General features: G+C 42.8%; 2 protein-coding genes across 4 annotated transcripts; both read left to right on the top strand.

Annotated features, from left to right (window-relative positions):
• Positions 1-24714: 24714 nt before the first annotated feature.
• On the top strand, positions 24715-29665 carry PET117 (PET117 cytochrome c oxidase chaperone). Its single transcript, XM_010343731.3, has 2 exons — positions 24715-24901; positions 29329-29665. The coding sequence occupies exons 1-2, from the start codon at positions 24806-24808 to the stop codon at positions 29476-29478; spliced, it is 246 nt and encodes an 81-aa protein (XP_010342033.1). The 5' UTR covers positions 24715-24805; the 3' UTR covers positions 29479-29665.
• A 96-nt stretch (positions 29666-29761) lies between these two features.
• On the top strand, positions 29762-70943 carry KAT14 (lysine acetyltransferase 14). Of its 3 annotated transcripts, none has more exons than XM_039479661.2 (10): positions 29762-30042; positions 32323-32441; positions 38907-39028; positions 47400-47581; positions 50027-50443; positions 50581-51149; positions 64604-64740; positions 66018-66193; positions 67514-67704; positions 70187-70943. In XM_039479661.2, exons 1-10 carry the CDS (start codon positions 29784-29786, stop codon positions 70358-70360), a joined length of 2346 nt encoding a protein of 781 aa, XP_039335595.1. In that variant the 5' UTR covers positions 29762-29783; the 3' UTR covers positions 70361-70943. The 3 variants fall into 3 exon arrangements, with proteins under 3 accessions (XP_039335595.1, XP_039335594.1, XP_010342037.1); XM_039479660.2 differs by having other exon boundaries at positions 50024-50443; XM_010343735.3 differs by lacking the exon at positions 70187-70943 and adding an exon at positions 66426-66472 and having other exon boundaries at positions 50024-50443; positions 67514-67602.
• The last annotated feature ends 466 nt before the right edge of the window (positions 70944-71409 follow it).

Below are 71409 nucleotides of genomic sequence, written 5' to 3'. Positions count from 1 at the left end.
CTTGGCGACAGAGTGAGACACTGTTTCAAAAAACAAACGAACAAAAAAATTATCATCTGCTGCTGAGTGACAAAAGACCCCCAAAGCTTAGTGGGTTAAAATAGGCTGGGCGAGATGGCCCATGACTGCAATCCCAACACTTTGGGAGGCTGAGGCAGGCGGATCACTTGAGGACAGGAGTTTGAGATTAGCCTGGCCAACAAGGTGAAACCCTGTCTCTACCAAAACACAAAAATTAGTTGGGCGTGGTGGCACAAGCCTGCAATCCCAGCTACTCGGAAGGCTGAGAGGGGAGAATTCCTTGAACCCAGGAGGTGGAGGTTGCAGTGAGCTGAGATCACGCTACTGCACTCCAGCCTGGGTGACACAGGGAGACTTCCTCTCAAAAAAAAAAAAAAAAAAAGCAAATATAATCACTTGCTATTTTGTTGTGGTTTGCTAGCATCTGCTTCACAGTATCTGTGGCTGACCTGAAATCCACAAAGGCAGAGACTGGAATCACCGGAAAGTTCTCTCTTTCTTTTCTTTTTTGAGACAAAGTTTTATTCTTGTTGCCCAGGCTGGAGTGCAGTGATGCAATATCGGCTCACCGCAACCTCTGCCTCCCTGGTTCAAGCAATTCTCCTGCCTCAGCTTCCCAAGTAAATCTCAGCTGGGATTTATAGGCATGTGCCACCAGGCCCAGCTAATTTTTTGTGTTTTTAGTAAAGACGGAGTGTCTTCACGTTAGTCAGGCTGATCTTGAACTCCCGACCTCAGGTGCTCTGCCTGTCTCAGCCTCCCAAAGGGCTGGGATTACAGGCCTGAGCCACTGTGCCTGGCAAGAAAGTTCTTTCAGTCATATGTTGTGTAATATGGGCTGCTGGCTGGGACCTTAGCTGGGGCTGTTGGCCAGAACTCCCAAATGTGGACTCTCCATGTGACCTGGGCTTCCTGACTGCTGGATTCTATGAGCAAGCATCCCAAGAGACGAGAGCGGGTCAGGATTAAGCCGTATTGTCTTCCACAATATGGCTTGGAAGTCACAGATCACCACTTCTGCTGCTTTCTGTTGGTCCAGGCAGTTGCCAAGACCCAATCAGGCCAACCAGGTTCAAGAGGAAGGAACAGAGACCTCATCTCAATGGAGATATCTCAACATCAGTTTGTAGTAAGGGCTTGAGAGTGAAATATATTGGAAAATATGGTTTGCCCCATGGGGTAACAGGAGGGGCATGACATGGAAATCAGTATAAGGAAAGAATAGTTAACACCTTAGGGTCTCTCCCCTACCCCATGCTATTCATCAACTATTTTGCCCAGCCCAGGGGATGAAGAATCCGAACCTGGCCGGGCGCGGTGGCTCAAGCCTGTAATCCCAGCACTTTGGGAGGCCGAGGCAGGTGGATCACGAGGTCGAGAGATCGAGACCATCCTGGTCAACATGGTGAAACCCCGTCTCTACTAAAAATACAAAAAACTAGCTGGGCATGGTGGCGCGTGCCTGTAATCCCAGCTACTTAGGAGGCTGAGGCAGGAGAATTGCCTGAACCCAGGAGGCGGAGGTTGCGGTGAGCCGAGATCGCGCCATTGCACTCCAGCCTGGGTAACAAGAGCGAAACTCCATCTCAAAAAAAAAAAAAAAAAAAAAAAAAAAAGAATCCGAACCTGAGAATCTCTCCACTCAGAAATACCAGGCCCAGGAGGGGCCTTACTGGAAATAGGGGAATGGAGAATAGGAAGATTCCCACTGTTGACAGCCAGACCTATAAACTTGCAGGCAGGAAATCGATAATTCCTTTCTAGAGAAAATTTCAGTGTGAAAGAAAAGACTGGGGCGGGGCTCAGTGGCTCATGCCTATAATCCCAGCACTTTGGGAGGCTGAGGTGGGAGGATTGCCTGGGCTCAGGAGTTTGAAACCAGCCTGGGAAACATGGCGAAACCCTGTCTCTACTGAAAATAAAAATTAAATTAAATTTAAAAATATCGGAGCATAGTGGCAGGTGCCTGTAATCCCAGCTACCCAGGAGGCTGAGGCCGGAGAATCCCTTGAACCTGGGAGGCAGAGGTTGCAGTGAGCTGAGATCGAGCCACTGCACTCCAGCCGAATCCATCTCAAAAAAAAAAAAGAGAAAAGAAAAGAAAAAAAAAAAAAGACTAGGCCAGGTGGGGTGGCTCACGTCTGTAATCCCAGCACTTTGAGAGGCTGAGGTGTGTGGATCACCTGAGGTCAGGAGTTCAAGACTAGCCTGGCCAACGTGGTGAAACTCCATCTCTACTAAAAATGCAAAAATTAGCCGGTGTGGTGGCACATGCCTGTAATCCCAGCTACTCAGGAGGCTGAGGCAGGAGAATCTCAAAAAAAAGACTCACACATTCAGCATTACCCCTCAAAATAGTCAATTGTTGCCCAATTCCACTAAAGGGAATCTCAATCCCACTACAGGCCACCACCACACTGGAAATGGCACACACACCAGTTTTTGTTTCTTTGTTACTTAAAAAAAAAAAAAAAAAAAAAAGACTTTTCTTTCTTAGAGCAATGTTAGGTTCACAGCAAAATTTGAGAGGAAGATACAGAGATATCCTACATGTCTCCTGTCCATATACACACATAGCCTTCCCCTTTATCTCCCTACCAAAGTGGTACATTTGTGGCAGTTGATGGATCTACACTGATACCTCATCATCACCCAAAGCCCATAGTTGATTCACATTTTTTTTTTTTTTTTTTTTTTTTTTGAGACAGAGTCTTGCTCTGCTGCGAGGCTGGAGTGCAGTAGTGCAATCTTGGCTCACTGCAACCTTTGCCTCCCAGGTTCAAGCAATTCTCCTGCTTCAGTCTCCTGAGTAGCTGGGATTACAGGTGCATGCCACCACACCTGGCTACTTTTTGTATTTTCAGTAGGGAGGGATTTTGACCATGTTGGTTAGGCTGGTCTCAAACTCCTGGCCTAGTGATCCTCCTGTCTCGGCCTCCCAAACTGCTGGAATTACAGGCATAAACCCAGCCATTATCCTGGCTCATTTTTGTATTTTTAGTAGAGTTGGGGTTTTACCGTACTGATCAGGCTGGTCTCCAACTCCTAACCTCAGATGATTCCACTTTGGCCTCCCAAAGTGCTGGGATTGCAGACGTGAGCCACTGCACTTAGCTTCTATTCACTCTTGGCGTTGAACATTATGTGGATTTGGACAAATGCATCATGACATATATCCACCATCACAGAATTATGCAGAGTATTTTCACTGCCCTAAAAATCTTCTGTGCTCTGCATATATATACTTCCCTCCCCTTAAACCCAGGCATCAACTGATCTTTTTACAGCTGCCATAGTTTTGACATTTTCAGAATGTCATATAGTTGGAATCATACAGTAAGTGGCCGTTTCTGTTTGGCTTATTACTTAGTAATACATATTTAAGTTTCCTCCATATCTTTCATGGTTTGATAGCTCATTTCTTTTTAGCTCACAGCTTATCCATCCATCCACCTGCTGAAGGTTATCTTGGTTGCTCCCATGTTTTGGGAATTATGAATAAACCTGCTAAACCATCCATGTGCAGATTTTTGTGTGGATGCAAACATGCAACTCTTTTGGGTAAATACCAAGGAGTATGATTGCTGTATTGAATGGTAAGAGTATATTTAGTTGGGTAAGAAACTGTAAAACTGTCTTCCAAAGCTGCTGTACCATTTTGCATTCTCACTAGCAATGAATGAGGGTTCCTGTTTCTCCACATCCTTCTTAGCATTTGGCGTTGTCAGTGTTCTGGATTTTGGCCATTCTAATATATGTGTAGTGGTAAATTGTTGTTTCAATTTGCATTTTCCTGATGACATATGTGGAGCCTCTTCTCATATGCTTATTTGCCATCTGTATATCTTCTTTGGTGAGGTGTCTGTTAAGGTCCTTTGCTCGTTTCTAAATTGGATTGTTTGTTTTCTTACTGTTGAGTTTTAAGAATTCTTTGTCTGTTTTGGTACGAGTCTTCTATCAGGCATGTTCTCACAAATGTTTTTTTTCCCAGTCTCTGACTTGTCTTTTTATTCTCTTGCAGTGTCTTTTGCAGAGCAGAAGTTTTAACTTTTAATGAAGTCCAGCTCATCAATTCTTTTTTTTATGGATTGTACCTTTAGCGTTGTATCTAAAGAGTCGTTGCCAGACCCAAGGTGATCTAGATTATTTTCTACATTATTGTCTAGCAATTTTACAGTTTTGCATTTTACATTTAGGTCTGTGATTTTTCTTTTCTTTATAGATAGGGTCTTGCTGTGTTATCCAGGCTGGCCTTGAACTCCTGGGCTCAGGGGATCCTCCCACCTCAGCCTCCTGAGTAGCTGGGACAACAGGTGGGTGCCACCCTACTTGGCAGGTCTGCAATTGCATTTCGAGTTACTTTTTGTAAAGGGGGTGATGTCTATCTAGATTCTTCTTTTTATTTTTCATGTGGATGTCCAATTGTTCTACATCATTCACTGTATAGACACTTGCTCCACTGTCAAATCTCAGTTGACTGTGTTTATGTAGGTCTATTTCTGGGCTTACTGTTCTGTCCCACTGATCTATTTGTTTATTCTTTCACCAATATCACACTGTCTTGATTACTATATCCCTATGATAAGTCTTGAAGTCAGACATGACTGGGGTGGGATGATACCTCACTGTAGTTTTAATTTGCATTTCTCTGATAATCAGTGATGTAGAGCACCTTTTTATATACCTGTTTGCCACTCGTATGTCTTCTTTTGAGAAATGTCTATTAAAATATTTTGGCCATTTTTTGATCTGATTATTAGATTTTTTTTTTCCTATAGAGTTGTTCGAGCTCCTTATATATTCTCATTGATCCCTTATCAGACGGATAGTTTGCAAATATTTTCTCCCATTCTCTAGGTTGTGTCTCCGCTTTATTTATTGTTTCTTTTACTGTGCAGAAGGTTTTAACTTGATACGATCCTGTTTGTCCAGTTTTTCTTTGGTTGCCTTTGTTTATGGAACATTACTCAAGAAGTTTTTGTCCAGACTGACATCCTGGAGAGTTTCCTCAATGTTTTCTTAGAGTAGTTTCATATTTTACCCTTTTAAATTTGTTAACGTGTGTTTTATGGCCAAAATGTGGTTCCTATCTTAGTAAATTTCTAGGTGGTTGATAGAATGTGTATTCTGCTGTTGTTGGATGAAATAGTCAATAGATGTCAATTATGTCCAATTGATTGACGGTGTTGTTGAGTTCAACTCTGTCTTTACTGACTTTCTGCCTGCTGGATCTGTCCATTTCTGATAAAGGGTTGTTGAAGTCTCCAACTATAACAGTGGACTTATTTCTTCTTGTAGTTCTATCTGATTTTGCCTCATGTAGTTTGATGCTCTGCTACATGCACACACATTAAAGATTTTTATGTCTTCTTAGATAATTGATGTCTTTATCATTATGTAATGCCCTTCTTTATCCTTAATAACTTTCCTTGCTTTGAAGTCTGCTCTGTCTGATATTAATATAGCTACTCCTCCTTTATTTTGATTCTTGTAAACATGGTATATCTTTCTTCATTTATTTACTTTTAATCTGTATGTGCCTTTATATTTGAAGTGGGTTTCTTGTGGACAATATGCAGTTGGGTCTTGTGTTTTGATCCATATGATCATATCTGTCTTTTTGTTTTTTGAGACGGAGTTTCACTCTTGTCGCCCAGGGTAGAGTGCAGTGGCGCGATCTTGGCTCGCTGCAAACTCTGTGTCCTGGGTTCTAGTGATTCTCCTGCCTCAGCCTCCTGAGTAGCTGGAATTACAGGCACCCACCATCACACCTGACTCATTTTTTGTATTTTTAGTAGAGACAGTGTTTCGCCATATTGGCCAGGCTGGTCTCAAACTCCTGACCTCAGGTGATCCACCTGCCTCTGCTTCCCAAAGTGCTGGGATTAAAGCTACCACGCCTGGCCAACATCCACGGCTCTATTTTTTAACTGATGCATTTGAACCATTGGCATCCGATGTAATTATTGGTATAGTTGGATTACTGTCTGCAATATTTGCTTTTGCTTTCTGTATGTTGCCCTTGCCCTTTCTCTGTTTTTGTCTTCCACTCTTCCCCTTTCTGGTCTTAATTGAACATTTTATCTGATTTCATGTTTTTCTCCTTTCTTAGCATATTAATTATACTTCTTTTTTCTTTTTACTTTTTTTAGTGATTGCCTTAGAGTTTACAATATACATTTACAGTTAATTAAAACCTACTTTTCAATAATACCAGGAGTTGGAGACCAGCCTGGGCAACATGGCGAAACCCAGTCTCTGCTAAAAAATTAGCTGGGTGTGGTGGTGCACACCTGTAATTCCAGCTACTTGGGAGGCTGAGGCAGAAGAATTGCTTGAGTCCAAGAGGCAGAGGTTGCAGTGAGCCACTGCACTCCAGGCTGGGTGACAGAGTGATACTCTGTTTCAAAAAAAAAAAAAAAAAAAGACTGGGCATAGTGGCTCATGCTTGTAATCCCAGCACTTTGGGAGGCCAAGGCGGGCAGATCACCTGAGGTAAGGAGTTCCAGACCACCCTGGCCAACATGGTGAAACCCCATCTCTACTAAAAAATACAAAAATTAGCTGGGCTGGTGTCAGGCACCTGTAATCTCAGCTACTCAGGAGGCTGAGGCAGGAAGAATTGCTTGAACCCAGGAGGCGGAGGCTGCAGTGAGCCAAGATTGCATCACTGCACTCCAGCCTGGGCAACAGAGCGAGACTCTGTCTCAAAAAAAAAAAATTCTACTTACAGCAACATCAATAATAATAGAATATTTAGACATTAACACAGAAAGCAAAAGATTTGACATAGAAAACTATACAACTTTTCTGAAAGAAATTTTAAAAGACATAATTTATTAAATGGAAAGTCCTCTCTTCTAGGATGGAAGACTTGATATTGACAACATGACAATATCATCCAAAGCTATCTACATCCTTCATAATCTCCATCAAAATCCAACATGATTGCTTTTCATAAAAAGAAACCCCATTGACCGGTCGCGGTGGCTCACGCCTGTAATCCCAGCACTTTGGGAGGCTGAGGTGGGTGGATCACGAGGTCAAGAGATCGAGACCATGGTCAACATGGTGAAACCCTGTCTCTACTAAAAATACAAAAAAATGGCTGGGCATGGTGGCGCGTGCCTGTAATCCCAGCTACTCAGGAGGCTGAGGCAGGAGAATTGCCTGAACCCAGGAGGCGGAGGTTGTGGTGAGCCGAGATCGTGCCATTGCACTCCAGCCTGGGTAACAAGAGCGAAACTCAGTCTCAAAAAAAAAAAAAAAAAGAAAAAGAAACCCCATTATAAAATTTATAGAGAATATCAAGTGACCCTAATTGCCAAAACCATCTTTTGTGTTTTTTTTTTGAGATCGAGTCTTGCTTTGTTGCCTAGGCTGGAGTACAATGGCCCAGTCTGGGCTCACTGCAACCTCTCCCTCCTGGTTTCAAGCAATTCTCATGTCTCATCCTCCTAGATAGCTGGGACTACAGGCGTGCACCACCATGCCCGGCTAAGTTTTGAATTTTTAGTACATACAGAGTTTCACCATGTTGGCCAGACTGGTCTCGAACTCCTGGCCTCAACTAGTCCACCTACCTCAGCCTCCCAAAGTGCTGGTCTTACAGGAGTGGGCCACCACAACCAACCTTCGAAACAATGTTAAAAAGAACAAAGTTGGAGGACTCATGCTTTTTTTTGCAAAACTTACTACAAAGCTATAGTAATCAAAACAGTGCGGTTCTGACTGGCATAAGGACAGACATATAGGCCACTACAGGACAATAAAGTCTAGAAATAAACCTGTACATGATTAATTGATTTTCAACAAGGGTGCTAAGATCATTCAAATGAGAAAGGACAGGCTTTTCAAATTTTGGGGAAGGAAGACTGTATATCTTTTTTTTTTTTAAAGATGGAGTTTCACCATGTTGGTCAGGCTGGTCTTGAACTCCCAACCTCAGGTGATCCTCCCGCCTTGGCCTCCGAAGTACTTGGATTACAGGCATGAGCCACCATGCCCGGCCAGGAAAACTGTATATCTAAATGTAAAAGAATGAGCAGGGCATGTGGCTCACACTTGTAATCCCAGCACTTTGGGAGGCTGAGGTGGGCAAATCACAAGGTCAGGAGTTTGAGACCAACCTCACTAACATGGTGAAACCCCATCTCTACTGAAAATACAAAAATTAGCCAGGCATGGTGGTGAGCTCCTGTAATTCCAGCTACTCAGGAAGCTGAGGCAGGAGACTCGCTTGAACCTAAGAGGCAGAGGTTGTAGTGAGCTGAGATCACACCACTGCACTCCAGCCTGGGTGACAAAGTGAGACTCCATCTCAAAAAAAAAAAAAAAGAATGAAGTTGGACCTTACCTTACATCATATACACAAATTAACTCAAAGTGGATCAAAGACCTAAACAAAGAGTTAAAGTTATAAAACAGTTAAAAGAAAACATGGAGAAGAAGCTTCATGACATTCTATTTGACAATAATTTCTTCAGTATGACACCAAAGGCACAGGCAATAAAAGGAAAAAATAAATAAATCGGACCTTATCAAAATTAAAACCTTTTGTATACAACTGGGCACGGTGGCTCACACCTGTAATCCCAGCACTTTGGGAGGCCATGGCGGTTCACCTGAGGTCGAGAGTTTGAGACCAACCCGACCGACATGGAGAAACTGCATCCCTACAAAAAATACAAAAATAGGCTGGATGTTGTGGCACATGCCTGTAATCTCAGCTACTCAGGAGGCTGAGGCAGGAGAATTGCTTGAACCCGGGAGGCGGAGGTTGTGGTGAGCCGAGATCGCGCTATTGCACTCCAGCCTGGGCAACAAGAGCGAAACTCCGTCTCAAAAACAAAACAAACAAAAAAACCCTCTTGTATACATAAAGACTATATCAGTAGAGTGAAAACGCAAACTACAGGAGAAAATATTTGCAAGTCATATATCTGATAAGAGATCAATATTCAGAATACATAAAGAATGCCTACAACTGAACAACAAAAAAATCAATTTAAAAATGAGCAAAAGACTCAAACATTCTCTAAACAAGATATACAAATGGCCAATAAGCACATGAAAAGATGTCCAACATCCACTAATCATTAGGGAAATGCAAATAAAAACCCCAATGAGATAGCACTTCACACTCGTTAAACAAAAAGCAAGAAGACGATAGAAAAGGAAGTAGGTGTTGGCAAGTGTATTAGTTCATTAGTGCACTGCTATAAATAAATACCGGAGACTGGGCAATTTATGAAGAAAAGAGGTTTAATGGGCTCATGGCTCTGCAGACTGCACAGGAAGCATAACAAGATCTTCTGGGGAGGCCTCAGGAAACTCACAATCATGACAGAAGTGGAAGGAAAGGCAAGCATGTCTTTTAGGCCTGGCACAAGAGGAAGAGAGGAAGTGGGTGGCGCTACACACTTTTAAAAAACTAGATATCATGGGACCTTACTCACTATACACTACCAAGTGGGGATGGTGCTAAACCTTTCATGAGAACTCCACTCTAATAAGCCAATCACCTCCCACCAGCCCCGCCTCCAACACTGGGGGTTACAATTAGGCATGAGATTTGGGCAGGGACACAGACCCAAACCATATCAGCAAGGATATCTAGAAATTAGAACCCCCGTGCCTTGCTGGCTGGTGGGAATGTAAAATGATACCGCCTCTGTGGAAAACAGTATGGCAGTTCCTTAAAAAGTTAGATATGGAATTTCCTTACCATCTAGCAGTTCCATCCTGGGTTTATATCCCAATTAACCCATAGGGGAAAACAAGTTGATTATATTATACATTGAAAATGAGTTTTTGACCTTTTTTTTAGGCAGAGTTGAGACTCTGTCACCCAAGCTGGAGTGCAGTGGTGTGATCTCAGCTCACTGAAACCTCCTCCTCCTGAGTTCAAGCAATTCTCCTGCCTCAACCTCCCAAGAAGCTTGGATTACAAGTGTGTGCCACCATACTGGGCTAATTTTTGTATTTTTAGTAGAGACGGGGTTTCACCGTGTTGGCCAGGCTGCTCTGAAACTCCTGACCTCAAGCGATCCGCCTGTCTCTGCCTTCCAAAGTGCTGGGATTACAGGTATTAACCACTGCGCCCCACCTCTGTTTTGTTTTTTGAGAGGGAGTCTCGCTCTGTCATCGAGGCTGGAATGCAGTGCTGCAATCTTGGCTCACTGCTACCTCTGCCTCTTGCGTTCCAGTGATTCTCCTTCCTCAGGCTCCTGGGTAGCTGAGATTACAGGCACATTCCACCATACCTGGCTAATTTTTATATTTTTAGTAGAGATGGGGTTTCACCATCTTGAGCAGGGTGGTCTCGAACTTCTGACCTCAGGTGATCCGCCTGCTTCGGCCTCCCAAAGTGCTAGGATTACAGGCATGACACACCACACCCAGCCAGAGTTTTTGACTTTTGATATTTTCAATCTATGATGGGTTTATCTGGACATAACCCTGTCTTAAGCTGAGAAGCATACTGAATGTCCATCACTTCTGCACCAATGGAAAATGGAAAAGTCATAAGTCAAACCATCATAACTCTGGAACTGTCTGTATATCTGAAAAAATTGAAAGCAGGGACTCAGAGTCTGGCACACCGACATTCATAGCAGCATTATTCACAATTGCCAAAAGGTATAAACATCTCAAATGTCCATCCGCAGAAGAATGGATGAACAAAATGTTGTATATACATACGTTGAAATATTATTAAGCCTTCAAGAGGAAGAAAGTTCTGACATGTGCTCCACCATGAATGAACCTCAAAGGCATTATGCTAAGTAAAATATGTCACACACAAAGGGACAAATATTGCATAATTCCACTTATATGAGGCACCTAACACAGACAAATTCAGAGGCAGAAAGGGACTTTCTACCAGGGGCTATAGGGAGGGAGAATGGGGAATTATGTTTTAATGGACACAGTTTCTGCTTGGATAGATGAAAAAGTTATGGAGATGAATAGTAGTGCTGGTTGCACAACACTGTGAGTGTACTTAATGCTCCTGAGTTGTACAATTAAATGTGGTTACATAGTCAATTTTATGCTATGCATATTTTATACCATTTTAAAAAGATGAAATACAAGTTAAAAGCATTGGGTAAGTAAGCAGCATTTCAAAATCATTTAAAAAACATTTTCAGGTGTACTTTTCCAGAGTAAATTAGACACCATTGAAGTAAGAGAGGCCTACTGATTAGAGAAAGGAAGATAAATGAAATTGAAATGACCAGAGTTTAAAAAGGATTGGACAGAAAGTGATAAATGCAACAGGCAGGAGTCCAATATGCACGTAATTCGTGTCACTGAAGGAGAAATTTGAATAGAACAGAAAATGTATTTACAGATGTAATTTTAAAAATTTTCCAGAGTTAAAAGTGCGAGTCTAAAAATTGAATGGGTACCTCATGTCCAAGGAAAATTGACTCAAAAATATATTCTTGCAAAGTTATTGGACTTCAAAGTTAAAGAAAGTATGCTTTAAGCAACCATGCAAAGTAATTAACTAAAGGAGAAAATTAGACTGGCCTCCAAGTCGCCACAGCTATATTTGATATTTGAGGACAGATGGGTAAAGTCTATACAGTCTTCATGCAAAGAAAGTGTGACCCAAGAAATTTTCACTCAGCTGAACTGTATTTCAGGGACAAAGGCAACACAAACATATTTTTAATGTACAAGAATTCGGGAAATACAGCTTCTACAACACTTTTTAAAAGATTCTAATAGAGGAAAAATGGAGAAAAGACACAGAAGGGACTGGTGATGACCATCAAATCCACTTAAAGATGCAACTAAGATGAAAATAAACATGGCAATTATGGTCAAAGAACAAAATGTAGGCCAGGCGTGGTGGCTCACGCCTGTAATCCCAACAGTTTGGGAGGCTGAGGCAGTGGATCACATGAGGTCAGGAGTTTGAGACCAGCCTAGCCAACATGGAGAAAGCCCATCTCTACTAAAAATACGAAAATTAGCCGGGCATGATGGTGCGCCCGTAACCCCAGCTACTTGAGAGGCTGAGGCAGTAGAATCATTTGAACCCAGGAGGTGGAGGTTGCAGTGAGTCAAGATTGAGCCACAGTACTCCAGCCTGGGTGACAGAGTGAGACCCTGTCTTTTTTTTTTTTTTTTGAGATGGAGTCCCCCTCTGTTGCCCAGTCTGCAGTGCAATAGTGAGATCGATCTCGGCTCACTGCAACCTCTGCCTCCTGGTTTCAAGCAATTCTCCTGCCTCAGTCTCCCAAGTAGCTGGAATTACCTGTGAGAGCCATCATGCCTGGCTAGTTTTTTGTATTTTTAGTAGAGATGGTGTTTCGCCATGTTGACCAGGCTGGTTTTGAACTCCTGACTTCAAGTGATCCGCCCACTTCTGTCTCCCAAAGTGCTGAGATTACAGGTGTGAGCCACAACACCCAGCCTAAGGCCCTGTCTCAAAAAAAAAAAAAAAAAAAAAAAGGATAAAATGTATATGTTATAAATTCTGATAGTGAAGGAGTGATATAACCAACAAAAGTTGAATGAAAAAGAGCAGAAAGTAGGAAATAGGTCAAGTGTGCTGCTGATGTGGTTGGGCTCTATGTCCCCACTCAAATACATTGAATTGTAATCCCCAGTGTTGGAGGTGGAGCCTGGTGAGAAGTAATTTGATCTTGGGGTTGGTTTCTAGTGGTTTAGCACCATCCCCTAAGTGCTGCCTCACAGTACTTTTCATGAGATCTGATTGAAAGTATGTAACACCTCCCCTTTCTTTCCCTCTCTGCTGCCAGCCATGTGAAAAATGTACGTGTTTCTCCTTTGCCTTCTCCCATGATTGTAAGTTTCCTGAGGCCTCCCAAACATGCTTCCTGTACAGGCTGCGGAACTGTGAGTCAATTAAACCTTTTTTTGAGAAGGAGTCTCCCACCACGCCCGGCCAAAACCTTTTTTCTTTATTAACTACCCAGGCTCAGGTAGTTCTTTATAGCAATGTCAGAACAAACTAATATAGCTGGTTTCCTGAATGTTCAGAGCTAATGGCGAGAAAACATTTTTAAAGCTGGTAAATCAAGCACAGAGGTCTAAATATATTTAAAGGTATAAAGGAAAAGCTTAAAAACAATATAATCCCTAAGTTGGATGGTATGAAGACAGGATACATGCTGATTCCATCATGTTTATAGAACGGAGTAAGAAAGGCTGGGCATGGTGGCTCTCACCTGTAATCCCAGCACTTTGGAGACTGAGGCGGGTGGATCATGAGGTCAGGAGTTTGAGACCAGCTTGACTAAGATGGTAAAACCCCATGTCTACTAAAAATACAGAAATTAGCTGGGCATGGTGGCGCACACCTGTAATCCCAGCTATTTAGGAGGCTGAGGCAGAAGAATCACTTGAACCCAGGAGACGGAGGTTGCAGTGAGCTGAGATCATGCCACTGCACTCCAGCTTGGGTAACAGAGTGAGAAGCCATCAAAAAGAAAGAAAGATGGAAAGAAGGAAGGAAGGAAGGAAGGAAGGAAGGAAGGAAGGAAGGGAAAGAAGGAAAGAAAGAAAGAAAGAAAGGAAAGAAAGAAAAAGAAAGAAGAAGGAGAAAGAAAAGAAAAATCTCTCAGGAAGATCCGAGGAAAAAGTGCAAACCATGGCAAAGAGCATCTAATTGTATTGTAAACATATGAAACAATCTCACTAAAGGGGTGGAGGGCAAAGGTACTGATTTGGTAACTTTGGAATAAATGAGGTCTATAAAGCCAAAAGCAATAGAAAATGCAAAAAAGCATGGTACTCTAGTAGGTAAAGTTGTTTCCCACAGGGCTATAGGTAAACAATCCTGAGACTGCTATACATGTACACTGGAATCGAACAATGTTGCACAAGTGGATGGTGAAAAATGGAAGCCTGATTGCTCACTGATGGAGTAGGAATTTACCAATAAACAAATAAAGGAGGTTAGAATAATCCATGTGGTGATGGACTAGAGTTGGAAACATCAGTAATATCATGTTTTAGTCAATATCGATTCAGGTGATTACATATAAAAATATTTGTAAATATGTAACATACACAGGTAAGAATACGCACACATATTTACGTGCTTTGTCAGCTGAGAGGGCCCAAAAGAAACAAAGCCCCAGTAGCAACAAGCATGCCAGGACCTACATCTTGGATTCCAATATTATTCTTCAGTAAAAAGTATCATAGATTCCTGGAGAAATGGCAGATTCGGGGACTTGGGCAGGAAATATACAAGATTAGCCCAGAACATTGTGCAGTGCCAGAAAGTAGACAAGTGTTAAACAAGAAAAGCTCACATTGATGAGGGTCTGTCAGAGAATTATAGGAGCCAAAAGAGCTCCCAATGGCCAAAGCTGGAGCCATCTGAGCGACAAAATAAAGTAATAATGAATTATAACCCAAAGTACAAGATAAATACCCATCAGTCCACACTGATATAAACAAATGATTGAGGCTGCGTCCATGGCTCATGCCTGTAATCCCAGCACTTTGGGAGGCCGAGGCGGGTGGATCACGAGGTCAGGAGTTCGAGACTAGCCTGGCGAATGTGGTGAAACCCTGTCTCTACTAAAAATACAAAAAAATAGCTGGGTGTGGTGGCAGGCGCCTGTAATCCTAACTACTTGGGAGGCTGAGGCAGAAGAATCATTTGAACCTGAGAGGTAGAGTTTGCAGTAAGCCGAGATCAGGCCATTGCACTCCAGCCTGGGTGACAGGGTGAGACTCCATCTCAAAAATGAATAAATAAAAATAAACAAATATTGAATCAATTATTAAGAGACAAAGAGACAAATCTCCTGTTCAGAATTTCAGATTAGTTATATAGATACTGCATTGAATTCATGGTGATTAATTCTAGTTTTAGAAGAAAAACTGGCTATTTTGGAGTTCCTGAGAGAGTATCTTTTTTTTTTTTTTTTGAGACGGTGTTTCACTCTTGTTACCCAGGCTGGAGTGCAATGGCGCAATCTTGGCTCACCGCAACCTCCGCCTCCTGGGTTCAGGCAATTCTCCTGCCTCAGCCTCCTGAGTAACTGGGATTACAGGCATGCGCCACCATGCCCAGCTAATTTTTTGTATTTTTAGTAGAGACGAGGTTTCACCCTGTTGACCAGGATGGTCTCGATCTCTTGACATCGTGATCCACCCGCCTCAGCCTCCCAAAGTGCTGGGATTACAGGCGTGAGCCACCACGCCCAGCCTGAGAATATCTGTTTTCTTCAACATGTCACCTTCTTAAGATGTTTTCAAGGGTAGCTTTAACTGTTTTTGATGTTTGCCTTATATGCTGACTTCAGAGCCTCAGCCCGAAGAAGGTGGGATTTCATTGCCTTGTCTGTCTATAGAGCCCACTGCAGGGTCATACATAAGGTAAGCCTTCTTGCTTGCATTTAAAACAGTCATAGTGGCCGGACGCAGTGGCTCACGCCTGTAATCATAGCACTTTGGAAGGCCGAGGTGGGTGGATCACCTGAGGCCAGGAGTTCAAGACCAGCCTGGCCATCATGGTGAAACCCCATCTTAAAAAAAGAAAAAAAAAATAGTCATAATGGTGCTTTATGGGGTGGCACGTGGTGTGACATTTCTGTAATCATTTAGTGCTGAGACTGATAAATTTATCAGTCACTTGCACCACTTCAGCTGACACGCTCCACCTTCTTACCAAACAAACCTCCTCCTTCTCAGCCCCAATGATTATAACCTTCTTTTCATTGCCTGATGCCTCTGCCTTGACCTATTATATTCCTGTCCACCATCTAGTCCAGTTTAAACCATGACGGCCTGTTGATACCTCCGGCTAGGGTGCTAATGATTACTATTCTCTAAGACAAAAGTGACCTGAAACCCAGCTCTCCCATGATTGCTGCCAGGACCTGGCCATGATTCAAGCCCAAATGACATAAGCCAAATTACACACTCAGTGGGGAAGGCATTTTTTTCAAGTCCCCACCCTTGTGTGAGTGCAGGTGGAACAAAGATTGTGTGACCACGTTGTTCAAACACAGGGAGATGACTGCATTCTCTCCCATTAGTTTTCATTTGTTAATTCTTCTCCAAGTCCTAATTTCCAACTGCACTCCTTTTTTTTGATGTTGCCTCTTAGAGGATTCTGAAGGGAAAGACAGGGATAGTATGCTGTTCTAAAGGGTTTGGGACTTTATCCTGCAGGCATGGGGAGCCATAGAGAAGTTTTTAAAGCCATCAGCTTCATAGTTTTGTCTTTGGAGGTAAGTTCACTCTGATGGCAGGGCAAGACACCCACTGTCCTCTCTGGGAAAGCAGGGGCCATTCTGGGCACATCTAAGTCAATTCAAAGCTTAGAGGGGCAGGAACTGATGTGATCTTAGAATACCAAAACACTAGAATATAGCCAGATCCGCAAGGTTCAGATGTTCTGGCCTTACAAGTAAATTGTATTAAATCAGCATTGCTTCCTAAGCTTTGTCCCACCTTGGTAAACATTAAAATGAGGACAGTTGTAAAGCTTATTGGGATCAACTTGAGTGAACTTGGGTAATTCTAAAAGGAGCTTGATGGATGTCGGAAGCAAAAAAGTTCCCTTCCGTGTTAAAGAATAAATCATAAGTGTGCTAATAATTCTTTGTTAAGCCCTATCCTATGTAACTGTTAAACATGCCATGCTTACAGGCACGTAGTACATTCTATGTCCTTGTACTTTAACCAAGATATCTGTGCTGGACGTGCTCACAGGCATGTCCAAGCTCTCCATTGCTTTTACCTGTTTAGAAAAGTTTTAAGTTGTTAGTCAATTGGGATTTAGTTTAAACTGTGAGATCTGGCTCCAGCCAATGGAGATCAGATACAACAGTAAGGATGGGGATAAATATGTCTGTTTTCCTTTGTTCATCGTACTATAGTGGCAAGATGGCTAGTGAGAGTATCCCTCCTGCAGTCCAGGAAGTAAAAGCTACATTGCTGAACGATCCTTTGTCTCAGTGCTAATTTTTCTTTGCCGCACCGAGCATCTGTTTCCAACAATGGATAATAATTATTTACATTTTCTTTATAGGGTATTCTTATAAAAAAGAAAAAAAAAGATATATAATTATGAGAAGAAAAATAAAAGCAAATCTTGGGGTAGATTTAAATGTCAACTTTGGGTAAAATTTCCTAACATTCTTTCCTAAAATCCTAACTCTTTTAAATATCAAGTTTTATTTTAAAAATAGTTCCTGATCATTGTTCCTAATCAAGATGTTTTTATTTATTTTTATTTATTTTTTTATTTTTTTTTGAGACGGAGTTTCGCTCTTGTTACCCAGGCTGGAGTGCAATGGCACGATCTCGGCTCACCGCAACCTCCGCCTCCTGGGTTCAGGCAATTCTCCTGCCTCAGCCTCCTGAGTAGCTGGGATTACAGGCACACGCCACCATGCCCAGCTAATTTTTGTATTTTTAGTAGAGACGGGGTTTCACTATGTTGACCAGAATGGTCTCGATCTCTTGACCTCGTGATCCACCCGCCTCGGCCTCCCAAAGTGCTGGGATTACAGGCTTGAGCCACCGCGCCCGGCCATCAAGATGTTTTTAAATGATCACCTCTTCAGTTTTTGATAGTTACCATGGAGAAAAAAATTTTTTTTGAGATGGAGTCTCACTCTGTTGCCCAGGCTGGAGTGTAGTGGTGAGATCTCGGCTCACTGCAACCTCTGCCTCCTGGGTTCAAGCGATTCTTCTGCCTTAGCCTCCCTAGTAGCTGGGATTACAGGCACATGCCACCACATCTGGCTAATTTTTTTTTTTTTTTTTTTGAGACAGAGTCTCTCTTGGTGGCCAGGCACCAGGCTGGAGTGCAGTGGTGCGATCTCTGTTCACTGCAACCTCTGCTGCCCAGGTTCAAGTGATTCTCCTGTCTCAGCGTCCTGAGTGGCTGGGATTACAGGCATGTGCCACCATGCCCAGCTAATTTTTTTATTTTTAGTAGAGATGGGGTTTCAGCCTCTTGGCCAGGCTGGTCTTGGACTCCTGACATTGCGATTCACCCATCTCAGCCTCCCAAAGCGCTGGGATTACAGGCGTGACCCGCCACACCTGGCTGAAAAAACTTTTTGATATAAGAAGTGATGATAAAATGTAAAGCCATCAGCTATAAACCATGGGAAAAAAAAGAAAATACACACAAGAAAAAAATCAAAGGAAAATAAAGACAATAAAAGAAACAGCAAGAACGAAAAGGCACGGTGCGGTGGCTCACATCTAATTCCCAGTACTTTGGGAGGCCGAGGCAGGCGAATCATGAGGTCAGGAGCTTGAGACCAGCCTGGCCAACATGGTGAAACCCCACCTCTACTCTACTAAAAATACACACACACACACACACACACACACACACACACACAAAGCCGGGCTGGGTGACTTACACCTGTAATCCCAGCACTTTGGGAGGCTGAGGTGGGTGGATCTCGAGGTCAGGGGTTCAAGACTAGCCTGACCAACATGGTGAAACCCCATCTCTACTTAAAAATACAAAAATTAGCCAGGCATGGTGGCATGCACCTGTAATCCCAGCTTTTTGGGAGGCTGAGGCAGGAGAATCACCTGAATGGGGAAGCAGAGATTTCGGTGAGCTGAGAGCGCGCCATTGCACTCCAGCCTGGGCCACAGAGTGAGACTCCAACTCAAAAAAAAAAAAAAAAAAAAAAATTAGCCGGGCATGGTGGCGCATGCCTCTAATCCCAGCTACTTGGGAAGCTGAGGAAGGAGAATCTCTTGAACCCAGAAGGTGGAGGTTGTGGTAAGTCGAGATCACACCCTTGCACTCCAGCCTGGATAATGAGTGAAACTCTGTCTCAAAAAAAAAAAAAAAAAAAAAAATTAGTTGGGTGTAGTGGTGGGGGCCTGTAGTCCCAGCTACCCGAGAGGCTGAGGCAGGAGAATTGCTTGAATCCTCCAGGAGGCGGAGGTTGCAGTGAGCCGAGATCATGCCCCTGCATTTCAGCCTGAGTGACAGAGACTCAACTCCGTCTGAAAACAAAACAAAAACATGTAAACCCATTTTTTTCTGTTCATATCATTATGTAAGATTTTGTGTAGAAGTGTGTCTTGTGTGTAGATGTAAGCACACAGCCTTCATGTCTCACTGGACCAGTTTTCACAAACATCTAGTACCAGCACCCTGATCAAGAAACAGAATGGTACCAGCATCCCAGAAGCCCCATTCATGTCTCTCCCAGCAAATACCCCTTCTCTTCCAGTAAGGTAACCACCATGCTGACCTCTGTAAGTGGAATTTATATGAATAATACTCTTTTTTGCCTGGCTTCTTTCTTTCAATGTTATGTTTGTGAGATTCATCCATACATCACTTAGTGTGGCAACAGTTCGTTCATTCTCAAGACTACATAGAATTTTATTGTATGACTATATCAGAATTTACTGTCCACACTCCTGCTGATGGACATTTGGGTGGTTTCCAGTTTTTCCTGTTGTGGTTGTGTGGCGGTGAACACTCTTCCACACGCTTTTTTGTGTGCACATGGATATGGTTCTGCTGATTATACATATGGGGATGATGTTGCTAGGTCGTGGGATACAGATGATTCCAGCTGACACTTCTACCAGGAAAGTAGAGCTGTTCCACATCTTTGCCAACACATGGTATCGTCAATTAAAGCCACTAAAAAAAAATAGTGATTCATACATTTGTAGCAGCTGAAATGGTATTCAAAGGATCTGACAGCTCTTTTCTGCTATTCATAATGGCAATACAATATTAACATATTTTTTTTCTGATAATGTAAGTGAATTCTGAATCTAAAAGAACTTAGTCACACCAAATATTGTGAAACAATGAAGCTCTAATTCACAGCTTGGGCTGTACTTGCTGTACTGTTAGAAGTGCTGCTGTCACCTGGGATGTCACCGGGTTTCCACTCAGCTGCAAACCGACATTTTCCAAACATGTAAAGACAAGGATTCCACACCTCCCTCTGCCTTCTTCCCTCTTCACCCTTCAGGGCCACCAAGAGCGTCCAGGTCTTAGGACTCACAGGGGACCACTGGAGGTCACTGGCTGGAGTGCCTCAGCATGCATGATCACCAGATGGCTGACTTTGGTAATGCCATACTATTAACTAATCCTCTCAACTAGTACAGCAATGAGGTAGAAGACTTGTTATTATCTCCATAGTACAGAGGAGGAAACTGAGGCCCAGCAAAGTAAGAGACTGTCCCCAAATCGAGCAGCAAGGGAGCTACTGCATGAAGGCAGAGCCCTACTTCCCACCACTTTCTGTTGCAGAACTCTGTTCACAGAGGCCAGCTTCCAGTAGCATCTTGCGGGAGGGTGACAGCCACTCCTCTGCCCGAAGGGAGGAATGGAAGATTTGAAAACAGAATTTCAAAGAGTTTGTCTCTCAGACCCCTTTTCAAATTCAAGTGTTCACAAGGGTGAACACTACGGTTCACCTTTTAACTACTGTTAACAGTAGTCACTACTGTTAACAGTAGTCACTACTGTTAACGTACCTGGCAACTGACTCTGCGGGTTTCTGTTGTATTTATCCCTCTGCCCTCTCATCTGTGTGTCTATTCACTTCTCTCCCTTCTTGCCCTATCTCCTCCCATTTTTCTAAGAAGCTAAAATATGTAAGTGGAACATTCTAGATATATTGCACATTCCCCTTGTAGTTATTAACTAAAGACATGTTACGTGTCTTAAACTTTTATTAAACCAGGTGAATTTAATCTTTCAAAAACAAAACTAAAAACCAGTTAGGTTGCCCAGCTCTGTAACTTTCTAGCTGTGGACACATTACAAAATGCGCTTTCACTTTCACACCTGTAAAATTGAGATACTAACAGCACCTATGGCATAGGGTCATCTTGAAGATGACATAATTTGATATAATAAACAGCTTTAAAATGTGCCCTGTGCCTCAGTGTGCTGTTTGCTAACATGAAGTGATTTTTTTTTTTTTTAACTCTCCCTGTTGAGGAGAGGGCCTTAATTTTGTCTTCTGCCTTTTACTGGAAATCCTACCTGTACTTACCTCTGTGATTTTTTTCAGGTGTGCCTGTCACTGGGAGTCACCAAGGCTAAGCAAGACTTTTTCATTTACTGAGCATTAGTGACAATTCAGCACAGAGAGGAAGTGAGGGAGGAATTCAAGACAACCAGGACTCAGTTTCTGGAGGAGAGTTGCTGGAAGTTTCTGACAGATAACTGAATCTGGAATCTTCTCCTCGGTTGGGGTAGACCCACACCCACACTTAACTTTGGGGAACAGTTAATTGCTCTTTTAGTCAGTTTGGGCTGCTGTAACAAAAATACCAGAGACTACATGGTTTAAACAACAATTTAATTCTCACAGTTTGGGAGGCTGGGAAGTCCAAGATCACAGTACTGGCATGATTGGGTTCTGGTAAGGACCCTCCTCCTGGTTTGCACACACGATCTTCCAGCTGTGTCCTCACACGGTAGAGAGTGAGCACTAGTCTCTTTCTCTTCTTATGAGGGTACTAATCCCATCATGGGGGCTCCACCTTCATGGCCTCATCTAACCCTGATTACTTCCCAAATGCCCCACCTTCCAATAGATTCCCTTGGGGGTTAGGGTTTCAACATAGGAATTTGTGGGGATACAAATATAACATTTACTTCCTGTCAACTATCTCCCCTTTTTTGCTGTGATAATTGTATATACCTTACACAATTGATAGTTGACAACATTTACTTCGTTGTCAACTATCTTCTCTTTTTTGCTGTGATAGTTGTGTATGCCGGAGGGATGCAGGAAGGGATACCTTGAATACACTGTTCTGACACATTCAAGATTTGTTGAAAGAATGAATGTAATCAACACCTGAAAAGAGGTGATCAGCAAGTCTGAACTTTTCTTTTTGAAAACGTATTCATGGCCAGCAAGGTGGCTCATGCTTGTAATGCCAGCACTTTGGGAGGCTGAGGCAGGTAGATCAATTGAGGTCAGGAGTTCTAGATCAGCCTGGCCAACATGGTGAAACCCTGTCTCTACTAAAAATACAAAAATTAGCTGGGCATGGTGGCTCAGGCCTGTAATCCCAACTACTCCAGAGGCTGAGGCACAAGAATCTCTTGAACCTGGGAGGCAAATGTTGCAGTGAGATCACGCCATGGCATTCCAGCCTGGGTGACAGAGTGAGACCCTATCTCAATTAAAAAGAAAAAAATTGTTGCTGCTCAGTTAGATGATATGCAGTCACTTTCACAAATCAGTAATTTATGTGACAATAATCACAGAAAATATACTGCTTAGGTTTATAAACACTGAAACAGATAAACCTGCTTTTTTTTTTACATGACCTTCCTCAGTCCCCCAACCCGCTTTTTTATTTGACACAGTTAACAATAAATGATTTCTTAAAAGTGGAATACTTTTTTTTTCTTTTCCACTTCTGGAATCCTGAAAAAAAAAAAGAAAAAGGAAAAAAAAAAAAAGAAAGTGTATTTCAAGAAAACAAGTAGAAAAACTAGACACAATAAAATGAAAGACGATTGATCTAACTCCCTGATGTACATTCTAAAGACATACAGCTCTGTTGAAGGCTCACTGATTTACAGGGAAAAAATATTTAGGATATACCACAAATAAAAATAAGTCTAGTATAATTTTATTGTTTTAAGAGAAATATGCAAATATACCCTGGATTGAATTTCTTCTCACTCCAAGGTTCATTACAGCAAGAACACCATTTTCCAATTCAGTGGTACATTCTCTCTAAGCTGTAAAAAATGCTGTGGACAAAATGACGTTTTAAAAAGGTATTTTCTTTTTCTTTCTTTTAAAAAAAGTATTAGATTTCTTTTCCTTTCTTTCTTTCTTTTTTTTTTTTAAATAAAGACAGGGTTTCACCATGTTGGTCAGGCTGGTCTTGAACTCCCGACCTCAGATGATCTGCCTGCCTTGGCCTCCAAAGTGCTTGGATTACAGGCATGAGCCACTACACCTTTCTTTTGAGACGGAGTCTTGCTCTGTCACCCGAGCTGGAGTACAGTGGCCCCATCTCAGCTTACTGTAGCCTCGGCCTCCCGGGTTCAAGCAATTCTGCCTCAGCCTCCTGGGTAGCTGGGATTACAGGCACACGCCGCCACACGTGGCTAATTTTTGTATTTTTAGTAAAGACGGAGTTTCATCATGTTGGCCAGGCGGCTCTCGAACTCCTGACCTCGCTTGATCCACCCACCTCTGCCTCCCAAAGTTCTGGGATTACAGGCGTGAGCCAATGCGCCCGGCCAAGAGCACTACATTTCTTGAGAGCAATAGCCATCTGAAGCCATTTACACTCACATGAGACTGGAATAGCAAAGTGCTATGAACAGTGAGGAATGTTGCAAAAGTCCCTAGTGAAGCTTAATCAATACTGTCTATAGCCTTGTCCACCGGAAGAAGCTCATTCTCTGTGAATTCTCGTGGGAAAGAATGATTGAATGATGAACACTTCTTCATTGGCTGCTCTATCAGATACTTAAAGTTTCTGGGAGGCCTTGCCGCTTTTACCCAAGGAAGAAGTGAAAATGTGTCTTGCACAATTGCTTAACTTACTCCCAACGAAAAAGACTTCATTCTATCATTTATTTCACTAGTAATGTGGGCATAAGGAATCCTGTATTACTGGCACGGAAACTCGGTGTAAAAGGGATCACAAAGAGCCGAGCGCGGTGGCTCAAGCCTGTAATCCCAGCACTTTGGGAGGCTGAGGCGGGTGGATCACGAGGTCAAGAGATCGAGACCATCCTGGTCAACTTGGTGAAACCCGTCTCTACTAAAAATACAAAAAATTAGCTGGGCATGGTGGCACGTGCCTGTAATCCCAGCTACACGGGAGACTGAGGCAGGAGAATTGCCTGAACCCAGGAGGCGGAGGTTGCGGTGAGCCGAGATCGCGCCATTGCACTCCAGCCTGGGTAACAAGAGCGAAACTCCGTCTTAAAAAAAAAAAAGGATCATCACAAAGATTATATGGGCGGCAGGGCGCCGTGGCTCACGGCTGTAATCCCCTCTGGAGGCTGAGGGAGGAGAATCGCTTGAATCTGAGAAGGTTGCAGTGAGCCGAGATCGCGCCATTGCACTCCAGCTTGGGCGACAGAGAGACTCTGTATCAAAAAAATAAAAAAGATCAGAGCCTGACCAGTCTCCCCACAGCGTCAAGAGGAAAGCAGGTAACCGCGACTACAGCGTTTAACAACGGGTCCTCAGGGAAAAACTCCACAGATCGAAATCCCGCGCCTCCGAACCTGCCCAACGAGGCGGTCTCCTGGGGGAACCTGACCCGCCAAAGGAGCAATGAGGGGCTGCGTTTAGGTGAAGCCGGTATTGGGCAACGCGTCTGCATCAGTCAGGCGCTCAGAAGGGACGTCTGTGGGAGAGGGGTCAGCACGGTACTCCCGTGGGAACCCCAGACCCCTCAGGCCGTCCCCCGCAGCCGGGGTTTGGTTGGTACTGAGCTGGCTCAGGCATGGAACCCCTACCCTCCACCTTGGTAAGGTGCTGGGGCCAGCTTGGGCCTTGACTCCTAACATTTTAATTGGGGGTGGTCTCACGCCGTTGCCTGCGGGGTGTGCCCCGAGTGAAGCCAAGAATCCGCAGTGCCTGGGCGCCGCTCGGTGCTCGGCTCTCGATTGCTCGCGCCTGGCGGCGGCGGGCGGCGCACGCGGCGACCGGGGCTCTGCGCTCGAGGGATCGAGCCTGGGCCGAACCGGCGGCGGCGGCGCGCAATCTGCGGCGGCCCCCGCGCCTCAGGCGGGCGGGAGAAAGAGGCCGCGGCGGCCAGCGCGGGGATGTCGAGGACCTCGAAGGTGGTGCTGGGCCTGTCGGTGCTGCTAACGGCGGCCACAGTGGCCGGCGTACATGCGAAGCAGCGGTGGGACCAGCAGGTCGGTGTCACGTGACCGTCTCTTACGGGCCCCGGCGCAGCGGCGACCTGGGGCCTCTAGTGGTCTCTGCCCGTTCGGGTCTTCACCTCCTCCTCGTGTCTTTCCCCCGCGGCGGTGCGGCCCGGCACCCCACGCGTTTCCGGCTGCGGCCCGCGGCCGCACTGCCAGGCTCCCGGAGCTGCGGCTCCTGGCGGGCGTGTGCAGCCGGGGGGTTCCGGACTACTCGCCCGCCAGCTTAGCGCCCTGGGAGCCCGGCTCTGAAGGGGCCTTGCCCGGCGCACTCACGCACGCTCTTGGGGTGCCCGGCGGCTCTGTTTTCCGGTCGCAGCCGGCCCGCAGGGTGCGGACCTTTCCACCTCTCACTTGGGCCGCTGGAAAATAGAAGGCGGGGAAGGATTTTGTTGGGGTGCATTCTGCAAGTTACCAGCCTCCTTTCTGGCGCACGGTTGGCGGCTAAAGCCTAATGTGTTTTAAGTGCTATTGATTTCATCCCATAGTAAGAGAGTCCCCCTCCCCCATGCTCACCTGTGGCCAAGATAATTTGGTGAGATATTTGCACTTCTCCTTTAAATGAACAGTTTGCTGTGGAAATTGTAGAATCTGGGAACGATAGCGATAAAAGGCTCCAAATTTTCTTTTTGGTCCTTTTATTTCAGAAAATATTTGTGACCTACAGATGAGTGACTGACCCTCTATTCTTTCCTCTCGATTCATATTTTCCTTCTTGATCAAGTTGGCAGACCTTTAATGGCTGATTACTGTGTGGAAGCTACCTCACTAAGCACCCTGGGAATACAAAGATAAGGAAACTTCACTCTTCCAGAGCCTATCGGTGATTCACAACCGAGATCGGGGAATTGGGTCCTTAGTGAACTTTCAGAGAACACCTTGACAGTGATTGGGATTGAATCTAGTTCACCAGAGGTGAAAATAATGGACTGGATGAATCAAGAATAAACAGCCTTTTCTTGATTTGCCTACCCAGAGCTTTGGACTGTGCTATGTGCTTGGTATACAGAGACAAAGCAGATGAGGTGTTTGTTCTTGGTGTTCACGGACTGTGGAAATTAGAGGAGAGGAGGCATGTGATGGTACAAGAATTTTCAGGAGGGAGATAAGGTGACTTAATGAAAGGGCACAGAAGAGATCAGAGATTTGAGATTGAAAAATGTGCTCCTAAGGGGATAGTTCTTGGAGTAGAGGCAGAAGACTTCCACCTCTTAGAAGGAAAAGGAAAAGATGATGATCCCGGGAAGACTTGATATGGGGTGAAGTTTAGTATGCCAGATGTTGTTCTGACGTCATTGAAGTGATTTTTGAAGGGTTGGGGTAGGGATGGGTTAGAACTTGGCTTTGGACCATATAAACATCAGATGTTCCCTGAAAGTTTTTACAGGGCTTGGTGACTAAGGCTTGGTCCCCACCCCAGACCATTTAAACCAGAATCTCTTGGGGATGGGGACCTGGTTCAGCAATGTTTTCTTTTTGTTTTTTTTTTTTGTTGTTGTTTGTTTTTGTTTTTAAGATGGGGTTTCACCATGATGGCCAGGCTGGTCTTGAACTCCTGACCTCAGGTGATCCACCCACCTCGGCCTCCCAAAGTGCTAGGATTACAGGCGTGAGCCACCGGGCCCTGCCTTGTTTTTGTTTTTGAGATGGAATCTCACTCTGTCACCCAGGCTGGAGTGCAGTGGCGCGATCTCTGCCTCCAGGTTCAAGCAATTCTCCTGCCTCAGCCTCCTGAGTAGCTGGGATTACAGGCCCACGCCACCATGCCTGGCTAGTTTTTGTATTTTTAGTAGAGACAGGGTTTCATCATGTTGGTCAAGCTGGTCTCAAACTCCTGACCGTGTGATCCACCCGCCTCAGCCTCGCAAAGTGCTGGGATTACAGGCATGAGACACTGTGCCTGGCCTCAGCAATATTTTAAAAGCAACCCAGAGGATTTTAACACAGGGTTGAGAACCAGTGTGTTACAAAGTGGAACAGTGATTATTTGTAAGTTAGAGGTGAAGAAAAGGTTGACCAGAGGCTGGGCATGGTGGCTCATGCCTGTAATCCCAGTACTTTGGGAGGCTGAGGCAAACAGATCCCTTGAGGTTAGAAGTTCGAGACCAGCCTGACCAACGCGGAGAAACCCAGTCTCTACTAAACATCCAAAATTAGCCGGGTGTGGTGGGGCATGCCTGTCATCCCAGGTACTGGGGAGGCTGAGGCAAAAGAATCGCTTGAACCCTGCAGGTGGAGGTTGCGGTGAGCCCAGATCCGCCATTGCAGTCCAGCCTGGGCAACAAGAGCGAAACTCTGTCTCAAAAAAAAAAAAAAAAAAAAAAAAAAAAAAAAAGGTTGAGCAGAATAACCTGTTTTGTTTTGTTTTTTTAATGTCCAGTTCCTCATTAGGGTCTTACATTGTGTTAATAGCAGTAGGAAAGACTAGGGCAAATGATAAGCACAGTGGATGTATCAGAAGTTTCAAGGAAGCAAGAAATTAAATAATGACCGTTGTTTCCTGACTGTCTACCACGTACCAGGCAGCGTATTAAGCACTTTACATACATCATCTTTAATCCTCACAGTAACCTAGCAAAAATTAAGCAGTGCTACATGAGGAGCCAGAGTTCTAGGTGATAGGGTTGGAAGAATAAAGAGGTCTTTTATGGTTAGAAAGGTAGTTTAGTGAGAGTCACAAGAAGGATGTGTGAGGCAATCAGCGTAGACCTTGAAACCTGGAGGACAATAGCAAATAATGGAATGGGGAGCCAGATCATAAGCACACATGACATCTCTGAGAAGGAAGGGTAGGATCTGGGAGGGAGGTGTGGAAGGAATGATTCTGGTGAATGGTGTGGGCTTGGGAGGGTGGGTGTTGGTGTGTCATGGTGTAAAAAGAACAGGACAAGAAGACCTGGGATCAGGGGAGTGGAATAAGCACCTCCATTTTTGTCTCAGTGGGGATCTTGCCAAGGGTGCATGGTTCAAGACAGCTGGGTTTCGGTTGAGTTATATCAGTCCCAGGGCTCCTTCAGATCCTTCATAATAAAGCTGTAGACCCAGAGAAGGCCCAGCAAGTAGGTATTATATTAGCTGAGTTTTTAAAAATAGGTAAGATAATTTGGAAAAAACCCCACAGACATATGTATGTAGCTACTATTTAAAAAAAACTATTGGCTGGGTGTGGTGGCTTATGCCTGTAATCCTAGTACTTTGGGAGGCCAAGGTGGGCAGATCATTTTAGGTCAGGAGTTCGAGACCAGCCTGGCCAACGTGGTGAAACCCCATCTCTACTAAAAATACAAAAGAATTAGCCAGACCTGGTGGCGCACACCTGTGATCTCAGCTACTTGGGAGGCTGAGGAATAGGAATGTCTTGAACTCAGAAGGTGGAGATTGCAGTGAGCTGAGATTGTGCCATTGGACTCCAGCCTAGCTGACACAGTGAGACTCCATCTCAAAAAATAAAAAATAAACTTCATTTATTTTGAGATGGAGTCTTGCTTGATCCTGTCACCTCAGCCTCTGGAGTAGCTGGGACGACAGGCACACGTCACCACGCCCTGCGATTTTTTTTTTTTTTTTTTTTTTTTAATTTTTGCTGGAGATGGGATTTTGCCACGTTGCCCCAGCTGGTCTAAAACTTCTGAGCTTAAGCAGTCTGTCTGCCTTGGCCTCCTAAAGTGCTGGGATTACAGGAGTGAGCGACTGGCCTAAAAACTTTATAGAGTATTTTGTGAGCAATAAACTATAAAATGTTAGTTATTAGTAATGACTCAATTGATGTTTTTAAAAGTCTAATCTTGGGTGTCAGGTCCGTGTTATGGAATTCTGTGGTTTTTTAGTGCTTGCTAAGGTAACTACCATTGATAGGAATTTATTTTTTCCTCTAGTAGTAGCATTCTTCTTTTTTTTCCTTCTCTCTCTGTTATATAATTAATAATTCTGTATGAGTTTTACATTTTACAGTGGTGCATAACTGTAATCCCAGCTACATGGGAGGCTGAGGCTGGAGAATCACTTGAACCTAGGAGGCAGAGGTTGCAGTGAGCTGAGATCACGCCACTGCACTCCAGCCTGAGCGACAGAACGAGATGCTGTCTCAATAAATAAATAAAATAAAATTTAACATTTTATTTTTATTTAACAGTTTTTTTTTTCTGTTATTTCCCATTAAATACTCTGTACTAAATGCTCAGGAATTTCTTAAAATATGAGAAATCATTTTAGTAATAACATTTAACACACTGCCAGATTTATTTGATGGTTTCTTTATTACATTTTACATTTGTACAGAAAATTAAAATAGTAACTGGATATTTGGAATCTGAAAGTTTTAAGTGTATTTTGGTAACACTGTTATTTGGATTTGAATGGCACAAGGATGGGGACCACCTGTTTGGGATGTTACTGAAATCTGTTTCTTACGTTTTTAGAGGCTTCATGACGGAGTTATCAGAGACGTTCAGAGGCAAAATCGGAAAAAAGAAAACATTCGTCTTTTGGGAGAACAGATTATATTGACTAAGCAACTTGAAGCAGAAAGAGAGATGTTATTGGCAAAAGGATCTCAAAAAACGACTTGAATGTGAAATATCAATGGGACAGGCAACATGAGTGTATGTATGTGTGTTGATGGAGAGTAGCTTAGTGGTGTCTTCATCTTTTTTTTTGGTTACTGTCCTTTTAAACTTGATCAGATAAAGGACAGTGGATCATATATTGTAAATTACAGCTTTCAGTGTCCCTTATATCTGAGTAAAGGAGTGTGGGCAGACGCTCTTTGGAAGAGTCTCTGTCTTTATGATCCTGGTAGAAGCTCTGTTAAGGTCACTGTCCAGAGCTTAGGGTTGTTTCTGAGAAGCACTGCTGAACTTGTGAGAAGGAAGGGATGGATAGTAGCATCCACCTGAGTAGTCTCATTAGTCGGCATGATGACGAAGCCACGAGAACGTCGACCTCAGAAGGACTGGAGGAAGGTGAAGTGGAGGGAGAGACACTTCTGATTGTGGAATCTGAGGATCAGGCATCAGTGGACTTATCACATGACCAGAGTGGGGATTCCCTCAACAGCGATGAAGGAGACGTATCGTGGATGGAGGAGCAGCTGTCCTACTTCTGTGACAAGTGCCAAAAATGGATACCAGCCAGTAAGGAGCTTCTCAATTTCTTTGATTTGTCAATTCCAGTGTGAAGGTTTGTTTTTCCAACCTGTGAAAGAAATGTGACTATAAAAGAGACCTAAATAAAAGGATAATTATATTCTCTAATCAGCTATCAATTTATACAAAACATAGGCAACATATACAAAACATATCAATTTATACAAAACATAGGTTGTACTAATGAAACTTACTGTCAACCTCTATCACATTGTTAACAATTTTGATGGTAACTCAATAAAAATGAGAAAATTGGAAATCCTGTGTTACTTAAAGAATTAGCCATATTTTTCTAATAAGATCATAGAGATTTGGGGCCAAATTCCAATCCCGGTGTAGAATTCGTGTTAAAGTTTATAAAAATTACTTTGTTAACATTTAACTTATATGGAGAACTGCTGTTGTATACTGGAGAGAAGTTAGATGAGCACATTGAAGGTGTTTTTTGCTCTTTTTCTAGAACCAGTCTTTTTTCCCATTTTCCTTTTTTTCTTCTGACAAGAGATAATATACATACTCCATGATTGCCCCAATCTTGAGGTTTTCTTCTTTTTTGTTGTTCTTGGAGATGGAGTTTTGCTTTTGTTGCCCAGGCTGGAGTGCAGTGGTGCAATCTCAGCTCCCGGGTTCAAGTGATTCTCGTGCCTCAGCCTCCAAATTTGCCACCACACCTGGCTAATTTTTTTTTTTTTTTTTGATACAGAGTTTCACTCTCATTTCCCAGGCTGGAGTGCAATGTGCAATGGTGCGATCTTGGCTCACCGTGACCTCCGCCTCCCAGGTTCAAGTGATTCTCCTGCCTCAGGCTCCCAAGTAACTGGGATTACAGGCATACGCCACCATGCCTGGCTAATTTTTTATTTTTAGTAGAGATTGGGTTTCTCCATGTTGCTCAGGCTGATCTTGAACTCCCGACCTCAGGTGATCGGCCTGTCTCCCAAAATCCTGGGATTACAGGCATGAGCCACTGTGACCATTCCCAATTTTGAGATATTCCATGGTCAGCTTCCTGGCATTCGAGGAGTATGGCTTGCCAGCCATCGTATGGTTCGTACCAAAACAGGATTTTCTCATTAGGCAAGAGACTTACAGATGTATGTACCTGAGGAATGCTTTTGTGTGATAGAATCTGTAACCAAGTCAGAGAAATACATATGTAATTGTGAAGTGGGTCGTTTTCTGGCATGTGGGAAATTTTTTCTTAAAATGGGTTCAACTTCAGATTTAGTTACTGTGAACAAATTAATAGTAACATTTTCACAGGAAATGTAGAATTTACTAGTTAGCTGGTTTTTGCTTCTGAGTGGTCTCTGCTTATTAAATCCAGGTTCTGCCTGAATTCTCAGTGGCTTTCCCATTGTCCAGTGAGGACAAATCTTAAGCCGCTCTGTGGTCAGGACCCTAAGTGTAGCTTTGTTGATCCCCACAGAACTTTGCAGTTAGGATGAACTTTTCATTCTTTACAAACAATTCTTTCTTATTCCTAGGGCTTTGCACAGGTATTTTTCCTTTCTGGAATATGCATCTCCACAGCCTCCATTTTCCCTTTATACAAAGACACCACTTTTCACCTGGCCAATTTCTAATCCTAAGCCTCCCCCTAACATAGGTTGGGTCCCCTTTTTACTTACCCTCACACTGCCCAGTGGTTCATATCACATTCCACTCCTGTGGTTTCACGTGTCACAGAAATGTAGCTCCTAGGCTCTGCTTCAGAAGTTGATTCATTTTATCTGGTCTAGAACCAAGTATATTTAGAAAACCAGGAACAACTTGGGCGATTCTGATGCACTGTGAGCGTGGAGAACCACTGTGCTGTTGTGATTACCTATTTTCTATGCAGCCCTCAGGGAAGTGCAAACCTGTGAGAGCAGGCACCATTATCTGTCTTGGACTTTGTATTCCCAGTTCCTAGGGCAGTGCCTGGTATGCAAAAGAAGCTCATATTTTTTGGAAGAATGTGTGAAGAGACCTGCCTCTGGGAGTCAGGAATGTGACAGTTGGGAAATCCAGTAACAATACCTGATTTTCCAGTACCTTTATCCTAAAAATTACTGGATCCTACAGATCTTAGTGGGCGTATACTTGGTGTTAGAAGAATAGAAGTCTTTCTTACTGCCTTCCTCTTTCCCATCTTGCTATTGCGTGTTTGCTCAAGAAAAGAAGACTCAACATGGGAAAGGAAAATCTGGGTGATAAATGGATTATATCTTGGGGTTACCACTGCTATAGATAAACCCATGATGTGACTTTCTGCTTTTCTTCTAGGTCAGCTGAGGGAACAGCTCAGTTACCTTAAGGGTGATAATTTTTTTAGGTTTACTTGTTCGGATTGCTCGGCAGATGGCAAGGAGCAATATGAAAGGCTGAAGCTGACATGGCAGCAAGTGAGTAAAAAGCCCTTCCCTGAGTCCCTGAGGGTGGTTCCCTTAGGAGTTTTTGTTGGAATGAGTATCTAGAAACTTAGGGATGAGCTTTTGAGTTGTTTGGAGGGGGACCTTTTATTTCGCAATGAAATTAGATACCGAATAGGTGGAGAAGGGAGTGAAAGATATTTGCTGTAATCCCTGTGCTTTGGGAGGCCAAGGTGGGCGGATCACCGGAGGTCAGGAGTTGGAGACCAGCCTGGCCAACATGGTGAAATCCCATCTCTACTGAAAATACAAAAATGGTGGGCCATTTTTGTGGTGGTAGGCCCCTGTAATCCCAGCTACCTGGGAGGCCGAGAGGCAGGAGAATTGCTTGAACCCGGGAGGTAGAGGTTGCAGTGAGCTGAGATCATGCCACTGTACTCCAGCCTGGGTGACAAAGTGAGACTCCGTTTTTAAAAAAAAAAGAAAAAAAGAAAAAATTCACTGCTGACTTGGTGAATTGGGTTTGAGAGGCTTGAGAATCTCCTGATTTCATTTATATGTGATACCAAGCTCTGGTTATAATTGAAAATGAAATTCTTATTTTCCTGGTAGCCATTTTAAGAACAATAAAACTGTTTTTTGTTTTTTGTTTTTTTTAATGGAAAGATCGCTATGTTGGAAATAGATTTGGAAGAACTAAGGTGACTGATTGCAAAAACCGACATAACCCAGCTTTCTACATTTGAACTCGGAGATGTTTGAATATTTTTTGTTTGCTAAAATACTTGCTCATTTTTAACTGTCTCTAATACCAACACCTTAATCTAAGCTAGCTGTATCCTAAACAGTAGCTTTTTACTGATCTCCAGGTTGTATTAAATTGTTTGGTTTTATTTCTATATCAGTATGTTAATATATAATATGTATAATAATAGGGCACCAGTATATATATGCTTTTTAGTTCAAAAACCAAATGAAGCCAGACATGGCTCACATCTGTAATCCCAGCACGTTGGGAGGCTGAGCCTGCCAGATCACCTCAGCTCAGGAGAGCAGCCTAGGCAATGTGGTGAAACCCTGTCTCTATAAAAAACAATAATAAAATTAGCCGAGTGTTGTGGTGGTGGGTGCCTGTGGTCCCAACTTCTCAGGAGACTGAGGTGGGAGGGTCACTTGAGCCTGGGAGGTTGAGGCTGCAATAAGCTGTGATTGAGCTACTGTACTTCAGCCTGGGTGTCAGAGTGAGACCCTGTCTCAAAAAAATGAATTATATATTACTCAGTTATGTTCATTCATTCAACAAATACTGAGTACCTATTACGAACCATGTGCTATTCTAGGCCTGAGTCTACTGTGGTGAATGAGATAGCTAAGGCCTCTGCCCCAAGACAGCTGACATACTGTACTTAATTTAGATAATATACAGATAAACAAGATAATTACCCATAGCACTTTTTACTTTGACGGAAATGGGTGATGAGAAAGATTTTAAATTACACCATTTTAGCCGCTTGTGATGTTCCTTATAAATTGTAGTTGCTTTAGCGGCCTTAGACTATTATCTTAATTATAAGTGCTTTATTAGGACATCTGAAGAAATCTGTCAGTGGTGAATTTAGGAAGCCTTTTCTTTGACTTGCCTGAAAAAAATGTAAGTAGAAAATGAAGAGAAGTTTGTATTGACGATAGAACCTCGTCAGTATTGTAATTGGGACATTTTTCTCAAGTGTACTTGGGATACTGTGTGTAAGCAAGATTTTATTAATATATAAGATATATAGATATAATAATTTATAATTATCTTATAAATTATTGTGATATGTGCACACAGGTAGATTTGTATTTGGCCTGCAAGTGGTTTCTCTTAAAAGCTGTAAAATGGGAGAGAGCAAATATATGTAATTTGTTATTTTCAAAAATGTGAGTTTTCCATAGAGGTTCTTTTTAAAAGAAAAGCTGGCTTTTGCTTAATTTGCTCAAAACATGTAATATTGGCTCACTTTGCATATTTATTTATTCATTTTTGTTTCTTCTTTGAGGTGGAGTCTTGCTCTTCTGTTGCCCAGGCTGGAGTGGAGTGGCATGATCTCAGCTCACTGCAACCTCCAAATCACAGGCTCAAGCGAGGCTCCTGCGTCAGCCCTCCCTAGTAGCTGGGATTACAGGCACTTGCCACCATGCCTGGCTAATTTTTTTGTATTTTTAGTAGAGACAGGGTTTCACCATGTTGGCATGGCTGGTTTTGAACTCCTGACCTCAGGTGATCCACCATGCCCAGCCACTTTGCATATTTAATTAGGCTAACATACAAATTCTTTTCTTTTCTTTTCTTTTTTTTTTTTTTTTTTTTTGAGAGGGAGTTTAGCTCTGTCCCCCAGGCTGCAGTGCAGTGGCACAATCTCGGATAACTGCAACCTCTACCTCCCAGGTTCAAGCAATTATGATTCAGCCTCCTAAGTAGCTGGAATTACAGGCACCTGCCACCACACCTGGCTAATTTTTAGTAGAGACGGGGTTTCACTGTGTTGGCCAGGCTGGTCTGGAATTCCTGACCTCAGGTGATCCCGCCTGCCTCAGCCTCCCAAAGTGCTGGGATTACAGACTTGAGCCACCATGCCCAGCCAAATTATTTTTTCACTTCCAAAAGACATATTGATGGTGGATACTAATCTGGTAGGATGAAGTGATAACTTAGATTGCACACATCTGGTTCTCTGCAAACAAGTGACCAGTGTTTCTAGTTGCATCTGAAAAAGCCCACCTCTGATTGAAGACCTGAAAGAGAATCAGTTGGTCTTGAATAGACTTCATTGATGTCACCAAATACTTAGCATATTGAAATGTGGGTTTTCTGTCTTTTTAAATCTCAAACTTTGTTGATTTACCAAAGAAATATATAGAAATGCTTGCAATGCGCCGGGCGCGGTGGCTCAAGCCTGTAATCCCAGCACTTTGGGAGGCTGAGGCGGGTGGATCACGAGGTCAAGAGATCGAGACCATCCTGGTCAACATGGTGAAATGCTCGTCTCGACTAAAAATACAAAAAATTAGCTGGGCATGGTGGCACGTGCCTGTAATCCCAGCTACTCAGGAGGGTGAGGCAGGAGAATTGCCTGAACCCAGGAGGCGGAGGTTGCGGTGAGCCGAAATCGCGCCATTGCACTCCAGCCTGGGTAACAAGAGCGAAACTCCATCTCAAAAAAAAAAAAAAAAAAAAAAAAAATGCTTGCAATGCAAACAGCATTTTGTTTGTATTATAAAATACTTGTAATAAAGATGTCTGATCCCCTGATTAAAAGGGCCCTTCCTGCCACCCTCCTTTTCTGTGTCCTTTCCTACTCCTTGGTGACTCCTGTCAATAGCAGTTCTATACATAGGAGAAACTTTATCAAACATTTGGGAAGGACAGGGAAGTTTTTACGTTGTTTTCCTGGAGACTCCTTCTTATGGCACAAGTAAAAATACTATGATCGATCTGTGTTCATTATTTTTCTAGTGTTCTTCAGTGTATACTGAGTATCTGCCAGCTCTGAGCTAGGCCCTGTGGATACATTGGTCCACAAGACCAGCTTCATTACTAATGAGCTTGGTCTGGTAGCGTGAGAGCAGAAAATTATACTGGGATTCATTCTTTTTTTTTTTGAGATGGAATTTTGCTGGAGTGCAATAGCGCTATCTCAGCTCACTGCAACCTCCGTCTCCCGGGTTCAAGTGATTCTCCTGCCTCAGCCTCCTGAGTAGCTGGGACTACAGGTGTGCCCCACCATGCCCAGCTAATTTTTGTATTTTTAGTAGGGATGGTGTTTCATCTTGTTGGCCAAGCTGGTCTTGAACTCCTGACCTCAAGTGATTCATCCACCTGAGTCTCCAAAAGTACTGGGATTATAGGCATGAGCCACCATGCCCAGCCTGGGATTCATTCTTTTAGATACAAATCCAAGGAGAGGAGGAAAAACAGGTCCTTTATATATTAGTATATAGTTTGCCCAGTAAATATTAGGTGACAATAGAAAATTATTTTCAAGTAAATATGTGAACTTTAACTTTTTAAAGTCATAAAATATCTCAGTTATACAGAAAACTCATAGAAATAAAATAACATACTTTATCACTGAGATTATCAACAGATACATGTTTCTGAGATACTCTTGTAGTCTGAGAGTGGGCAAAGATTGTTCTATGATTTTCTTAAATTATTTATTGAGCAATAACTTTTTGAAAATTGCGATGAAATATGCATAACAGATAGTTTACCATTTTTTTTTTTTTTTTTTTTTTTGAGACGGAGTTTCGCTCTTGTTACCCAGGCTGGAGTGCAATGGCGCGATCCTCGGCTCACCGCAACCTCCGCCTCCTGGGTTCAGGCAATTCTCCTGCCTCAGCCTCCTGAGTAGCTGGGATTACAGGCACGTGCCACCATGCCCAGCTAATTTTTTTGTATTTTTAGTAGAGACGGGGTTTCACCATGTTGACCAGGATGGTCTCGATCTCTTGACCTCGTGATCCACCCGTCTCGGCCTCCCAAAGTGCTGGGATTACAGGCTTAAGCCACCGCGCCCGGCCATAGTTTACCATTTTTTAGTGTACGGTTCAGTGGCATGAAGTACATTCACATTGCTGTGTAATCACTACTAGCATCCATCCCCAGAATTTTATCTTTGCAAAATGGAACACTATGCCCATTAAACACTAACTTCCCAGAAATATTGATTGTTTAAACGAAGATGCTTGTTGGCTGGTATAGACTGGATGCAGATGTAGCTGGAAGACATTGTTAAAAATCTGTTCATGGTGTTGTTTTTAGATTGTCTGCAAGTATTGCAAGTTTAAGAATGGAGGAAATTGTGGCCAGGCACGGTGGCTCATGCCTGTAATCCCAACACTTTGGGAGGCTGAGGCGGGTGGATCATGAGGTCAGGAGTTCAAGAACAGCCTGGCCAAGATGGCGAAACCCCGACTCTACTAAAAATACAAAAAAAATTAGCTGTGTATGGTGGCAGGCACCTGTAATCCCAGCTGCTCGGGAGACTGAGGCAGGAGAATTGCTTGGACCAGGGAGGTGGAGGTTGCAGTGTGCCGAGATCAAGCGACTGCACTCCATAGACTGGGTGACAGAATAAGATTACATCTCAAAAAAAAAAAAAGAATGGGGGAAATTGAGACTTGGTTAGTGAAGAGTCAGAATTACTGGGCCCCTATGAATGGTGTAGATATAAGTCTTTCCATAGGACTATTGGGGATTTAATGCCGTGAATACAGATGTTGGGGGCATTAACTGCAATTTACAGTCCTTACAGCTACGGGATGCTCCTAGTCCTTACATAAGGATTAGGCTGGGTGCAGCGGCTCACACCTATAATTCCAGAACTTTGGGAAACCAGGATGGGTAGATCATTTGAAATCAGGAGTTTGAGACCAGACTGGCCAGTCTCTACTGAACATACAAAAATTAGCCAGTCATGGTGGCATGCGCCTGAGGTTCCAGCTACTTGGGAGCTGAGGCAGGAAAATTGCTTGAACCCAGGAATCAGAGGTTGCAGTGAGTCGAGTTCGCACCATTGCATTCCAGCCTGGGCACTGCAGTGAGACTCCATCTCAAAAAAAAAAAACCACAAAAAAAATCTACATGAGCATATGAGTATAGATACAAAGAAAAATGTCTGAAAGGACAGTGATTATTCCTTGATGGTGGATTTCCAGTGATTTTTACTTCCTCTTTTGCTCTTTTCTGTATTACTGAAGTGTTTTACAATTAGCATGTGTAATTTATGATTCTGGAAAATATATCCCCATTTGGGGTCATGAATTTCTCATCTGTAAAATAAGAGTGGATTAAATTAGATTAGGAGTTTGCACCCTGAGCTCTGGGGGTATCTTGGAGCCCACTGAGAATGGGCTGAGTGGCCAGGCCTTTCCCTCTTCTCCAGTGCTGATTTCATTTGAAGGACGGATTTGACAGCTAAAAATGGCTAAGTCACTGAGTAGATATAGCATGTAGCATTATTTTTAGTTCTGAAATTCTGAGAGTCTTTTTTCCTTCTAATAGCTTAGAAAAGTGTATACAAGGGTGATTTTCAGGATATTTAATAAAGGGTAATGCTGTTGGTTAGAAAATGCTGGCTGGAGTAGGCACCAGGAGGCCTCCTGTTGGCCAGTAGGTAGCCCTGGATTTAGGACTGCATGTGTAGGGCGTGGGATCCTTGGGACAATGCCCGTTTATCTACCGATTCAGAGGCAGCTCTGTTGTAGCCATTAGTTCAACCACACATCAACCCTGCGCGTGTGGCACAAAGAATTAAGTGGATTAGTGATATCTAACGAAAGTAAAAAAGGAAGTAAATTCTACCTTGAGACTATTCCAAGATACTGTCCTTCCTTTGTTCCCTCTGTTTCCTACCATTCCTACTCAGAATATAAAACAGAAGAAACTTTTCCCCCCTCAAGATTAATATCCCTAATTGTGCTGTTTTTCCACCCCTTGTTTCACTTGTGTTTCAGGTCGTCATGTTGGCGATGTACAACTTGTCTCTAGAAGGAAGTGGACGTCAAGGTTATTTCAGGTGGAAAGAAGATATCTGCGCTTTTATTGAGAAACATTGGACTTTTTTACTAGGGAATAGGTAATGCTTTTTTAAAAAAATCTTATAATTGAGGGAATCTGTAAAGAAGTATATAAGATTTGAGACAGCTTAATGTAGCCTTGTTAGAGATTTATTTAAATTTTTTTTTGAGACAGAGTCTTCTCTGTCACCCAGGCTGGAGTTCAGTGGCACAATCATATCTCACTGCATCCTCAACCTCCTGGACTAAAGTAATCCTCCTGCGTCAGCCTCCAACACACCTGGCTTTTTTTTTTTTTTTTTTTTTTTGAAACAGAGTCTTGCTCTAACCCCCCAGTTGGAGTGCAGTGGTGTGATCTCGGCTCACTGCAACCTCTGCCTCCCAGGTTCAAGGGATTCTCCTGCCTCACCTCCTGAGTAGCTGGGATTACAGGCATCTGCCTCTATGCCCAGCTAGTTTTTGAATTTTTAGTAGAGACAGGGTTTCACCATGTTGGCCAGGCTGATCTCGAACTCCTGACCACAAGTAATCCACCCGCCTCGGCCTCCCAAGGTGCTAGTATTACAGATGTGAGCCACTGCACCTGGCCTTACTTTTTTATTTTTTATAGAGACAGGGGTCTCATGTTGTCCAGGCTGGTCTTGAACGCCAAGGCTCAAACAATTCTCCTGCCTTAGCTTTCCAGAGTGCTGGGATTATAGGTGTGAGCCACTGTTCCTGACTTTGTTAGAGATTTAGAGTGTTTACTTGTGGCAATTACAAAGAATTTTTGAATTCCAGAGAATGTTTTTACTTTTTTAAGATTAAAAACTTGGTTGGGTATGGTGGCTCACACCTGTAATTCCAGCACTTTGCAAGACTGAGGCGGGCAGATCACCTGAGGTCAGGAGTTCGAGACTAGCCTGACCAACATGGTGAAACCCCATCTCTACTAAAAATACAAAAATTAGGTGGCTGTGGTGGCAGGCTCCTGTAATCCTAGCTACGGGGGCTGAGTCAGGAGAATCGCTTGAACCTTGAAGGTGGAGGTTGCAGTGAGCTTAGATCGCACTTCACTGGGTGACAGAGCAAGACTCCACCTCAAAAAAAAAAACAAAAAGAAAGAAAGAAAGAAAAAAACAACAAAATAAGGTCAGGAGAGGAAAAATAATGGCAGTTACTGACTGCATCTGCTTAGGTTGCCCTTAGTTAATAGAGTTTTGTGTTATTATTTGTTTTTAACTCTGGAAAGTAGACACTCTTTTATACTTTTAACTATTTTTCATAGTGCTTAGCAAAGTCTGGGCACATGTGCATGTGACTTGTTCATTAATCACTGTGTTTATCATTGTGCTCTGATTTTGCTGCTATGTGCCCTCCTTAGTGTCTGCTTTGCTTCATTAGACTCGGGGATGCTGATGCATGGACCTTGCGACCTTATGTTTTTGCTAAAGGTCTGTGGATCTGACAAGACTTTTATTGCTCTTGGGGACCTGTGAGTTTGCTACCACATTGGTGAATTTTTATTTGAGATTCTGATTGTGAGTTGCTGTCTGAAGTCCTGCATGAGATTTGTGAATCTTGCATAATGAGGTTAGTTTAGACATGACAAAGGCTCTGATCACTTCAGGTCAGGGCAGGGAGTTCATGCCTTTCCTTACTTGGGGCTCACTGCACTGTCTGTTTCTTCAGACGCTAAGGAATCACAGCTTTGCTCATGTTACTGAGAGTGTGGGAGGGCAGTCAGAAGGAGGGTGACCTTCTGCAGGCTGCTGTGAGAAAATGGAATAGACTCCCTGCATTTTTACAAAAGGGGTATTTTAGTTCTTGAGCTATTTAGTGGTGCTAAGAAAAGAATTGACACTATAACTGGTTTTTTCTCATAAGGAAAGGAAATCTGTTGTTTTAGTTTAATGATTTAGCACTATTTATGGAACTTAATGTACCCCATTTATAAGGGATAATAAAGGGGAAAAACTGATAAAATTGGATCTTGGAATGTTTTCATTATCTTCGACTGCTGTTCTATGTAGTGGGTTATCTCCTGGAACAAATTGGATTTAGATTGCCTGTTTTTAAGGATATTGCTGGATTTTTAACAGAAGTTGTTCAGTTGCTTCATTTGTTCATTTCTAGAGCATGTTCTGAGAGGAATCAGCTGAGCCTTATTTCTCTTTAACATGCCACTGAAAGGCATTAATTACTCTCCAGTCTCTGTGTAATTTATTAAACTAGTGTTTTGGCCATATTGGTATATCACCTGAATTATTATTTATTTGATCTTCCTATTTAAATCAGGTCACTTAAAAATACATTAATTTTAAAAAGAAACTTCACATCACCATGGTAAGTGGGAAACCTATATAAATTGTCATAAATAGAATGTAACAATAAAAATAAAACAATCCTGTTAAATTGTAGCTGGATCCCATGGCATATAATGGCAAGGCAAGGCTTTCTTTTCCAGTCAAAAAGAGAGGTTACAAGTGTTAATGAGAATTTAAAGCAGTAAACTTTCTCCTTGATCTAACCAGAAGAAGCAAAAGAGAATTAGAAATCACTCTATGATTCTTGCTACCGGGTTTCATGCTACAGTGCTGTTCTTCGCTTTTGAAACTCCACTTTAAACATCAGTGATTGGAAAAGTCCCCAGAACTATTACCCCTGAGTAGTGGTTTCTCAGATATCTCTGTGTATGAATATTAACAAGAGCACCATGCTCCAGAGAAGCTGTCTGAAAAGAACATTTATATTTAAGGTACACTTTTTTCATAGCTACTGAAGATTTTCATTCTGCTATCCATAGAATGTATTTTATTTATTTTATTTTATTAATTTATTTTTTTGAGACAGACTATCACTCTTGTGGCCCAGACTGGAGTGCAATGGCACGGTCTCAGCTCACCACAATCTCTGCCTCCCAGGTTCAAGCGATTCTCCTGCCTCAGCCTCCCAAGTAGCTGGGATTACAGGCATGTGCCAACACAGCTAGCTAATTTTGTATTTTTAGTAGAGACGGGGTTTCTCCATGTTGGTCTTGAACTCCCCACCTCAGGTGATTCGCCTGCCTTGGCCTCCCAAAGTGTTCAGATTACAGGCGTGAGCCACTGCCCCCGGCCTTATTATTATTTTATGTGTGTGGCGGAGTCTTGCTTTTTTGCCCAGGCTAGAGTGCAGCAGTGCAATGTTGGCTTATGCAACCTCTGCCTCCCAGGTTCAAGCAGTTCTCCTGTCTCAGCCTCCAGAATAGCTGGGACTACAGGTACATGCCACCATGCCCAACCAATTTTTGTATTTTTAGTAGAGACAGGGCTTCACTGTACTGGTCGGGGGGTCTTGAACTCCTGACCTCAGGTGACCCAGCCAGGACACATTTTAAATTCTTAAAAATTGTAACCATTTTTCATTTGTCATGAGACCTAAGAAAATAGTATACAGTGTAATGAAGTTCTAAATTTTCTTTCAGATGTTTACAGATTTTTCTTTTATGCCTTTAATGTGTCATTAAAGTTTAAATGTAGAAAAGTGTATTTTTTTAGTGCTAACTTAAATAATTTTATGTACCATTGTAGAAGCAAATTAAAAAGTATATGAAAACTTAATTATTACTGAATAAGTGGCTAGTATTTGTTCGTTTAATCTGCTTTTATAGTCCTGGCCTTGAATTCTTCCAGAAGGTATAGTTTTGATTAGTGAAGAATAGTTTGAATATTTTCTTCTGTACCATTTTAATGATTTTTTTTTTTTTTAAGACGAGGTTTCATCATGTTGGTCAGGCTGGTCTCGAACTCCCAACCTCAGGTGGTTCTCCCACCTTGGCCTCCAAAGTGCTTGGATTACAGGCGTGAGCCACCACGCCCAGCCCTGATTTTTTTTAAGATACATAATTTTGTAAAATTTGACATCTCTGACATCTAGATACATTTTATAGTTACTGATAGGTCATAATTTAATTGGTAGTTAGCTTTTTCTTATTTGTACATAAAATGGTGTATCTGAAAGTTAATAGATCTTAGCATTGATGAAATGTGATAGAATATATTGGTAGTATCTACATTTCAATCAACTATATGAAGAGGACTCTGGGAAGGTGGCAGATAGGAAGCATCTGCCTTCCTGCTTGGACAACAGTTGCACTGGCAGAATCTGACTGATGAAACTGTTTTGGAACTCTGTAGTCTAATAAAGGCTTGCAGTTTCCAAGGGAAGGCATGGACAGTATATTGTGTTTAATACTGGTCAGTTTAGTTCTTAATGCAGTAGCAGCTACTCATCCCCCTTCTCCAGCTGCTAGGTGGAGAGCTGTTTGTATGTTCCTGGAGCAGCTTACATACAGCTTGTAGCATCCATGGTGGGCAACAATAAGCCGTTTTCCAAACATTGGGTATTTGTGCTCTGATTACTGATTACTGCATCTAATTATAGAGGTGAAAAGAGGTGGCAGCCATTGTTGTTGGAGCTCCCCACATGGCAAAAATGAGTAAAGGAATTTAATAGACATTTCTTCAAAGATATAAAAATGTCCAATAAACACATCAAAAGATACTCAACATCACTAATCATTAGGGAAATGCAAATCAAATCTATAACAAGATACCATTTTATACCCCTTAGGGCAACAGTTATCAAAAAACAGAAAATAACAACTGTGGGCAAGAATGTGGAGAAATGGGAACCGTTTTGCAGTTTTGGTGGGAGTGTAAAATTGTACAATCATAATGGGAAATGGTATGGTGTTTCCTCAAATAATATAAAATATAATGATCATATCTGACATTTTCACTTCTGGGTATATACTCACAGGGATTGAAAGCCGAGTCTCAGAGATAATTGCATATCCTTGTTTTTAGCAGCATTATTCACAGTAACTGAGATGTGGAAGCAGCCCAAGTGTCCATCAGTAGAGGAATGGATAAGCAAAGTGTGGCATATACATACAGTGGACATCATTCAGTCTTAAAAGGAAGGAAATTCTGGCGCGTGCTGCAGTGCCAGAATTGTCACGCTATGTGAAACAAGCTAATCACAAGAAAACAAATATTGTGTGATTCCACTTACCTGAGGTACTTAGGGTAGTGAAAATCACAGATACAGAAAGTAGAATGGTGGTTGTCAGTACTTGGTGGGAAGGGTGGAATTGGGAGTTGTTTAATGGATATAGAGTTTCAGTTTTGCCCTGTGAAAAGCGTTCTGAAGGTGGATGGTGGTGGATTGTACCATATGAATGTACTTAATACCACTGAACTCTACTCTTAAAAATGGTTGTTTTTGTTTGTTTGTTTGTTTGTTTTTTGAGACGGAGTTTCGCTCTTGTTACCCAGGCTGGAGTGCAATGGCGCGATCTTGGCTCACTGCAACCTCCACCTCCTGGGTTCAGGTAATTCTCCTGCCTCAGCCTCCTAAGTAGCTGGGATTACAGGCACGTGCCACCATGCCCAGCTAGTTTTTTGTATTTTTAGTAGAGACGGGGTTTCACCATGTTGACCAGGATGGTCTTGATCTCTCGACCTCGTGATCCACCCGCCTCGGCCTCCCAAAGTGCTGGGATTACAGGCTTGAGCCACCGCGCCCAGCAAAATTGTTAAGATAGTAAATGTTAGGTATATTTTACCACAGTAATAATTTTGGGGGGAAAAGTATTCAGGCCGTTTATAAATACTGTGTTTGTATATGTCCTAGCAACAAATTTATTCCATTCCATACAAATACTTCATTATGTGTCTATACTGTGATTTAGCTGGCTATATTAGTTTGCTAATGATGCTGTAACACAAACTGGATGGCTTAAACAACAGAAATGTTTTCCAGTTCTAGAGGCTGGAAATCTGAACTCCAGGTGTTGATAGGGTTGGTTCCCTTTGAAGGCTGTGAGGGAGAGTCTATTCTATACCTCTCCCTAGCTTCTGTTAGCCGCAGGCCCCTCTTGGCTTATAGAGGACCTTTTCTCTGTGTCTTCGTGCATCTTCCCTCTCTACAGGCCTGTCTCTATCCAAGTTTTCCCTTGTCTAAGGACACCAGTCATATTTGTTCAACCCAGTGACCTCATGATCACTGTTTGCATGTAAGGTCACATTCACAAGTACTGGGACTTCATTTTGGGAGGACGAAATTAAATCTGTAACACTGGCTGATACTTTTATAAACATTTATGTTACTTTTAATTTTCCTGTGTTTAAGTTAGCCTTGTAGGGAATATTCTTGTATATATGTCCTTTGTGTTTTTGTGATTAGATTTGTGGGGTCAGAGAATACACACAATTTTGCTGTACATGATGAAAGTAACCTCAAGAAAGTATATGCCAGTTTATAGTCCCACTGTCAATGTACAAGTACACACCCATTTTCCACACACTAAATAACACATTGGTTTTTAAAATCTTTTGAGCCTTTTTCAATCTTTTTATTGTTTTTGTTTGTTTGAGATAGGTTTCACCCTGTTATGCAGGATGGAATGCAGTGGCACAGTCTTGGCTCACTGCAGCCTTGACATCTCAGGCACAAGTGATCCTCCCACCTCAGCCTCCCAAGTAGCTGGCACCACAGGCACATGCCATCACACCTGACTAATTTTTTTATTTTTATTTTTGTAGAAATGAGGTCTTTCTATGTTGCCCAGACTTCTTTTTTGTTTATTGCAGTAAAAATGATGAAAATTTACCGTCTTAATGAGTTCTAAGTGTACAGTTCAGTAGTGTTAAGTATGTTCACGTACTTGGATACAGATTCACAGGTTGCCAGAACTCTTTTCATCTTGCAGATCTGAAACTCTGTCCCTATTAAATAACTCTCCATTCTCCCCTCCCCATAGCTCTAGGCAGTCACCATTCTGCTTTCTGTTTCTATGAATTTGACTATTCTAAATAGTTCATATATGTAGAATCATACAGTATTTGTCTTTTTATGACTGGCTTACTTTGCTTAGCATAATATCCTCAAGGGTTATCCACGTTGCAGCATCTGACGAGATTTCCTTTAAGACTGAATTATATTCTATTGTGTATGTTTATACTACATTGTATATTAGAGGGGTTTGGAAAGATTAGAAAAAGATAGGAATGTAGGAGAGATACTTTGGGACCAAAAGGTTGGGGGTGTCATTCTCTCTCAGATAGTCAGTGCTTTTTTTGAGACTGACTTTTGTTCTTTTCGCCCAGGCTGGAGTACAATGGTGCAGTCTTGGCTCACTGCAACCTCTGCAGCTTGGGTTCAAGCGATTCTCCTGCCTCACCCTCCTGAGTAGCTGGGATTACTGGCATGTGCCACCACACCTGGCTAATTTTGTATTTTCAGTAAAGACAGGGTTTCACCATGTCCGCCAGGCTGGTTTCAAACTGCTGACCTCAGGTGAAACACCCGCCTCGGCCTCCCAAAGTGCTGGGATTACAGGCGTGAGCCACCATGCCTGGCCTCAGGTAGCGCTTATGCCTACTATAGCTTAGCTTATTTGTTTATTTTCTGTGTTATCTGTTAATAGTACATCTCTGTTCTTCAGAATGCTTTTCCTTTGCCTTCCTAGAAATATCTTCCAACTGTTAGACACCAGGCGTCCCCAAACTACGGCCCGAGGGCTGCATGCAGCCCCCTGAGACCATTTATCTGACTCCCCCACACACTTCAGAAAGGGGCACCTCTTTCATTGATGGTCAGTGAGAGGAGCACAGTATGTGGCGGCCCTCCAACGGTCTGAGGGACAGTGAACTGGCCCCCTGTGTAAAAAGTCTGGGGATGCCTGGACTGACCTTCTTGTGAAAGACTGTCTTTTAGGATTTCCGGCAATTGATTTGTGTTTTCAAGGTAGAGAGAGAACAGTTGTCTTAAAAGAATTTTCAACAGGGTACCCAAATAGTTGACATTATGCACCTTTTGCTATTTGTCATGCAATAGGTGCTATCTCTGTTTGTGGAGCATACCACATAGTTTTGTTACCACTCTAGTGCATCAAAGTAGATAGGATCAGATTGAGAGATGTGTGCGACTCCTCTGGTAAAGTGAGCTGTTTACTGGAGCCAGTGATTAACTTCTATCACAAAATGCCCGGACTTGGAGTTATGCTTTTTGTGTGCTTTATTCTTGGGAGCTGTGCTTAATTCACATAAAAAACTTAATTAAAACTAGGCTGTAGAATTCCATAATCATAATGATTGTGATTGAGAAGTGTTTTATGTGCTTTGTTTGAATTGTTTCATTTAATCCTCACAGCAACCCAGTGAGGTAAGTTCTATTATCCTGATTTTTCAGATGAGCAAACTAAGACTGCTAGAAGTTGATAGTGCCAGGGTGTGAAGCAGGTGGACTCCAGAACCTCTCTCCTGCCTCTTGTGCTCTGCTTCTTCAGTAACTGGAGGTGCCATTGTATGCTGCAGGCCAGGAGTCACAGTATACATAGACTGTCTTTTTTATATAATGAGTTTATTTTAGTGACAATCATTTTTAAATTCTTGGACTCTTTAGGAAAAAGACGTCCACCTGGTGGAGCACTGTGGCAGGTTGCCTCAGCGTGGGAAGTCCCATGTACTTCCGTTCAGGTGCTCAGGAATTTGGAGAGTCGGGATGGTGGAAACTTGTTCATAACAAGCCCCCAACAATGAAACCTGAAGGAGAGAAGTTGTCTGCCTCGTCTTTGAAAATAAAAGGTACTGTTGTGAGAACAATACAGAAGATGCTAGTCAGACCAGAGCCAAGCAGGCGTGAGCCCAGGAGATGCTCCTGCTTCCACTGGGCATGGCTCGAAGGCTTCTCTGGAGCTATTCCGCTTAACACTTCTGTGATGACACTTACGTGTGTGTGCTAGAAATAAATGCCACATAAAAACATTTTATCACTTCCTAATCAAGCTATCAGTTTTATAAATTTCCCTGGGTATCTGAAAGGTTCAATGTTTTCCATCTGATTTTTGTTTTTAAACTTATCATCTTACAAAGGTGAAGAGATGTTTTAAAATTCCCATAATAAATAACATAATGAATTCCCATGTACCTTCCACCTCACTTGGACATTAACTCCTGACAGTCTGTTTTATCTAAATCCCTAGTACTTTACCCATTCTTAAGAAATCCCAGGAATCAACATTTTCATTCTTTTTTTTTTTTGAAATAGAGTCTTGCTCTGTCACCCAGGAGTACAGTGGCACAATCTCGGTTCACTGCAACCTCTGCCTCCCTGGTTCAAGTGATTCTTCTGCCTCAGCTTCTTTAGTAGTGGCGACTACAGGGGCACGCCACCACACCTGGCTAATTTTTTGTATTTTTAGTAGAGACAGAGTTTCACCCTATTAGCCAGGATGGTCTCGATCGCCTGACCTCATGATCTGCCTGCCTCAGCCTCCTAAAGTGCTGAGATTACAGGCATGAGCCACGGTGTCCAAACGACACATTTCATTCTTAAATGCCTCAGTATGTATCTCTGAGAGATCAGGCGGGATTCTTTCCTTTTTGCAGCGTGAAATGCCATTTTCATATTTAAAAAGATGTTAACAGTAACTTCTTACTATCACATACTGATCAGTTTTATAATCTAAAAAGGTTTTAATGAGCTTTTAAATTTTTATATTTACTTATTTGTTTATTTATTTATTTGAGATAGAGTCTCGGTCTGTCACCCAGGCTAGAGTGCAGTGGTGCAATCTTGGCCCATTGCAACCTCTGCCTCCTGGGTTCAAATGCTTCTCATGACTCAGACTCCTGAATAACTGGGCTTATAGGCACACACCACCATGCACAGCTAATTTTTTTGTATTTTTAGTAGAGATGTTGGCTAAGCTGGTCTCGAACTCCTGACCTCAGGTGATCCACCTGCCTTGGCCTCCCAAAGTGCTGGGACTACAGGCGTGAACCACTATTAAAACATTTTTTAAAAAAGAATGGAGATAGGGTCTCACTATTTTTCTCAGGCTGCCCTTGAACTGCTGGGCTCAAGTGATCCTCTGGCCTCTGCCTCCAAAAGTGCTGGGATTACAGGCATGAGGCATCATGCCTGACCTTTTGTTACTTCAAACAGCGCTGTAATTGTACAAATTTGTGTACATGTGAAAATGTGATAAATTCCTGGAAACAGAGTTTCTATATCAAAGATCATATTCATTCAAAATTTTAATCAGGATTGCCAAATTATTCTCCAAGAGACTATAATAAGGCCAGGTGCGGTGGCTCACACCTGTAATCCCAACACTTTGGGAGGTCAAATGTCAGGAGTTCGAGACTAGCCTGGCCAACATGCTGAAACCCCATCGCTACAAAAATACAAAAATCAGCTGGGCATGGTGGCACGGACCTGTAATCCCAGCTACTTGAGAAGATGAGGCAGGAGAATCGCTTGAACCTGGGAGGCAGAGTTTTAGTGAGCCACGATCACACCACTGCATTCCAGCCTGGGTGACACAGCACGACCCTGTCTCCGAAAGAGAGAAAGAGAGAGAGAAAGAAGAAAGAAAGAAACTTCCCATTGAAATGCCCATAAAAATGCCCATTTTCCCATACATTTACGTTTACTGAGCTTTACCAAACTTTTTTTTTTTTTTTTGGCTCACTGCAGCCTCCACCTCCCAGGCTCAAGATCTATCCACCTCAGCCTCCCAGAGTGCTGGGATTAGACGTGTGCACCACCATGCCTGGCTAAACTTTGAATGTTTACCAGTTCCAGTAGATGAAAGATAGTATTTACATGTTTAAATTTGCATTATAACTTCTTTTTTCTCAGGAAATATTTAAGTCTTTTTTAGTTTAGGGTGTTCATTGAACATTTCTCTTTATTGAACATGATACTATTCATAATAATAAATTAGCAAAAGAAGCTAAAATTGAGTAGTTATTTTAAAATTTAGATATGGGTTAAGCAATCCAAATCTGAAAATCCAAAATAAAAAACACTCCAGAATCTGAACCTTTTTGAGCACCAACATAACCCTCAACGGAAATGCTCATTGTAGCATTTCGGATTTTGGATTTCTGGGTTTGGGATGCTCAACCAGTAAGTATAATGCAAGTATTCCAAAATCCGAAAACATCTGAAATCCAAAACATGCTTGTTCCCAAGCATTTCAGATGTGGGATTCTCAGCCTGTATTTATTCTTTTCTAGCAGCCTCAAAACCAACTTTAGATCCCATCATTACTGTTGAAGGACTTAGAAAACGGGCAAGTCGGAATCCTGTGGAATCTGCCATGGAATTAAAAGAGAAGAGGTCTCGAACTCAGGAAGCAAAAGACATTAGAAGAGCCCAAAAGGAGGCCGCTGGCTTTCTTGACAGGAGCACATCTTCTACCCCTGTAAAGTTCATAAGCCGAGGCCGTAGGCCAGATGTGATTCTTGAAAAAGGAGAAGTGATTGACTTTTCCTCCTTGAGCTCCTCTGACCGCACTCCGCTGACAAGCCCATCTCCTTCTCCTTCTCTGGATTTCTCTGCCCCTGGGACACCTGCCTCTCATTCTGCCACACCTAGCCTGCTTTCAGAAGCAGATCTGATTCCAGATGTGATGCCCCCACAAGCCTTGTTTCACGGTAGGACTTTGCTTGCTTTGGTCTTTTATTTTGGGTATGGGCCATGATATAAATATACAAGTTTTCACCCTGTGGGCTGTGTGCTCTGCATTTCTTCCTTCCCATGTCTTGATGACACTCTTTTGTATTCTGCACAGATGATGATGAGATGGAAGGCGATGGAGTCATAGACCCAGGGATGGAGTACATTCCACCCCCTGCTGGGTCAGTAGCTTCTGGGCCAGTGGTTGGGGGCAGAAAGAAGGTCAGAGGCCCTGAACAGATAAAGCAGGAGGTAGAGAGTGAGGAAGAAAAACCTGACAGGATGGACATTGACAGTGAAGACACAGATTCCAACAGGTCTTTGCAAACAAGGGCTCGAGAAAAGAGGAAGCCTCAACTGGAGAAGGACACAAAGCCGAAAGAGCCCAAGTATACTCCCGTGAGCATCTATGAGGAAAAGCTGCTGCTCAAGAGGCTGGAAGCTTGTCCTGGTGCGGTTGCCATGACTCCGGAAGCTCGGAGACTGAAGCGCAAACTGATTGTCAGACAAGCGAAAAGGGATAGGGGATTACCACTTTTTGACTTGGATCAAGTTGTTAATGCTGCTCTTCTGTTAGTTGATGGGATTTATGGAGCCAAAGAAGGAGGAGTTTCCAGACTTTCAGCTGGACAAGCCACGTACCGAACTACCTGTCAGGACTTCAGAATCCTTGATCGATACCAGGTGAATGCAGGCGCTTGCTGTAAAGCTGGTGAGGGCAGGAGTGGAGGTGGGGGCAGGCTGCACCAGGCAGTTGACACGGTTATGCTGTGACCTTTTAAATCCTGAGTAATTTGGGAAGAGAGAAGTAATGAGCAAGGGGAACAAAAAGCACTGGGCTTTGTTTTTAACAGTTGTTTATTGTAAGAATACCTTAGTACATCTGGATTTTTCTTTTCCTTTAACCTGTAAGTTTTCTTTATCTCTCTCTCTCTCTCAGAGGGTAACTGTACATGGTTTGTGTTGTAGCTTTGATAGATTTGTCAAGGCCCTGACAGTGTCTCGCACACTGTGCTGCAAAGGATTTGAAGGTAGAGATCTGCATAGAGGACAACATGAAGAAATAGTAGCCAAGGGATCAGTGTGGTGTCAGTGTTGCTCAAAGGATGATCAGTGGAACCCAAATTTTGTGGATGCTTCTGGGAACATTTAATTCCACTTAGAACTGTCTGCATATACCCTAGCACTGGGAGGAACAAGAGGCCTTATTTCACTATATCTTTGTCTGCACTTTACTAACTAGCCTTTAAGTTTTGCTAATTGACTGGCTATAAAGTGAAATCTTGTTTTTATTTACATTTCTTTGGTTAGAGGTGAGGTTAAATTTCATGGTGTTTCTCTGTGAATTGCCTGTTTGGGGCCTGCATGCTTTTCTCTTCTTCTCTGGAAGCTAGTGGGATTTGCCCTCCATTGCTGGTGTTCTGGTATTACTCAGTGATGTGCCATATGTAGGGCTTATGTCTTTCTTTGAGCTGGACATGTGGTGTGTGGGCCCTTTCAGTTTGAAACTTTCTTTCCTGAGTATGGAAAACTTTCAATTTCCTGTCTTCTGTTTTTTCTGTTCCCTCATTTTAGAACTCCCCTATTATTTGGATATTGGACCCTCTAGATCAAAAGTTGGGAAACTTTTTCTGTAAATAAAAAAAATATTTCTGCCAGATAATAACTATTTTAGGCTTTGCCGGCCACAAAATCTCATTAGGAACTGCTGATGTGATTGGAGAGCCATAGTGAATGGGCTGTGTTCCAGTAAAAAGAGTTGGTGGGGGGGGTGGTGCCTATAGTTTACCAAGATCTCTACTCCAGATAGCTCCTCTTCTTTTTTTCTCTTAATTCCTATCTTTCCTGGGAAGCACAGTATTAACCAGCCTGCATACCAGGAGCCAAGTTGGGAGGGCCCAGGAGCCTACCACTGAGGAGGTAGACTGACTCTTCCTGTCTTCAGGATGGTACTCTCACCCTTGGCTTCCTGTGTCCACAATTTCCCTCTTGAGCCTCTCCAGTCTTCTGCCTGTAGAGGGAAAGATCATTTCCTGGCTGTGGGCAGTGTAATTAGTATACGGGTATAATTAGAGGCTCTAACCTCTTAAAGAGCCTCTGTGTCGTAATCAGACCCCACCAGGCTCTGAGGCTGATGAATTCAGTGGCTGTACTTCCCTGAGGCTGTGTTTTGTAAATTACCCTGCTTCTGGCTTAGCTTTATCACTGGCTTAGGTGGTGTTGGCTTTCTTTGGTCTGTTAAGTCATTTGCTGCTTGTTCATATGCTTTTGTTAGTCATCTATTTACCTGTGATTTTTTTTCTTTTTTTTTCTTTTTTTTTTTTTTTTTGAGACAAGGTCTTTCCCTGTCACCCAAGTTGGAATGCAGTGGCACAACCACAGCTCATTGCAGCCCCAAACTTCCAGGCTCAAGCAGTTCTCCTACCTGAGCTTGCCAAGTAGCTGGTACTACAGGCACACTACTACATTCAGCTAATTTTTTTTTAGTTTTATTAGAGACAGGGTCTCACTATCTTGCCCAAGCTAGTCTCAAACTTCTGGGCTCAAGTGATTACAGGCATGAACCATTGCACCCGGCCAGTGTTCACCTGTTCTTTGTTCTTGTGAGTCTGTCTGTTTAGTGCCTGTACTTAATTTTTTAAATTCTAAGATGTGACATACAGATAGAAGAAGGCATAGAAATTGGTATAATTTAGGTATTAATAAAATAAATGCTCATGTATTCAGCTCCTGGGTAAAGAGTGTTGTAAACACCTTAGAAGTCTCTTGTGTACTTTCTGTTCCCCTCAGAGGAAGCCACTCTGACATTTAGTGTTAATTATTAATTTGCTTTTTAAATGTATGTGTCTCTAAACAGTATACTTTTATTTAGAAAAAAACAAAATGAGTAGCAAGCACAAATCTAGCTGTGTAAGGAAATTACCACAATTGGATGGAATTTCCTGGAGAAGATAAGCCAAATAGTCATTCTGGATCATTGTTGTGGACTGAATTGTGTGCCTCCAAAAGATATGTTGAAGTCCCAACCTTGGTACCTATGAATGCTACCTTATCTGGAAATAGGGCCTTTGCAGATATAATTAGCCAAGGCCACCAAGAATTGCCGGCAGCACCAGGAGCTAAGAGAAGGGCATGGAATGATTCTCTCCTAGTGTGTACTGAGAGAGCATAGCCCTGCCCACACTGTGACTTCTGGCATTTGGCCTCTAGAACTGTGAGACAATAAACTCCTTTTATTTTAAACCACCTAGTTTGTGGTGCTTTGTTCCTACAGCCCCAGGAAACTAATACAGTGATGTTCTGGCTTCAGCTTCCATGAACCCCTTCTAGGGAAGTCACTGGTCAAGGTCACTAGGGAGTCCTGGGAAACATGATGCTCACCATAGCGTATGCGTGAGGCAGGGCTATGATGTATACCAGATATGCGGCAGAAATCTGGGCAGAGGAGGTAGAATCCTCTGTATTTCCTGCCTGAGCCGACAGCTTTCTTCCAGCTTGCAGAAAGTCAAAGCAGTTATTTGTGGAGTGAGCATCATCAGCTGGTCGCTGAGGTGGGCATGGGTGGTGTACAGGAGGCTTACCAGTACGTGATGAAGACAAGCTGAGCATAGATGAGATTTGGTCCATGACGCCATAGGTTTAAAAGATGGTCAGTGGCAGCAGGAACTTAAGGATGGTAGCCTTAGTATGTCTGTCCCTTAGGTCACACTTGTTCACCCTTTGTTGTGAAACTCAGCAGGGGTGCTGGGATCTCCTCTCACTAGAGATTCTTTTGCCCTCCTCTGTATTTGATCTCCTGTTTCTTGTGCCCCATCTTTACCTTGTTATAGGTTTATTCCCTTGTTTTTAATGGCTTCCTGAGAAAAGCTGCATTAGAAGTAAAATTTGAGACTTACATACTGAAAAGACCCTGATTAAATGAGGTTGAACCTGGAATTCCATACGTGGCCACATTGTCTAGGTGAGACTTCTGTTGAGGGCCTTGGTACTTCCTTTAGGCCTTTCCTTTGAGTCTAAGTCAGAGTTTCTGGGGAAGAGTCTTCTGGGCTCAGGACACTGGTTGCCAAGCGGGGGAAGAAGGACCTTAGCATTCAGCTTGTCAGGTACTCACACCTCAGCTCTCACTGAATGGCCCCATCTGGAGCCCCTGTTAGACCTTCCCAAAAATCAGACCTCCTGGCTTCTGCGGGAGGGCAGCCACCCAGCTAGAGAGAGTGGAGAGATCTGGGGATCATACTGCTTTCCACGTGGTGTTTGCCTCCTTCTTATTTTAACTGTCCCATTTAGTCCCAGTTCCAGAGGAATCTGCTGCTGCTGCCTGGATTTTAGCCAGTTCTGCAGTATAGATTGGGTTAGCTCTCATTCAGCTTACCCAAAGCCACTTTGAGATTTTGGCGTTAAATCAGTTACTATTTGTCCATCTGCTTACCACTTACTGTTCTAATTAAGTCAGTTTCTGTAGTTTTAGTGGGATTTTGGGAAGTAGTAAAGCTATATGCTTGTGTTTTAACCCAGTCTTAACTTGGAATTTTTTTTTTTTTTTTTTTGAGACAATTTGTTCTTGTTTCCCAGGCTGTAGTGCAGTGGCGTGATCTCGACTTACCACAACCTCTTGAACCTCGCTTGAACCTCTTGGGTTCAAGCGATTCTCCTGCCTTAGCCTCCCAAATAGCTGGGATTACAGGTATGCATCACCACACCTGGCTAATTTTGTATTTTCAGTAGAGACAGGGTTTCACCATGTTAGCCAGGATGGTCTTGATCTCCTGACCTCGTGATCCGCCCAACTCGGCCTCCCAAAGTGCTGGAATTACAGGCAGGAGCCACCGCACCTGGCCAACTTGGAATTTTAGTATAAATTTTAATGTATTTACACAGGGGGTGGCTATAAATGCATTTATTTAATCCATACTCTTTCTTGTTTTATATTTATTCTTTGAGTGCAAGTTAAAGCAGCAGTTGCTAATGTAGAAGCAGCAACACGTTATCTAGAAGATCTAGCTAAGATCATTGATGGAAGTGGCTACACTAAGCAAGATGTTCATTGTAGATGAAACAGCCTTCTATTTAAAGAAGATGCCACCTACAACTTTAATAGTTGGAGAGAAGTCAGTGCCTCGGTTCAAAGCTTCAAAGGACAAGCCAACTCTCTTCTTAGGGGCTAATGCAGCTGGTGACTTTCAGTTAGAGCCAATGATCATTTGCTCTTCCAAGAGTCTTAGGGCCCTTATAAATAATCCTAATTCTACCCTGCCTGTGCTCTGTAAATATATCAACAAAGCCTGGATGATAGCATATCTGTTTACAGCAAGGTTTACTGAATATTCTAAGCCCACTGTTGAAAGCTACTACTTGGAGAAAAAGATTATTTCCAAACAATTGCTGCTCGTTGACAATATACATGGTCACCCAAGAGTTCTGATGGAGAGGTATAAGATTAATATCATTTTCATACCTGCTAACACAGCATCCATTCTGTGACCCATGGATCAAGGAATAATTTTGACTTTCAAGTCTTAAATACGACTTTTTGTAAGGCTATAGCTACTATAGATAGCGATTCCTCTGATGGATCTGGGCAAAGACATTGAAAACCTTCTGAAAAGGATTCACCATTCTAGATGCCGTTAGGAACATTTGTGATTCATGGGAGGAGGTCAGAATTTCTCTCTTTTTTTTTTTTTTTTTAAATTTTTTTTGAGACAGAGTTTCATTCTTGTTGCCCAGGCTGGAATGCAATGGCGCAATCTCGGCTTACCACAACTTCTGCCTCTTGCGCCCAAGCGGTTCTCCTACCTCAGCCTTCTGAGTAGCTGGGTTTACAGGCATGCGTCACCATGCCTGGCTAATTTTTTTTTTTTTTTTTTTTAAGTAGAGACTGGATTTCTCCACGTTGGTCAGGCTGGTCTCGAACTCATCACCTCAGGTGATCTACCCACCTCAGCCTCTCAAAGTGCGGGATTGCAGGCACGAGCCACCGCGCCCAGCCAAAGTTTTAATATTCACAGGAGTTTAGAAGAAGTTGATTTCCAAGCCTTATGGATGACTTTTGAGGGGTTCAAGACTACAGTGGAAGACGTCACTGTGGATGTGGTGGAAAGAGCAAGAGAACTAGAATTAGGAGAGGAGCCTGAAGGTGTGATCGATAAATGTCGTGATAAAACTTGAATGGATAAGGGTTGCTTCTTATGGATGAGCAAAGAAAGTGGTTTTATAAGATAATATCTACTCCTGGTAAAGATGCAATGAACATTGTTGAAATTTGACAGCAAAAGATTTAGAATATTGCATAAACTTAGTTAATAAATTAGTGGCACAGTTTGACTTCAATTTTGAAAGAAGTTCTGTTGTGGGTGAAATGCTATCAAACAACATCACATGGCCGGGTGCCGTGGCTCATGCCTGTAATCCCAGCACTTTGGGAGGCTGAGGTGGGTGGATCACCTGAGGTCAGGAGTTCCAGCCTGGCCAACATGGTGAAACCCTGTCTTTCCTAAAGACAAAAATTAACCGGGCGTGTTGGTGTACACCTGTAATCCGAGCTACTTGGGAGGCTAAGGTGGGAGAATCACTTGAACTTGGGAGGTAGAGGTTTCGGTGAGCTGAGATCCCATCCCTGCACTCCAGCCTGGGCAGCAGAGCAAGAGTTTGGAACACCAAAAGTTTGTGCAGCTTGCTTTATTACGATACCCACTTTATTGCAGTGGTCTGGCACTGGTCCTGTAATGTCTCTGAGGTGTGCTTGTATTTTAAATTCCCAGTCCAGTAGTTGTAACATCTTTGCCATATCTCAGTCTGGTTTTGATGTTTGTTCTTTTTTTTCAAGTTGTGTTTTTTGCCTTTAGGATACCTTGTAATTTTTTGTTGAAAGCCAAAAACAATGTTCTGGGTAAGAGGAGATGTTGGAAATGTGGGAGGTGTGGGCAGGGAAAGCCCTCTATAGCTCTGTGAGTAGTTCTTAGTCTTTTGAACATGTGCTCTGGGCTGTGGACTTGAAAAGTGCTTCTCACTTTTCTCCCCAGTCAGCTGGGACTGGATGGTTAGAGGGTGTGAAGTTAGGTATTTCTCTTCTCCCAGGTCAGTTAGGCTCTGACTAAATCCCAATTGGTTAGGCTCTGATAAAGTAACTTCTCCTGAGGGCAGGTGTTACTAAGACCACAATGCTGTGTTTAGTTTTAAGATGGTTCCTTTTCCCCTCCTCCAGCGAGAAGCCAGAGGGGAGTTTTCTTTGATATTCACTGTGAGACCCTGGTCCAACTTCTGGAGGCAAAACTTACCCTGTGGAGTTTTTATCTCTTAGACTTGTCTGCATTGAGCCTCCAACAGTTCCTCATTTCTTCAGGGCTTTCCCACGCCTGACGTTGGTTCCCACAGAGGCTCTGCTCCCAGGTGCTGTGATTCTCTTTCTCTCCAAGTTTGAGGGCAGTGGTTTGACTTGTTACCTCATGTCTTTTACGTATGTAAGAAGAGATCTTTGATTTTTCAGTTTGCTCAGCAGTTTACTTGTTAGACTGGAGGAACAACTTCTAAGCTTCTTAACCTGCCAGACTGGAAACCAGAAGTCCTTGTATATGCTGCTGTGATCTAGGAAATCCCCCATTATTGCTTCTTTAAGTATGTTCCTCCTTTATATTTTCCTATTCTGGACTGTGGATATGGATGTTAACACCATTACAAGCTGAAGCCCTGAATCCTTGAGTTTTTACTACCCCAAACCCTCTGTCCTACCGCTCATGAATTAACTTTCTGCCTCTAGATTTATGTACTCCAGACATTTCACATAAATGGAGTCATATAATATGTGGCCTTTGGAGAACACTTTCTTTCACTTTGCATAATGTTTTCAAGATTCATCCATATTGTAACATGTATTAGTATTCTTAAGTACAGCTTAATATTCCATTGTATGGATAGACCACATTTAGTTTATCTATTCATCAGTTGATGGACTTTTGGGTTGTTTCCATCTTTAACTATGAACATAAATACTACTTCGGACATTGTATACAAGTATTTGTGTGGACACATGTTTTTATTTCTCTGAGTGTAGATCTAGGAGTGGAATTGCTGGGTCAAATGGTAACTATATGTTTAACTTATTGAAGAATTGTTAGACTGTCTTCCAAAGTGGCTGTACCGTTTTACATTCCCACCAAGCAGGGCATGAAGATTCTGATTTCTCCACACATCCTTGCTATATTGTTATTGTCTGTCTTTTTTATTATAGTCATCCTAGTGAGTGTGAAGTAGTATCTCATTGCAGTTTTGATTTGTATTTCTTTGATGACTATTGTACTTTAAAATTCTTGTCTGCTTGGTAAATTAAATCTTCCTTTTCCTATATAACTTGTTTAGTTTGTTATCCTTTTGTTTTCTTGCAATTTTTTTTTTTTTGAGGCAGTGTTTTGCTCTCGTGCCCAGGCTGGAGTTTAGTGGCTCAATCTTGGCTCACTGCAACCTCTGCCTCTGGGGTTCAAGCAATTCTTCTGCCTCAGCCTCCTGAGTAGCTGGGATGCCTATAGGCATCCACCACCATGCCCAGCTAATTTTAAAATTTTTAGTACAGACAGGTTTCATCATGTCAGCCAGGCTGGTCTCGAACTCCTGAACTCAGGTGATCCACTTGCCTTGGCCTCCCAAAATGCTGGGATTACAGGCATGAGCCTGGTCATTTTCTTGCACTTTCTATTTACGAGTCTGGATTTTTTCTTTTACCTGTGAACTTATACCCTCTTAGTGATTTCAGCTACCTTTGCTGGGATTTTATGCCTGGGGGAGAGAGCAAAAGCCTGATGTCTAGCTTTTGACCCTGTCAGCAAGTTTAGTAAAATGGGAGGTTCTGGGCAAACCCACTTCTCATCACTCTTTTTCCCACAGTCAGATGCCCTCTTTTCTTAGGGAACCTCCCAGGACCTCTTGCCCAGGTGCTGCTTTTGCTCTCCCTCTGGTGTTGCTGCCTAGGACTGTGGGATGCTCAGGGGCTGGGCTGCCCTAAGTGGTATCCACCCTCTATGCAGGAAGGCTCCAGTGCTGCTCGGGCATTATCTTCCAGCCAGTGTGTAGCTGGCCATGTCGATTGGCAGTGGTCTCCCTCTCCCGGAGAAGTGCTCGGGGGAGGTAATGACTTAACCAGGAGCCTCTGACCCATCTGTGGGGCAGAGCCTTTTTCTGTCCTCTCTACTCTGCTGTCTCACTCGCACCCAGGCACCCAGCACCTCCCCCTGGGCTTTCTCCCAGCCTTGTGTTTTGCCTTCCCTCTCATGTCTGTAGCATCTATTAGATTGGGCTTGGGAAGGAACCAAGCAGCCCACCTAGCTCCATTTTGTTTAGAACTAGAAGTTTAAAGAAACTCATTTAACATTTTTTCACACTTTTTTGACATTGGGATCTTTTTTCCCCACACTTTGCCACTCAGTAAATGTCAGTTAAGTACATAACATACGCCAAGAGGCGTAAAATAGCTCACACCTGTAATCGCAGCACATTGTGAGGCCAAGGTGGGCAGATCACTTGAGCTCAAGATTTTGAGACCAGCCTGGACAACATGAGGAAACCTCGTCTCTCCAAAAAAAACAAAAATTAGCCAGGCATGGTGGCATGTGCTACTCAGGAAGCTGAGGTGGGAGGATCACTTCTAGAGGTCAAGGCTGTAGTGAGCCATGATCATGCCACTGCACTCCAGCCTGGGCAACTGAGTGAGACCCTGTCTCAAAACAACAACAAAAATCCAGGCACAGTGACTCATGCCTGTAATCCCAACACATTGGGAAGCCAAGGCAGGTAGATCATGAGGTCAGGGGTTCAAGACCAGCCTGGCCAACACAGTGAAACCCCATCTCTACTGAAAATACAAAAATTAGCCGGGCATGGTGGCATGTGCCTGTAGTCCCAGCTACTTGGGAGGCTGAGGCAGGAGAATCGCTTCAACCTGGGAGGTGGAGGTTGCGGTGAGTTGAGATTGCTCCACTGCACTCCAGCTTAGGCAACAGAGTGAGACTTCATCTCAAAAAAAAAAAAAAAAAAAATCGCAAAGCACTATTCTAGCAGGGGAACTGCTGTGAACTAAGACAGGGTAGGTCCCTGTCCTTACGCAGAAGACATCCATGAGCAGGGAGCTGACATTAACTAACTCACCAGGCAAATAAGATCACATCATTTAGAACTAGAAGTTTAAAGAAACTCATTTAACATTTTTTCTATAAATGTTAGTGAATTGATAGTGACTATATTTAGAAATTACATACCACACTTTTCAGCTTTACTTTGAAATTGACTTTAAACCTTGGTAGAATTCAGTTGGCCTTTGAAAATTTTGGTGTCCAGTTTGGGAAGGTATGAGAGCAAATTATAAAGGAAGGAATTGTGATCTCTTTTTTTTTTTTTTTAACAAAGTTATTTTCTAGGTTAAGAGCAAACTGATTCTACAAAAACAACTCAGGTTTTTAAACTTCATCCAACCCTTGGCAAACAACTTTATAAATGTGCCTTTTAATCTTCCATCTGATTTCTTTGCTACAAAGCGCTAATTGCACATGTTCTGTTACTACATGACTGAGAGCCCTGGAGCAGCAGTCACCAAAGAACAACATATTTCCAGTCCAGCTCTTGGGGTTTGAAGGGAAATACATAAAATCCACCAGGTCTGTTAGGATACCTTTCTAGAGAACAGAGGCCTCATCCTCACTGAACCCCTGGTAGGACCTCTCTGCTACTGAGATTTATTTTAGGGATAGTAATGTATATTACTCCCATTTTTGTCAAATTTATTCACTGAAAAAGAGATTGCATTAGTCCATTTTCACACTGCTGATAAAGACATACCTGAGACTGGAAAGAAAAAGAGGTTCAATTGGACTTACAATTCCATGTGACTGAGGCGGGCTCAGAATCATGGCAGGAGGTGAAAGGCACTTTTTTTTTTGAGACGGAGTTTCGCTCTTGTTACCCAGGCTGGAGTGCAATGGCGCGATCTCGGCTCACCGCAACCTCTGCCTCCTGGGTTCAGGCAATTCTCCTGCCTCACTCAGCCTCCTGAGTAGCTGGGATTACAAGCACGCGCCACCATGCCCAGCTAACTTTTTGTAATTTTAGTAGAGATGGGGTTTCACCATGTTGACCAGGATGGTCTCGATCTCTTGACCTCACGATCCACCTGCCTCTGCCTCCCAAAGTGCTGGGATTACAGGCTTGAGCTACTGCGCCCGGCCCGAAAGGCACTTCTTACATGATAGTGGCAAGAGAAAAATTAGGAAGATGCAAAAGATGCAAATGAGGAAACCCCTGATAGAACCGTCTGATCCCATGAGACTTACTCATTACCATGAGAACAGTGTGGTGGAAACTGTCCTCATGATTCAAATTATCTCCCACTAGGCCCCTCCCACAACGTGTGGGAATTATGGGAATACAATTCAAGATGAGATTTGGGTGAGGACACAGAGCTAAACCATATCATTCTGCCCCCGGACCCTCCAAATCTCATGTTCTCACATTTAAAAACCAATCATGCCTTCCCAACAGTCCCCCAAAGTCTTAACTCATTTCAGCATTAACCCAAAAGTCCACAGTCTCAAGTCTTATCTGAGACAAGGCAAATCCCTTCTGCCTGTAAGCCTGTAAAATCAAAAGCAAGCTAGTTACTTCCTAGATTCAGTAAGTATTCGGTGAATACAGTCGTTCCAAATGGGAGAAATTGGCCAAAACAAAGGGGTTACAGGGCCCATGCAAGCCTGAATTCCAGCAGGGCAGTCAGATTCTAAAGCTCCAAAATGATCTCATTTGACTGCTTGTCTCACATCCAGGTCACATTGATGTAAGAGGTAGGTTCCCACAGTCTTGGGCAGCTCTGACCCCTGTGGCTTTGCAGGATATAGCCTCCCTCCTGGCTGCTTTCACAGGCTGCCACTGAGGGTCTGCAGCTTTTGCAGTTGCACCGTGTAAGCTGTTAGTGGATCTGCCATTCTGGGGTCTGGAAGATGGTGGTCCTCTTCTCACAGCTCCACTAGGCAGTGCCCCAGTAGGGATTCTGTATGGGGGCTCTGACCCCACATTTCCCCTCTGCACTGCCCTAGCAGAGGTTCTCCATGAGGGTCCCACCCCTGCAGCAAACTTTTGCCTGGGCATCCAGGTATTTCCGTCCATCCTCTGTAATCTAGGTGGAGGTTCCCAATCCTCAGTTCTTGACTTCTCTGCACCCTCAGGCTCAACACCACGTGGAAGCTGTCAAGGTTTGGGGCTTGCATCCTCTGAAACCATGGGCTGAGCTGTACCTTGGCCCCTTTTAGCAACAACTGGAGGAGATGGGGCACAGGGCACCAAGTCCCCATGCTGCACACAGCATGGAGACCCTGGGCCTGGCCCATGAAACCATTTTTACCTTCTAGGCTTCCAGGTCTGTGATGGGAGGGGCTGCCATGAAGACCTATGACATGCCCTGGAGACATTTTTCCCATTGTTTTGGGGATTAACATTCAGCTCCTTGTTGCTTATGCAAATTTCTGCAGCCAACTTCAATTTCTCCTCAGAAAATTGTTGTTTCTTTTCCACTGCATTGTCAGGCTGCAAGTTTTCTGAACTTTTAAAACGGAATGCTTTTAACAGCACTCAAGCCACCTCTTTTTTTTTTTTTTTAACATAGAATCTCACTCTGATATCCAGGCTGGAGTGCAGTGGTGAGATCTCAGCTCACTGCAACCTCTGCCTCCTAGGTTCAAGCAGTTCTCCTGCCTCAGCCTCTCAAGTAGCTGGGATTACAGGTGTACGCCACCACACCCAGCTAAGTTTTGTATTTTTAGTAGAGACAGTGTTTCACCATGTTGGCCAGGCTGTTCTTGAACTCCTGACCTCAGGTGATCTGCCCACCTTGGCCTCCCATAGTGCTGGGATTATAGACATGAGTCACCATGCCTGGCCTTCAAGTCACCTTTTGAATACTTTGCTGCTTAAAAATTTCTTCTACCAGATATCCTAAATCATCTCTCTCAAATTCAGAGTTCACAGGTATCTAGGGCAGGGGCAAAATGCTGCCAGTCTCTTTGCTAAAACATAGTAAGAGTCACCTTTGCTCCAGTTCCCAAAAAGTTCCTTATCTCCATCTGAAACCACCTCAGCCTGGATCTTATTGTTCATATCACTATCAGCATTTTTGTCAAAGCCATTCAACAAGTCTCTAGGAGGTTCCAAACATTCCTACATTTTTCTTTCTTCTTCTGAGCACTCCAAACTGTTCCAGCCTCTGCCTGATACCCATTCCAAAGTCATTTCCACATTTTCAGATCTCTTTTCAGCAACACCCCACTCCTGGTACCAATTTGCTGGATTCGTCTGTTTTCACACTGCTGATAAAGACATACCCAAGACTGGGAAGAAAAAGAGATTTAATTGGACTTACAGTTCCACATGGCTGGGGAGACCTCAGAATCATGGCCAGAGGCAAAAGATACTTCTTACATGGAGGTGGCAAGAAAAAAATGAGGAAGATGAAAAAGGAGAAACCCCTGATAAAACCATCAGATCTCAATGAGACTTATTCACTACCATGAGAACAGTATGGGGATAACCACCCCCATGATTCAGATTATCTCCCACTGGGTCCCTCCCACAACACATGGGAATTACGGGAGTACAATTCAAGATGAGACTTGGGTGGGAACACAGAGCCAAATCATATCAGAGATGTATTTCAGAAAGTTGTAGTAGTTGGCCCTGGTGGGTCTTTGGATAACAGAGCGGTTGTATAGTATGACCCATGTATGTGTTACCTACTTGATACTAGTGCTGGTTAGTATTTAGTGAATGGGTTGAAGACAATATAGACAAAGTGAAGCCTAGAGAAGCTGCAAATCCAGTATTCAGTCCTGCATTTGAGTGAGTTCACTCACTCAAATGAGTTTAAAAATTCTTTTAATGACTTCAAAATTTTAAAATTATTATTTTGATTTTAAACAGCTGGGGTTAGTTTTTTATGTCTAGTTTCATGCAAAGGTGCCTACAAACTTTGTATTGAAGTTTGAGCTTTCCAAATTAGTAATGCAAAAAGACCTACTTTTTGACACATAAAAATATGCTGATTATATATAGAAATTAACCAATCCTCTGAGTAATTTTATTGCTATATAACTAGTGTTTCTTTCTCATAGACATCCTTGCCATCCAGGAAGGGATTTCGACACCAGACCACCAAGTTTTTGTATCGCTTGGTGGGATCAGAAGATATGGCTGTGGACCAGAGTATTGTCAGCCCTTACACCTCTCGCATCTTGAAACCTTATATCAGGTACATGCAGAACTAGAACATATGCAGATGTCAGGTGTGTCGCGGGGGATAATGATGGTGGTTTCTGTGCCCTGTTCTCCTGTTGGGGAGAATAAAGATCACAAACCGTGAGCAGCATTGGCAAGGACTGGGTTCTGTGCTTCACCTCCATTTTCTTCCTTTGTTTCAACTCTACTTTTTTGCAGAGAAAATGGTCCTTTGAAAGAAACTTAAAAAGCAAGAATAAATTAACTGAAAGATTGCTTTGTGATTATCATAATCATTATTTTATTTTATTTATTATTATTTTTCGAGACAGACTCTTGCCCTGTCACCCAGGCTGGAGTACTGTGGTGCGATCTTGGCTTATTGTAACCTCTTCCCCCAGGGTTCAGGCAATTCTCCTGCCTCAGCCTCCGTAGTAGCTGGGATTACAGGCATGCACCACGAAGCCCAACTAATTTCTGTATTTTTAGTAGATACAAGTTTTACCATGTTGGCCGGGCTGGTCTCGAACTCCTGACCCCAAGCGATCCACCTGCCTTGGCCTCCCAAAGTGCTGGCATTACAGGTGTGAGCCACCAGGTCCAGCCCTCTTTATGTTATTTTAAATACTAAAGCTGTATATATTTTTACTAGTCTGAAATGAAAATCTATGAAAGATGTCTCAGTTGAGCCTCCATCTGGACCGGATGTATGTGGGACAGTTTCCAATAATGCTGTCATTGTCCAGGCAATGAAATGGAAGCTGAGCTTGCTAGAGAGGTCCCAGCAGTGTCTGGCACTGTCATGGAGAGCACATTGTTGCTTTCGTTACACTACAGTTGCCCTGCAGCTTCATGATCACCCTGACCCTCCGTGCCGGCACCACATTCCTGGGCAGCCACAGTGAAAGGCAATTAGTGAGCTGCTCCAAGCTCACTTTGTCTCTGGTGTTCCCCAACTACCCAACAAAGTTGGGTATTCCCCCTTCTGGCCTCCAAGGCACTGGAGATGCAGCCTTGTGTCTGACTCCTCAGGGTGAATCTGATGCAGTTTCTGTTTCCTCACTTTGTTTATTAAGGCACCTGGCACAGTCCCTGGTAGGTACAGAGGGCTTTGACCTGATGAATGTTCAGAGTGAGTTTTAGATGTCATACCATAAAAGTATAGCTATAATCAATCCAGCTTCTGTGTAAAACAGTGCAGGTTACTTTATAGTTTCAAGCAGATCAAAGAGTTTATATGAGTCAAAAAGCTAGGAATAATACCAGGTATTTTTCTTGACTTGAATTTGTTTATCTTCTGTGGTACCGGAGGCGTGATTATGAAACAAAGCCACCTAAACTGCAGCTCCTGTCACAGATTCGTTCCCACCTGCACAGGAGCGACCCTCGCTGGACGCCGGAGCCCGATGCACCTCTCGATTACTGCTATGTGCGGCCAAATCATATCCCAACAATCAACTCCATGTGTCAGGAGTTTTTCTGGCCTGGTATGTTCCCCCTCCCAAGCCAGGAAGATCATTTTTTCTGTACAGTCCATTCTAGCAATTTTTAAATTAGTGTATATGGTATCCTTAAGATTTTTACTCATGATTTCGTTTAGTCTCTGCTAACATAAAAATATTACAATACAAATACCTCTTGCTTTCCTAAAATCTAGAAGAAGCCAGCAATAAACAGTGTTTTTGTTTGTTTCTCTTCCCTGTTTGTCTCTACTTCCAGAGTAAAAGATTCATCCTGTTTTGCTTCTCCATATATTTAGATACCAGGTAATGTCTATCCAAGATATACAGATTGGTAGCTTGGGCATGTTTGGACACTTTTATTTTTGGCTTAATAATTCTTTATGTTTTGTTTATTTAGCCGTTCCTTAGAGAGTGTTAGTACAGCCAGAAGGTGTTTTTTAAAAGCCAAATACCTTGATCACGGACTATGAGAATAAGAGTAAACCCAGTATGATTTGTCATTTTATCAGCCTTAACAAAATTGCTTCTGAAGACCAAAGTCATCAATTAAAAGAGCACATTTTCATTGCTAAATTTAAATGTGTTCTTTGTGGATCTGCTTTCCCATGCTTCCTTGAAATCTAAAGGAAATAATACATGTTTTCCAGATGTTAGATACGATTTCATCAAGATTAGAGTTGTGTCGTCTTTACTGTGAGATAATCGCATAACCGTGCATGTGGTGGCAGAGCTGCACTCATTCTTTTGGGAGTCATATTTAGCCAAAAGTAACATTCTGGGAGCATCTCCTGCTTCCTGCCCTTATGTTAGGTGCCTTCTATACATTATGCATAGAACCATTTTTTACTTATGTATTGTGAAAGGTAACATTTGTACAAAAGAGCTTATAAATTACACATGTGTCGGGTAAAGGATATGATAGAACACGCTCAGGGGATTTTCACTCAACCCTGTTAGGTCTAGGTATGCTCTTCATCTTACACATTGCAGAAACAGAGTCCTTGAGATATTTTGAAATGTGCCAAGCCACACGTGGTAGAGGAGGCTTAGTTCAAAGCCAGCTGTGTCCAATTCTGAACCCGTGCATTGCTACCTACCCTGTTTTGCCACTCTTCTTTTAACATATGTACTTAGAAGATACTATGTTAATTTCGATATTTTCTAAAATTCACTCTTATTTTTATGATCTGGATGTGTGGTATCTATGGTAATATCTTTACCTCCAGTTTTGGTGGGGTTTTTTTTTAGCATGCAGGCATAGCTATACATACATACTGAACAGCTTGGTGTTCCTTAAGTCTCAAAGGCATGCGGTTTGAGTCTCTGATCGTTTCTCTTCTTTAGGCATTGACCTGTCTGAGTGTCTGCAGTACCCAGACTTCAGTGTGGTGGTTCTCTACAAAAAAGTCATCATTGCCTTTGGCTTCATGGTTCCCGACGTGAAATACAATGAAGCTTACATTTCATTTCTGTTTGTCCACCCTGAATGGAGAAGAGCAGGGATTGCAACTTTCATGATCTATCATCTGATTCAGGTAAGTTGTCTGTATTTGTGATTTATCACCTGCCTCTGGACTCCCCTGAACAGGGGAGGAGGAATGAAGCTGAGCTAGCCCTTCCCAGTGTGGCCCAATGGAATGGTTTCCTTGGAAACCAAATGAAAAAAACCAGTCATCGACATTCATGGTATTATTAAAGCAGACAGACAGACTCTCCAGTTTTGTCTAAATAAGATTATTATTCAGACCCAGGTTTCATGGAAACCAGTTTGTGAACATGTGTAGTAAATAAAATGAGAAAATGCCAAGAGCAAGGTCTTTAGTTAGGGTGTACTATTCATATTAGTAATAGCTGCTGCTCAGGATCATCACCTTCACAACTCAGAGAAGTGAGAGTAGGACTATTATTTTTATTTTTTTAAGTATTTGTAAACATTTTAGCACAGCTGTATCAATAAGAATATATATTTGTTTTATTTTTCTGAGGCGGGATCTCACTCTCACCCAGGCTGGAATGGCACAGTCACAGCTCACTGCAGCCTCAGCCTCCTGGTCTCAAATGATTCTCCTGCTTCAGCCTCCTTAGCAGCCAGGACCACAGGTGTGCACCACCATGCGCAGCTGATGTTCTGTAGGGACAGGGTCTTGCTATGTTGCCTGGACTGTACTGGAACTCCTGGGTTCAAGCAGTCCTCCCATCTCAACATCCCAAAGTGCTGGGATTATGGGCAGGGGCCACCGTGCCCGGCTACATATGTTATTATTGCTGATAGTTTTTAGTTTTACTATCACTGTATAAGGTTGATATGAACCTTCTAAAATTTGATTCTAATATTGAATTGTAATTTATCCTTTGATACATTTGTATTACCTTTGAAGAAAACATACCATACACCAGCATGCAAGGATTTTTTTTTTTCCCCTTAGAATTTTTTTAAGTCAGCTTTTACTTAGAAACCATTTGGTATTGAGGATTATATGTGATGCAGGCAAGATTCCTTTTAAAGTGAAGATGAAAATGATAAAAGTTGTTTCTCCAGTTTTTTTTTTTTTTCTTCTTTGTTTCTCCAGTTTTTAATGAAACTTGCTTAATAATTCCCAAAAGTTGGCAGGGACCTTGAGAACCGTTTTCCTAGAAATTGCTTTCTTCTCTCCTTAGGCAGTGACTATGTAAATCACTGACTGAGTAATTAATATGTGCTACTTTGTGGTGGTGTTTCTCTCTTGAGAGTTTCTCAGTTATTTATACAACATTCCCTTTCTCTGCCCCATCCCACCCAAGAATTGATCTCTCAGTATGCATCTTTTTAACCTAGGAGAGCACTTAGAGGATTTGCTGCCTTATCCATCACTGGTAAGGGTCTGAAGACAAGACAGGAATAGTAGTGTGTGTGTTGGGGGGGTACGGGTGAGAGCTGGCACAGAGTCAGTCCCTGCTGAGTGTTGGCGAGGCCAGTGGAGGAGTGGTTCATCTTTGCCGGTGGGCACCTTCTCCCCAGCCAGACCATACACTTGAGGGCCCAAACATAGGCAGCACACAGTCGCTAGTACTCAGTGATGGCCACGGTGAGATCACATGTACTTGCAATCTAGCAAACACTAACATGACCCCACAAAATTTGCTTTAAAAACTCACAACATGCTCTTATCCCTGGCATACTAGTAATTGCTCTCTTGTTCTAAAAATGCCTATGGATACACATGGAAGTTAAGCAGAGAAAGCAGGTAGCTATCAGATGACCCTCAACAGAGGAGTTCTTAGAGGCCTGAGAGAACCATAGGTTATAAATCTCAAGGACTGTATCAACTTCAGTAAGTTCTTAAATTCTGTGACCTTTGGAACACCTTACTCTCTGTAGCTGATTAAAGAATCAAAGGACTTGCCTTGTGTGGATAGAATGATTGTTACTCTTTTCCCCTAAGATTAGGTCAAAGCTGAATGTAGTAATCTCAGTTCTAAAAAGCTAATTCTCTCAGTTTTGGAGATGGAAGGTGGACTTTAGGATTCAGATGTCTATACTTCTGAGGGCCTCAGGCTTTATAATTACAGTCTTGATATTTCATGTTTGTGCATGTAATTTAGCAGGTCTAGTAAAGGAATTTTTACAGGTTTTGAGGAGGTACAAGATAATATCTAGTTTTAAAAAGCAAAACTTATTTTGTTCTATATTTATTCAAGGTTATCATAGTGTTGGATATTGAAATGTTTGACATATTTAAAGGTAATTGAGTTATAAATAATAAAGTTCACAATAATTATATCCCCATTGACCCTTTGCTTCAAAGAAAAATTTTTAAATGCCCAGAATACTATCAGTTTCCTTAGTCTTGTGAATGTTTTGATCAGCAGCAAAATGTCATTCTGTTTCCAGCTGTTGCTAGGTGTTACAATGTCTAGGCCTCAGTCTCTGATTTCTCTGGTTTCCATAACTGCCTACACTTAAAAGTGCTTCTTCACCTACTCATTTTCCCTCAGGCTTTTCCATTTTTATCTTGTATTTTTCCACTCTTTTGGCAGACCTGCATGGGCAAGGATGTAACGCTTCACGTCTCAGCAAGCAACCCCGCTATGTTACTGTATCAGAAGTTTGGATTCAAGACTGAAGAATATGTATTAGATTTCTATGATAAATATTACCCATTGGAGAGTACAGAGTGTAAACACGCATTTTTTCTGAGGCTCCGGCGCTGATGTGAATGCAGCTTCCCACAGAGAAATGCATGCATTATTGGAGAACAGGTCTTTGTGAAGACCTAAAGGCAGTGATTGATTTCACAGGGAGCTCTAGTCTTCTCTGTGGTTACATGGTCCTTCAAACCTCCCAACCAAAGTGAGAAGAGTGGAATGCAGTGAAATACAGTGAGCAGCCCTTTAGCAAAATCACCCTCCAGTCCTTCCTGGCGACGCCTTCAGACAGCATCTCAGACTTCACAGTTAAATGAACAATGTTGTGGTCCTCCATCCACCTGGCAGTTTGTAATAGTGAAACAGCATCTAACCTGATGCTCTTGGAGAGAGATAACCTGTCTGTCCTAACTTAAAAAATGAGAAAATGTGGGTAGCTATTAAAGATACATGCAGTCCCGAAAGGCACTGTCCTGACATGGGATGATGAGAGATTATGAGATGATTTCATAAAAGGAATCCAACCCTGTGCCCGGCCATTGATGTATTGTCATTGAATCCAGGAGGATTTCTAGGGCACTGAAGTTTTGTTGTTTCTTTTGCTGACTTTGGTTACAGTCAGAAAAAATAAACTACTTGTTTGTGTCTACATGTTCTACCTGTTCTACCTGTTAGCATCTTCCTGCAGGGACTTTGGCCCATGGCCTGGGAGGTTGGTTTGGGATTGGGGTTGTTGGGCAGCCTGCCATTCACCTGGCTTATCCTGGCCCTTCTCATGCCCAAGACAGTTGTTTCCTAGGAGTGGAGGTGTAGGTGATGCAAGTAGAGCCCTCTGTAGATGTACCCTGTATGGTCTACAGGACCGGATTGTGTGCTGTGTTTGTGGCTGTTGGAGATAGACTGTCAATCAGGTTGTTTGTGATCCAACAAGAACATTTCCAAAGGTAATCAGATGTTCTCAGATAAAAAGCTTTCTTTGCACAACCCATGATCAGAGCTTCAATCTAGTCAGTTTGCTTTCAAACCCTCTTAATTAAGATCAGTGGTTCTTAACGTTTTGGGATACCGATCACTTTGAGAATCCAAAGAAAGCTGAATACTCTCTAGAAAACCGT

The sequence above is a fragment of the Saimiri boliviensis genome, chromosome 9 (assembly GCF_048565385.1).
Source record: "Saimiri boliviensis isolate mSaiBol1 chromosome 9, mSaiBol1.pri, whole genome shotgun sequence".
Taxonomy (NCBI): domain Eukaryota; kingdom Metazoa; phylum Chordata; class Mammalia; order Primates; family Cebidae; genus Saimiri; species Saimiri boliviensis.
The sequence above is the reverse complement of the archived record's forward strand: the minus strand, read 5'-3'. Positions and strand labels throughout refer to the sequence as shown.

Excerpts from the sequence above, each read along its gene's own strand:
- PET117 (XM_010343731.3), top strand. The coding sequence starts at position 24,806 with ATGTCGAGGACCTCGAAGGTGGTGCTGGGCCTGTCGGTGCTGCTAACG. Across the intron at positions 24,902-29,328 it reads AGCAGCGGTGGGACCAGCAG|AGGCTTCATGACGGAGTTAT; the intron begins GTCGGTGTCACG and ends TTACGTTTTTAG.
- KAT14 (XM_039479660.2), top strand. The coding sequence starts at position 29,784 with ATGGATAGTAGCATCCACCTGAGTAGTCTCATTAGTCGGCATGATGAC. Across the intron at positions 32,442-38,906 it reads TGAAGCTGACATGGCAGCAA|GTCGTCATGTTGGCGATGTA; the intron begins GTGAGTAAAAAG and ends CTTGTGTTTCAG. Across the intron at positions 39,029-47,399 it reads ACTTTTTTACTAGGGAATAG|GAAAAAGACGTCCACCTGGT; the intron begins GTAATGCTTTTT and ends TGGACTCTTTAG.